The sequence below is a fragment of the Spinacia oleracea genome, chromosome 4, assembly GCF_020520425.1.
Source record: "Spinacia oleracea cultivar Varoflay chromosome 4, BTI_SOV_V1, whole genome shotgun sequence".
Lineage (NCBI taxonomy): Eukaryota > Viridiplantae > Streptophyta > Magnoliopsida > Caryophyllales > Amaranthaceae > Spinacia > Spinacia oleracea.
In genome coordinates, this window is record NC_079490.1 from 122801180 (window position 1) to 122873268 (window position 72089).

A 72089-nucleotide genomic window follows, 5' to 3' on the forward strand; every position below is an offset into this window, starting at 1 on the left:
AGTGAAGATCAACTAGATTGAGATCAAGAACACTTATGGTACTTGAAAAGGTACATAGGAATAGTTCTTGATTCAAGGAAATAAAGATATGCTAAATATTGATGCTACACGCATAAACACTGGCAAAGGATCAAGCAAGACCCTTTGGAGTTAACCATTGATAAGGACGAGCTAAAGAGCATCGTGTTTCGAAATGGCAACATGGATTGGAGACCATGAGTTGTTGCGTGGGAAATTAAAATATTAATTTCTATGTTCTAAGATACAGCTGGAAAGTCTTCCACATATCTGTGAACTGCTTGGATAAGCAAATCCAAACAAAGCATCACTAGCAACCTAAACAGTTGAAGTAAAAGTACTTATTGCCTAAGAAGCAATAAAACAGGGTTGTTTATGTTAAAGAGTTCTTCACTGAACTTGGGAAGATCACCTATCTGCTGGCTTGATGGTTCTTCATTGAAAAATGCGTGGAACCACTCTTGAAGCAAGAAAAAGGTCTGCTAACTTGATGGTTCTTCATTGAGAAATGCTTAGAACCACCATTGTAGCAAGAAAGACTAGATCACAAAATAAACATACTCAAAAGATCTTATCATCTATCTCGAAGAACATTCGATGAAAAGGATATTAAGATTGGAAAAGCATGATAACTAAACCTATGCAACAAGTGAGAAGCAACACTTACATTGTAGCACTGGAAATCAAGCATAGCTTTGAAATTCCATGAACTGTTTTAGAAGATGGGTTTGAGGCCCATGGTTGTAAAACATTGGGGTTGAACATTTATCATATATGAAATGCATTTTCATATTCCATTTAATCTTGGTTTAGTATTAAATGATGAGTCCTTTCAATTTGACGATATATTAAAGATAGACTGTCAGGACCAGTCCTGTGACTAAGAAATGTCTATCAAGTGAACTTGAATGTCAAAGGTTGAAAATGGTCCCTAGTCGGAGTTTTCTATAAAATTGGACGCATAGAAAACGTTAGACGATTAGAATGCAAGATGACTAGTAGTTCTGTTTCTTGAACTATGTGGACATGGCAATGTCATAATCATTTGCATAGATACTTACTTTGGGAAGACTAGTATCGGACAAGACCTATGAAACTTTACTGTAAGAGATGAAAATCTGTCATAAGTAAATTTCATTAAAATTATTAGACACTAAATCCTCAATACCTGAGTGATTTGAGATTACTTGTTTGAGAACTGGTTGCTTTGACGTTGACCAGCCGTCGCACCGTAAAAGGAGGCTATAAAGGCAACGCTCAGGTAATCACCTATCAAACGAAGTCTAATCTCAAGATCGCAAGATTGGGATTGTCCTCCCATAAATCGGGATGAGATGCTTAAAAGTTGTACAAGGCCACTCGGAGAGCTAGAAACTGTGAAATGCATGGCCGTGCTCGGATGAATCATAGGCTATGATTATCTGTCTATTTGATCAGTTGAACTCTGAAACCGAGGAACACCTCTGGACATAATAAGGATGACAACTCTTACCTTATGTTCAAGAGCAAGCATCGAGCGACAAAGGAATTAGGAAATGCACACTTGTCCCTAAGGACAAGTGGGAGACTGAAGGAAATAATGCCCTTGGTCCAAGTATGCATTCAATGTTAAGTCTAATAAATGCGGTTCAGTATTAATTAACAAGTTAATAATTCAGTGAGATCAAGTGAGCTGAATGCCTAGCTAGAGGCCGCTTCAGTTCAAGTGGAATTAATGATATTAATCCACAGCTTACTCTTGACTGAACCCGTAGGGTCACACAAATAGTACGTAAATGGATCAAGTATTTAATGGTATTAAATACTCCATCTATGGATATTCGGAATCGACGGATCTTGGTTTCAGTGGGAGCTGAGATCGTCACAGGCAAGAAATGAATACTCCGGAAACGATGATATTGCCGGAAACGGAAATATGGATCGTATCGGAAATATAAATATTATCCAAGTCGTAGATGTTGCCGGAAACGGAAACATGGTACGTATCGGAAAATATTATCGGAAATGGAAATATTGCCGGAATCGGAAATATTGCCGGAAACGGAAATATTGTCAGAATCGGAAATATTATCGGAATCGGAAAATAATTCCGGAAACGGAAATATTAAATATTTGTTCGAAACGGAAATTAATTCCGGAATCGGAAATATTAAATATTGTTCGTATCGGAAATAAATTCCGGAATCGGGAATTTAATCAGAAGCGCGTCGTACGAATTAGCATCGGACGAGACTTGTTAGACGAAGGCCCAGCACGAAGCCAGGCCTACGCTCAGCAAGCCCAATCGCCCAAAAACACGCTACAAAGCCACGCCCGGTCCAGCGCAAGGCCAGGCCCAGCAATGGCCTTGGCGCGCGCGCGAGGCTGCGACGAGTGGGCTGGCGCTGTGCGTGGGCCGCAAGGCCTACGTGCGGTGCTAGCGTATCACTCGAAGTGTGTTACTCGAATCCTAAGGCTACCGGGATTTGTCATATGATTAAATCTAATCCTAAAAGATTTAGTTTATTTAATTAGAGTCCTAGTAGGATTATAATTAAATAAATTAGTATCCTAATAGGATTCCAAATCCTTTTCCATAACTCTATAAATAGGTGCCTAGGGTCACATATTTACAGAGAGTATTCAAGTATTCAAAGTGATTTTTGAGAGCAAAAATTCAGTCATACAATAGCCTATAAGTGCCGAAAATTCTAAGTACCTTAAGGGCGATCCTAGTTGGTCAAGCTTAAGGCGGATCCGGACGTGCTGTGGACTATCTACGGAGGGACGACACTTGGAGTCCTAAAGACTTGTTCTTGTTCGGTTCGGGCGCAGTTAGGGAAGGCACGCAACAAAGAATATGCATCTAAACTATGCTAAATGATTATGTGTAAATAATATGCTTTCCTGGCTTTATGGTTTTTCCGCATGATTTATGAATTGTCATATGTATCATAACCTAACATAAATGCCTCTCATAAATAATCAAATAAATTCATATTTGTGTTCATGAACTGGTTGGCACAAACAAACAAAATCCCAGTAACTCAGCAAGGCAATAATGGGAGCATCAACAACCTCACAGCTGCCAACAACTATTTCTGTAGCAACCACTTACCAGAGTTTAAACACTTCAATGCAGCTCATGGGAACTAGATAAGTTGCAAATGACATTTTCTCTACTAGTGTGAAGACTTTTCCTGAAATCCATAAAGAAAGGGGGAAAGGAAAAAGGCGGTTAAGAGTGTAATACAGAAAAGACTTGAAGAGAAAGATTGATGCCTTTGGTTTGTGCTCAAATAGAATGGAAAATTGTCATGTCAGCATAACACACATTTCTATGGGAACGGACATCTCTTCTAAACTACCACTAAAAGAGAAACAACATCTTAGATGTGTGACTATTTTCATAGAAAGAGTCATACCATTATGATACTATAGTATCGATACAGGGCAGACGTAAATATAAAAAGAGTAATACCATTATACTACAGTTCTGTTTTGATACTATACTATTTTCATAGAAAGAGTCTTACCATTATGCTACAGAGAAGACGTAATAGAACCAAATCCACCAGGGAAGGATTAACTAATAGACAAGAGAACAAAAAACAATAAATGAGTGCAAGCTTTATCAAGTACACTAAAACAGATGCCATCAAACTTGACTGTCAATTCTGGTTTCTGTGAACTTTTTTAAATTGGTAGTAACAGAAAGGAAACAAAACTACACTCGAATTAGGAAACCAGATCAAAGATTCCAGGGTGAGTAAAATAGTGAAAATGAAGTCAATGAAGAGAATTTCATAGAAGGATTAAAAGAAAGAACCTTTCACCCAATTTATTCTTATATAAAAAAAATATAAAAGTGCATACACGTAACAAGGATTCATTATTAGCTTACAAGAACGAGAAAAGCATACCTGGCAACCAAGAACCCTGTAAAGAAGTTGTTGCAATGTTGGTAATTGATCAAGCAAGTGAACTGTATCAAGATCCTTTGTTCTCTGGCACAGAAGATTAAAGGTCAATAATTATATTATGATGATATCCGGGCCGTTATGAGAAAGTTCAAGCTGAAATTAAGTTGCGGCATAATGGCTAGTTATGAACGTTAACAACACAAGCAGCCAGGAAAACCGAAATGCATAAGGAGAAGAATTTAAACTTCTTACAGGGCGTTCTGCCTCAACATCATATTTCAAGACACGAAAACATTCCATTCCAGCCTTTCTTCCAAAAACAAGGCATGAGCACGAACCCAGGCAGAGTAATCCCATGCTAAAAAGACGATTATCACAAATTCAGCAATGAATAATCTAGTCCAAAAGCAACAAATTGTTAAATTCATCGGTTATCTGAAACAGTACCACTTGCACTTGAATCATCTCTAAAATGCGACATGTTGAGCATATGATTTCTACTCCTTTCATAGTTAATAAGGTTCTCGTGGAAAGTTGGGTCCACTTCCCTCGATGCACGATGAATAACAATGAAAGTTTTTAAAGCAACCTAAATACAAAAAAGAAGAAAAAAAACAGGATTAAGGATTTTCCAATCTTCAACAAAGTTCAAACCATGTGACACCATGCAGAAAATCTTCTACAGTTAGCTTTAATCACGACAAAATCGCAAGTTTTACAGTCACTAGTAACTACTTGCATTACACCTCACAGCCGAAAATTGATAGAACACAAATACATACCACTACTTTTCATCCATTATTATAGTGCAATGGCAACTAAGTTATAAGTTTGAAAGCAGTTAATGCACATGGAAATCACTAGCTAACACTAACTCCATATTCATTACATACCGCCCAATTATGTGTTCTTGATAAGCGCCTAGAGAGAGCATGTATGCAATATGCAACATCGGCCCGAGGTCTTGTAGCTGAAACTACTACAAATATTGTTGCACGTAGTAATACGAATTAATACTCACAAAGATTGAAATGCTTCATAAGATGACACAACCATACAAAAGAACCAAAACACACCCACCTCTAATGTGTCTCTCTTTTTCCGGTTTCTCGGCATGATTAGTAGCCTTGACAATTGCTATATCTAGCTCCTAAACCGAAAAATCGTATTAAGAAAACAACGACTAATTAAACATGAAAATTATCATAGAAACAAACGACTGAATACCTTGTAGCCACTATTTACTTTAGCCAAGCTAATTGTGGTGGTATCCTTGATTGGATCCCAGATATTTCCTCAAACTACTATTTGTGCCACCACCTCCAATAGCTTGGCTAAAGTAAATAGTGGAACATGTAAACCATGAGATATTGAGCTGACAAGTATGAACTTTAACTACAATCTAGCATAGCATGAACCATGTGAAAGTTGGATGTATATCTTTGATATCAGAAAATACATGTACGTCACTGAAGATGGCCAAAAAATCCAAGTCATTAGCAAAAACTTACACTGTGGCAATTTTTAGCACTTCAGAGACTGACAAAACAACAAGCTGACTATGGAACAGAACTGTAACTCTATCAGAATCAATAGAGCAGGCTAAATAATGGAAGGGAAGCAACATTTGTTAATCGTTCATGAGTCAGAACATGTTTTTAAGTGGTGGGTTTGGTGTAGAAATGATGTGATCCTTGATTCCTCACGATTTTCCAACCTTAGAATGAAACCACCACAAGCCATAACACACTTATACAGACCTCCCCCTCCTCGGCTAGTCCCACACACAAGTTATTATAGCTTAATGCCTAATATATTGGCTCACAATATCTTAAAAATTTTCATTCAAGATAATCAACAGAACCTTCATTCAAACCAAAATCACATTCGACACTGCTAGACCAAAACATGGAGAAAGGAGCAAGGAAAAGGAGATTGAAGATAATAGTCATTTCGCCTTTATGAGTAAGGATAAACCAACCTCAAGATCATAGTTGATCTTCTGGGAAGTCATTATGAGTTCAAGCACACCCACACAAGGCTACTACGCTCATTCATAGCAGTAGAACTCACGAACACCATCAGACTCTAAACATGACTGTATGCAATCCTTCCATATGTTGTTTACAAGTCGCATGAAACCTTTATAATCTAGCAATTCCTACCCACCTTAAATGAACCCACTTTCTGCCCCGCAACACAAATAGAAACTGAGGAAATTTTCCAAAAAACATGTAGCACACAGGGGTTTTATGGCAACATATACTACCAACTACAAACATGAAATTAATAGTAGCACAATAAGCAGAGCACAATTCACACACATTTGGAAAATATACAAGTAGTAAGCACCAAAATATATTAATCCTGATTATCATGAAAAAAATCTATGAAATAACAACAATAACAAAAATACCAGATAAATTAATTAAATAGCCATAAAATTATAGATCAACAACAATTAAGCAAAAATTATTCCAAAAATAAATACCTCGGGGAATCCTCATCGCCTACTCGACTTTCATATGAATTTCACAAAGCACACAAGCATCATCTTCAAGCATCTTTCTCATATCTTCAATTTTTCAAGATCTATTTCAATTTTATTCAAAACAAGTTAGGGAAAAAACGAGGTGAGAAAGGAAATAAGATTTAGGAAGAGAGAGAAAAACGAAAAAACCTGGGAGTTAGGATCTTTGATAGCGGCGACACCGTAAGCCTACATTGAAACTCGCCCCAAAGATCTTGTTGATCTCCATACTTTTCGTTCTCCGGTGAATAGCATTCAAGGAAATCAAGTAGATCTGTCAAAATAATGCACAAATAATAAATTATCAAAATTACCAAAAAATGTAAAGCTAAAGATTAAAAATCGGAAGATCTAAAGACTTACAATTCGGAGTAGGTTGAAGAAAATCAGTCACCTCGTTGGCCCAAGAACTTCTATCTTCCAATTTTAAGAAAAGACATAACTATTCCTCCACCCAAATCTTGATCAAAAGTCGGCCTTGACAGATTACTAATACAAGCATAGAATAGAATTGAAGATCTTGGAAGATTATGGAATGGGGCAGAGAATTAGAGTGAGAGATCGCGAGAGATCGTGAGAGAAGAATGAGAGGTTGGGCGGAGATTCTAGATCTGATAATACATGAGTTTCTCGCAGCAAAGGCTTATCCAGCGCGCTGCAATTTTTTTTATTATTATTTTAATTATCGCAGCGTTTACTTAGGGAAGAGAGTTGCAAAATTATCATTTAATTCATTGACCCGCGTTGACTATATGAAGTCGCGGCGAGTTCAATGAGTGAGAGTTGCAACCGAGGGGTTGAAAATGGAGTTTTTTCTACTAGTGACTTGTGGTCTAGCTTAGGCAAAGTAGTGTCATATCGTCGTTTTGGTAAGCCTAATAACATAGGGATTATCACGGCAATGGAACTCGTGAAGCTAGTCGGTAAAGGGAAACCAGTCTTCTTATGCAATGTGAGAAACCTAGAACATGTGATCAAAGATTAGCCTGAAGATATTGCAGTAGTTAATGAATTCCTCGATGTGTTTCCGGAAGAGGTCCCGGGGATGCCTCCCAATCGACCTATTGACTTTACCATAGATTTAGTGCCTGAAACCGCGCCTATTTCAAAAGCACCGTATCGAATGGCTCCAGCAGAAATGAATGAATTAAAAGGCATGTTGGAGGATCTATTGGAGAAAGGTTACATTAGGCCAAGTGCATCGCCTTGGGGAGCACCAGTGTTGTTTGTGAAAAAAAAGGATGGCAGTATGAGGCTCTGTATAAACTACAGGGAGCTCAATAAGGTCACGATCAAGAATAATTATCCTTTACCTAGGATAGAAGACCTATTTGACCAACTGAAAGGAGCAGGAATCTTTTCAAAGATCGATTTGCGTTCGGGTTATCATCAATTGAGAATCGCTGATCATGACATACCAAAGACCGCATTCAGAACTAGATACGGACATTATGAGTTCACTGTTATGCCTTTTGGGTTAACCAATGCACCTGCAATATTTATGGACTTAATGAACCGTGTATTCCATGCCTATTTGGACGAGTTTGTAGTGGTTTTCATGGATGACATCCTAGTGTACTCCAAGAGTGAGGAGGATCACGCTGAACACTTGAGATTTGTGTTGAGTACCCTGAGAGATAACCAGTTATATGCCAAGTTCTTAAAGTGTGAGTTTTGGTTGGAAAGAGTTGCATTTTTGGGACATTTTGTGTCTAAGGAAGGAGTGGCAGTTGACCCTGCTAAGATCAAAGCTGTTAGTCAATGGCCTACACCCAAGAGTGTGACTGACATTCGAAGTTTTCTGGGATTAGCTGGCTACTATAGACGCTTTGTGCAAGACTTCTCTAGGATAGCCAAGCCCATGACAACCTTGATGAAGGAGGAAGCAAAGTTTGAATGGAATGACCAGTATGAGGAAGCATTCCAAGCCTTGAAGACGCGATTGACAACCGCGCCAGTGTTAACCTTGCTAGATGAGAGTGGTACCTATGATGTGTATTGTGATGCCTCTAAGAATGGTTTAGGGTGTGTATTGATGCAGAACAGGAAGGTTATTGCGTACGCGTCGAGGCAGTTGAAGCCATATGAATCCAATTACCCTACCCATGATTTAGAGCTAGCTGCTATAGTGTTTGCATTGAAGATATGGAGACACTATCTGTATGGTGTGAAGTGTAGGATATTTACGGATCATAAGAGCTTAAAGTACATTTTCACACAGAAGGATTTGAATATGCGCCAACGAAGGTGGTTGGAATTAATCAAGGACTATGATTTGGATATTCAGTACCATGAAGGAAAAGCGAATGTAGTTGCGGATGCCTTGAGTAGGAAACCAAGTCATAGTGTTAATGCGTTAGTAGTTGCTAACGAGCTGTGTAAGGACATGCAGCGTTTGAACCTTGAAATAGTAATTGGTGAAAGCCTTGAGGGAATGATGAATGCCTTGACCATCCAGCCGTCAATATTCGATGAGATTAGGGAGAATCAGGCCGGTGATGTAAAGTTGGAGCGAATCAAGGAAAATATTTCGCAAGGCAAGGAGTTAGAATTTCGAATCCATGATGATGGAAGTTTGAGGTACAAAGGCAGATGGTGCATGCCTCAAAAGTGTGGAGAATTGAAGGAGAAATTAATGAAAGAAGGGCACAATACGCCATATTATGTACACCCAGGTGGTGACAAGTTGTATAAGGACTTGAAAAAGATCTATTGGTGGCCAAGAATGAAGAACGAAGTGGCTTAATTTGTGGCTAAATGTCTGACTTGTCAGAAGGTCAAGATAGAGCACAGGAGACCTCAAGGAAAGGTCCAACCTTTAGAGACTCCAAGCTGGAAATGGGAATGTATTTCTATGGACTTCGTCACTTGTTTGCCTAAGTCAAAAACCGGAAATGATACAACTTGTGGTAGATAAGTTGACCAAGTCAGCAGTGTTTATTCCAATAAAGGAAACTTGGAAAATGGAACAACTTGCTAAAGCTTACATTAAGAATGTTGTGAGGTTACATGGAGTTCCTAAGGATATCGTATCAGATAGGGATTCAAGGTTTCTTTCGAATTTCTGGAAAAGTGTGCAGAAGAGCTTTGGTACGACATTGAAAATGAGTACAGCCTTCCACCCATCCACGGATGGACAAACTGAGAGAACCATCCAAACCCTTGAGGACATGCTTCGGGCATCTGTCATTGATTTCCAAGGAAGTTGGGAAGATAGCCTAGATTCGATTGAGTTTTCATATAACAATAGCTATCATGCTAGTATTGGAATGGCACCATTTGAGGCTTTGTATGGACGAAAATGTAGAAGTCCCCTTTGCTGGAATGACATTAGTGAAACCGTAGTGTTGGGACCTCAAATGATAGAGGACACCATGAACCAAATCTGAACCATCCAATCAAAGATTCAAGCAGCACAGGATCCCCAAAAGAGTTATGCAGACTTGAAACGTAGGGATGAAGAGTTCAACATAGGTGAAAAGGTGTTGCTCAAAGTGTTACCAATGAAAGGTGTCATGAGATTTGGAAAGAAAGGAAAGTTAAGCCCTAAGTACATAGGCCCATATGAAATCTTAGAAAGAATTAGAAAGGTAGCTTATAGACTAGCCTTGCCTATGGACTTGCATAGAGTGCATAATGTGTTCCACATATCTCAATTAAGGAAATATATCCCGGATAAGTCGCATGTGTTGCAACCGGAGACCATAGAATTAGACCAAAGTTTAACTTTTGGGGAAAGACCTGTCAAAATCCTTGATAGTAAAGTGCGTAGTACACGTACTAAAGATGTGAAAATTGTCAAAGTGTTGTGGTCTAATCAAGAATCTGAGGAAGTAACTTGGGAAGCGATTTTTACGATTGTCAAAGTATTTAAAAAGAATTTTACGATTTTTGGAATTTATTTCGCATTTAAATATTATTTTAATGTATTTTAATTAATTAGAACATTTATTATTTTAATTAATTACGAAACGAATTTAATTTTCGTGTCGGGAAATTTAATGGGTCGCAAGTAATTTTAAAAGGTTTGGGTTTTAAAAGAAAAGTCCAATTCGTTTTATTAAACGAGCCCAATCAAAATAATTTAATTCAAGTCCTTAGCTAGCCCAATCATTTAATTCCCTAAGCCCAATTCTAATTTTCTAAGCCTAGCCCATTGAAAGTAGGGAGCCTATAAATAGGACTCCCCTCATTAAATGATCCCCCTATTTTGTCATAAACCCTTTTCTCTCTTACTTGCCCCACACTCCTCTTTCTCCCTCTCCCTCTCGTCCGGTTCGCCCCGCACGCCCGCACAGCCCTCGTGCTCGTGTCCTCGTGCTGCCGTGCCATCGCCCTTGTGCCCTCGTGTGTTGTCGCGCCCAGCGCCCAGCACCTCTCGCCCTCTCGTTCCTCTCGCGCGCCTAGCGTGCAGCACTGCCCCTTGCTTCGCGCGCCTAGCGTGCTTTCTACCCCTTGCTTCGCGCGCCTAGCGTGCTGTCTTCCCCTTGCTTCGCGCGCCTAGCGTGCTGTGTGCCCTTGTCCCGCGCGCCAAGCGTGCTGTGTTGCCCCTTGTCCCGCGCGCCCAGCGTGCTGTGCCTGCCTTGTCCCGCGCGCCAGCGCTGCTGCCCTTCGATCCCGCTCGCGCGCACACACGGAACGTGTGTGTGTGTGTGTGTTGTTTTTGTTTGTTGTTCAATCTTTTTCGCCCAATCACATTAATTCGTGGTTGTTCCGTGCTATAGGCCGGATTGGTATAATTCTCTTCTTCCTTACCTATTCTATTTAAATTCCGTATTTTAAATTATGATATAATTATTGTTTTGAATGATTAAAATGCTGGGAATCGGTTGTGAACACCTACTTTGAGGATTTATGTGTTGTGATTCATTAGGCTTGTTTTAATTATTAAACTATGAATTTTCAGATTCGTTTATTTAATAAAGGATTAATTTTTGTGATGTTAAATTGGTTTTATTGGAATTTTCAAGTTAGGGATTTAACCTAGACTTAATGAGTCAATTGATTAGCATAATTAGGTGATGATTTTAATTATGATAATCAATTATATTTTCAGATTTGAATAAAGGCTTAAAGTGTTGATTTTTATTGATTTTAAAGGCGGAAAAAGTATGTTTTCGTACTAGGGATTGGTTTTGCAAATTGAGACGATTATATTATTGAAAAACGATTGAATTCTAAAGTTTAAATGAGGTTTTAGATTTTATAAAGTTGCTGGAAATTTAATGAACATGGAAATAATTTAAGTTTCATTATTTTGATGATAGGAGGTGATTTCTAAGTGAGTGCTCGTTATTGCAAAGTGGCCCCTGCGCTTAGGTATTCAAGGTACGTACAAGTCTAGGGCGACCACACCAATTGTCAAGAGAATTACATTATTGTTGTTGATGTGAATTATATCAGGTGGAATCATGTTTATTTTGGTGAACGAGCATGTGATTTATGATGTTGGATTTATTGGATTAATTGTTGAACAAGCATGTTGAGATTATTATGAGTATAGATTTCATTGTCAATCATGTTGTTCAATATTTATGCATGTATGGTTTGTTTCACATGAAAGGGATGGATTATTTATTATTATGCTATTGTACGGGACGTCTAGCATTCTTTGAGCCATTTATTCGTACCTCGTTGTACTATTCATTTTACCACATGTGAAGGGTTAGCTCACGTAAGCCACCGCACATGTAGGGTTCAGTTGGGAATATTTTGTATGAAATGAATTAGGATTTGTCGTGCAAGGGCACAACCCTCATGTTAATGGGCATGATGTGGAATCTCACTTTGGTGAGGAGGAACATGGTAGTAATTTCACAAGTGTCTTGCTTTGTTGATCACAAGTCCTAAAGCATTAAAATAAGATTGTTTTGGTTGTTGTTTATTAATTGTATGTGTGAATGTTGTTGAGTCTTGAGTTCACCTTTAATAAAATATTAATAAACGTAAAGTGCAACCAGAACAAGCTTCAAAACTCTTGGAACGTATATACCTTGAGTATGAACAATGGGGGGAGACTTGCCGGAAAGCTTGATCTCCTACTAATGATACAAGACGTTGTTTCATTTATATTATGCGCAGGAATTCCGTCGGTATGGCCCGATTTTATTATTTATTATTTGGTGCATGGTTGGCTCCCATCACCTTTTTCCTTTATGGAATATTTCTTTGGCCCGTTCGAAGCTTATTCTAACTAAATTGTGAGTCAAGAGTCGAGTCAAGAGTCAAGTCTTGTATTCAGGATTTGTTTGTTAATTATGAAATGGCTTTTTCATGATGATTAGTACTTAATGAGTGATTCATGTTTATAGTTTCGTTTCACTCTATTCTTGTAAGTACTCAGCTTTTGCTGATTACGTGCTTTGTGTCTTTTGGTCCTAGCCTTTGCCTTAATGACCCTATGATGATCTATCATTTGCACTTGCATTGATGGGGAGTAGAATAATATAGCAGGTTGGTAGATCGAAATCATGTGGCTTGGGATGATTGAGAGAGTTGCATGCTTTCGTATTTCGAACTACTTTATTTAATACTTTAATTATGTTTGAATTCGTTGAACTTTTATACTTTGGTTTTTGGGCCTTCATGGTTCCAATTTGTAGGAGGAATCGATATTTTATTAATTATGTTTTGAAAAGTTAGTTGACATTAAATTCCGCTGCGTAATTCTGGTACTAGCCTTAACCGTTATCACGGTGGCGGTAATACTTTAGTAATTCCTTTATTTTAAGTTGGAAAATGGTTTTATAAAAGCAAGGAATTATTAGGGTGTTACAATAGCGTAGGCTATACTGCGGTTCTTAGGAACACTAACCACTTGTCTTTACGAGATTTCTTTTTCTGCTTCGAACTTCCCGGAAACTGGCTGACTGCTTTAGATTTCTGCTGCGATTTCTCCAGAGTTTCCTCTTAGACTCCTTGATTTAGGCTTGCGAATTGACTATAACGTGAATCGTATTTGGGACAGATTGAGTGGTTATACGGATAGAGTCTACTTAACAAGTGTTAATACGGCAGACAATTACGAATACGAGAAGGGTTTATAGCTTCGGTCAATAGTCAAGCTTAGGATTTTTAGTGATATTTAGTTGATATTGTGCTTCAATTTTCGGATTCCCGAGGGTTTTATTTATAGTGTAACCGATCGAAATAAGATAGACGTTTGAAGAGATTGAGCTTTTCTGAAACTGAAACTGCAGCGCCAGAAAGTTCTAGCCCGGGCCTGGTGAGCGCTGGAAATAACAAGCGCTTGTCAGGCCGCGCCAGATTTGTGGTTTGCTGAGTCATTGACAGCTCATTTAGGAAATGTATATGTGACGTGATTGGTTGAGAGTCAAATTGTAGCGCCAGAATAAAGTGGCGTTGGTGTTTGTGTGCTAGAAATAAGTGGCGCGTATGTGCCACGCGCTAGAATTTTCTAGCATTGGTAAAATCTATCCGCGTGTTTTGCAGATCCTTCCGGTTTATTCCGAATTTCTATCTCATTCACGGTTTTATCTCTTTGATGATATTAGTTGGAGTGCATGCAACTCTTTTCTTTTCTCAAGGATTAATTGTAATGCAACGTAATCACTTCGAAAATCTGTCCTTGATTGGCAATTGGCTTTTTGCTGGCTTTTTGGTTGGCTTTTGGCTGTTGGCTTTTTAATTTGGTCAAACAGCCAAAAAATATGTTTGGTAACTGGCTTTTTAGCTAGCTGAAAAGCCAGCTTTTCCGCCAAAAATGAAAAGCTAATGTTACTAGCTTTTTGGAGTTGGCTTTTCGCTTTTGGCTATCTAAATTACTTTTTTGTCCTTATTTTTTACTAATTAACTAATAATCAATAATTTAATACTCCCATAAATAATTATTAATTATAATTAATACTTAATAATTAATAGTTAATAGTTAATAATTAATAATTTAGATAATTATCTAAATTACTTTTTTGTCCTCGTTTTTTACTAATTACCTAATATATAATAATTAATTAATTAATAATTATTAACTATTTAAATATTAATTATTAAATATTAACTATTAACTATTTATTATTAACTATTAACTAATTATTATTAACTATTAATTACTAATTATTAACTAATTATTATGAATTATGAATTATTAATTATTAATTATTAATTATTATTTACTAATTAATAATTTTTAATTATTAATATTAATTATTAATTATCAATTATTAATTATTAATTATTAATTATTAATTATTAATTATTAATTATTAATTATTAATTATTAATTATAAATTATTAATGATTCATTATTAATTATTAATCAGTAAGAGCAAGAGCTGCGAGCAAGAGCAGCTCGCGTGGGCCGCGAGGCTTGCGAGGGCTAAGCTCGTGCTCGTGTGCGGTTGTGTGCAATACAAATCCTAAGGCTATTAGAATTTGTTCTATGATTAAATCCTAATCCTAATAATGATATAATTTGTTTAATAGAGTTTTAATAAGATTCTAATTAAATAAATTAGTATCATAATAGGATTATAATTCCTTTCCATAAACTCTATAAATAGGTGCCTAGGTCACATATTTACATAGAGGATTTCAAGTATTCAAACAATAAAAAGCTAAGATTTTTAAGTAGAAAAATCAGCCATATTCTTGCCCTATTAGCCGAAAATATATAGTACCTTAAGGGCGATTCTAGTTGGTCAATCTTAAGGCGGATCCGGACGTGCTGTGGACTATCTACGGAGGGACGACACTTGGAGGCCTAAAGACTTGTTCTTGTTCGGTTCGGGCGCAACTAGGGAGGGCACGCTACAAAGTGTATGCATCTGAATTATGCTAAATGATTATGTGTAAATAATATGTTTCCTGGCTTTATGGTTTTTCCGCATGATTTATGTTTATTCATATGTATCATAACCTAACAGTGGTATCAGAGCCTCTTATTATTTTCATAATCTATATTGCATGAACATGGTTAAATTTTACAAATTTGCAAAGAATTAAAGGGGTGACTAATTTTCGTAATTAATTGCAAATTGCGTTTATTTAATTATATGTACGCAGTTTTTCGGCAGTTTCTTCGTTACTCATCCAAATCGAGTGATTTTTCTGTCAATTCCGCATGTAAAAGGCATTCTAAAATTTTGACAAAACCCAGAATTCCCAAATTCGAAGCCTAACTATGACTTTTCGGAGGTTTTAGTTTTTTGAACGCAAAAGTTTGTAAATTTAAGATGTTAAATTAAGTATTTGCGATTCTTGTTGATAAATCTTGAGTTTTTGATTGACCTACAGTATATGTTTAACAATTATGAATTCCTAGACTTGTTAATTATACAACCTAATTTGTAATTATGATTAATTTGTTGAAATTCGAATAATTTAGAATTGATTTGTTTTTCATAATTAATTAATAATTTAATTAGGTATCCATGATTAAAATCCACCATAAAAATTGTTAATTTATGTTAAATTTTTAATTTTTATGACCTAGATTTGAATCCATGTTAATCGGAAATTAATTGATTAATAAATTTTCGATTTTTCGCCCTAAAATTATGAAATTAATATGATTTATTAATTTGTCATTAATTTTGAACAAAAAATTTTAAATTTTTATATAACACGCCCATAAATCTTGCACGCACAAAGCAATGGACGCTACGTGTTACCCTTAAGGGGTGTTGTATAGTGCGGGCATGCGACGACGAGCAAGGTAGCTCGTCGCCCATGCGGTACAATGCAGCGAGCAAGGGCCATGGCACACGAGCACAAGGCAGCACGCTGCCCTTGTGTCGAGTGTTGTGCGCACAATGGGCGAGTAGGCAAGGGCGATGGGCCAAGGCGCAAGCCAGCGAGCAGACGCGTGTGGGCAGCAAGCGTGCTGCGCCACAGCGCGCGCTGCCACGCCCAGCGAAGCAAGCAGACGCGAAGCAAGCAGGCGCGACGAGCGAGCGGGCTGCGCGCAGCGTGGCCTGTGCTTGCTGCGTTGCGTGTGGCCTGCTTGCGTGGTGCTGTGATCTGTCTAGGGGCGTTAAGCCTCGTGCACTCGACGAGGCTTGGGCGCAAGCCCTAGTGCTCGTCGTGCTACGATTGAGTCGTTTTTGAATTTTAATTTGAAATTTTCAGTTCGGTAATAATTTTAATTAATTTTAAAATTAATAATTTAAATTGTTTTCTCGGATTTTAATTTTGAATATTATAATTATTATAAATTTTATTTATACTAATTATTTTACGAAAATTAAACCTTGAATTAATTTAAATTCATTTAATTCAACTGAAAAATAAATTAAATAAATGGATTCAATTATAATTTTATATGAGCTTTAAATTTTAATTAAACTTGTATGTTTCCGGTTAGACTAGAAATACATTTTTATGTTTAAAATTAGTAAAGCATATAAAGTTATTAGTTTAAGTGGGAGCAATTTTAGTCATAAACTCTTGATTAGGTCTACAAATCCTTTAAGGTTAAACAACTTGATTAGAATTAATAAGGACTGAATAATTGGTAGATTATTGGTGCCCTTAATTAATTGCTGCAAATATTTATGTGATGCATACAATGTGTTTTGACTAACCAATTATGTGGGCCATTCATGATAATGAATGGATGAATGGTATATATTGTATATGTACTGTTTTGCAGGTTATGAAGTGACTAGTATGGCCCAAATAGGATAGAAAATATGGTTTGCGTACCATTAATTTGAATGTAATTGGTCTAAAGCACCAAATTTGTTTTTCAATTCAAATATGGTCTGCGTACCATCAAATAGTTGTAATTAGTTTAATTATAGCTTATCCTATTTGAAGAAAATGGCGCCTCCCACGGTGAAATTCAAGACGGAGTTTCCAATCCATTTTCAAGCCGGACTTTGAAGTTGAAGCTTCAAGATGAAGTCGGGCCATACTAGATCACATTTATCTTATGCATGCTTTAAGTTATTTATTGCTTTTAAATATGTCTTAAATATGCATGAGATCGAAGCTTGATTATGTTGCATGATTAAGGATTTTAGTTCACTTAAAATCTAACCAACATAGTAAAGCCTTAAGTTCCAAACTTAAAAATTGAGTTAAAAGGTGCCATGCCAAAATAACACTTACTTGGATATCCTTTACATCGATCTTAGTAATAGTTTTCCGCCATAGCGAGGTGTTACTTAACGATACTTAAGGGGTAAGGTACACAAATAATTGTGAGTGCATGTTAGTTTTGGTGAAACTCAACGATATAAGTAAGGAGTCCTTTTATGTCGTGGCAAAATCGATAGGTTTACCTAATAAGTTCTTAGACGTACCTATCAACCAGGAGTAGTTTCTAGACTATTAGCAAAAGGCTTTTGCTTACCTAAAAGATTTTAGAATTGAGTCTAAATACATAATGTGCTTAATTCTTAAATGGATTTTAGGATCTTGGAATCATTTTATTCACACCTGCCTGAACACATAACTTGAATAAAATGCTTAATGAACATTGAATTTTGCATGTATGCTAGAATTTAAGTTTATTAAGAGAAAAATGTGAATGATTATTTATTTGTTTATTCTTTTTCAATTGTAGTTTTACTATGGAAAACAACAATCAAAACATCATCATGGGTTCTGAGCTTATGGTCAAGCTGAACCTAACAAATTTTCTTGAATGGGAAGCTAAGCTAGCTAGTTGAAATAGTCAAACTCAATGGACTTGAGTATGTACTTTACATCCCATGCCAAGCTACTATGCCAGAGACATGACCCCTGAAAGATTTTCCGCCTGGGATGCGGATCTCAAAAAGGTTATGAGTCTCATGCTGAACAATATCCCTGATGAATGGGCTAGAAGGTTTGTAGCTTATGAACCTTTTACGCTCATCAAGAATCTGAGGGATATCTGTCGTGGAAGCACGGAGGACAGGGACCTGAACGTCCATGAGTTGATTGAATCAATGTCTGGTCTAAAGGTTAGTTCTCCCAACAGGTGTTATAGGATGGAGGTCCAAGAAACACATGTTCAGCTCCTTCGCACTAAACAAAGGGTAGGCGTCCCACTAAGGTTCCATGTGGATCTTATGCTTTCATATTTTGATCGCCTAAGTCTGCTAGGAACACCATTAAGCGAAAGGATGGCAGTCTCTATCTTGCTCAATTCACTGCATAGTGGGTTTGGTCGCTTCAAGCAACTATACCTAAGTGAACCAAGAGAAGAAACAGTTGCAGAATTTGTTCACCTTGTCAGAAAGGCTGAGATAATACTGGACTGTGAAGCCAAAGATTTACTCAATGCTAAAGGGAGACCGTTCAAGAAAAGTGGAAAGTCCAAGGGCAATGCTAAATCAAAGCAGGACAAGTCCACATCAAGCTGTCTTTATTGTGATGGAATAGGCCATTACAAAAGAGAATGTCCAAAGCTAAAGGAAGATCAGAAGAACGGAACAGTAGTTCCATCTTCAGGTATTTTCGTTATAAACTGTATACTTGCTAATTCAACTTCTTGGGTATTAGATACAGGTTGTGGCTCACACTTATGTTCCAATTCACAGGGACTAAGAAGAAGTAGAAAGTTAAGCAAGGGTGAAGTCGACCTACGAGTGGGAAATGGAGCACAGATTGCTGCATTAGCTGTAGGAACTTATTATTTGTCGTTGCCCTCTGGGCTAGTTTTGGAACTGGAAGAGTGTTTCCATGTATCAAGTCTTACTAAAAACATCATTTCTGTTTCTTGCTTAGATGCTAAGGGATTTTCCTTTTTAATAAAAGACAATAGTTGTTCGTTTTATTTTAAAGAGATGTTTTATGGATCTGCTAGATTAGTCAATGGACTTTATTTATTAGATCACCGCAAACAAGTTTATAACATAAATACCAAAAAGGCCAAAAAGGATGATTCAGATCTCACCTATCTGTGGCATTGTCGATTAGGCCATATTAACTTGAAACGCATGGAAAGACTTCAAAAGGAAGGAATTCTAGAACCATTTGACTTAGAGGATTATGGTAAGTGCGAATCATGTTTACTTGGCAAAATGACAAAGCAACCTTTCTCTAAAGTTGGAGAAAGAGCAAGTGAACTATTGGGTTTAATCCATACAGATGTATGTGGACCAATGAGTACAAATGCTAGGGGTGGTTTCAGCCACTTTATCACTTTCACTGATGACTTCAGTAGATATGGTTATGTCTACCTAATGAAGCATAAGTCTGAATCCTTTGACAAATTCAAGGAATTTCAGAGTGAAGTAGAAAATCAATTAGGCAAGAAGATTAAGGCACTGCGGTCTGATAGAGGCGGTGAATATCTGAGCTATAAATTTGATGACCATCTGAAAGAATGTGGAATTCTATCAGAATTGACTCCTCCTGGAACACCACAATGGAACGGTGTGTCGGAACGGAGGAACAGAACCTTGCTAGACATGGTTAGATCAATGATGGGTCAGGCCGAACTTCCAATAGAATTTTGGGGACATGCACTAAATACAGCCGCACTCACTATAAATAGAGCTCCGTCTAAAGCTGTTGAAAAGACTCCATATGAGTTATGGTTTGGAAAGCCTCCAAAAGTGTCTTTTCTTAAGATTTGGGGATGTGAAGTATACGTCAAACGATTAATTTCAGACAAACTTCATCCAAAATCTGACAAATGTATCCTTGTGGTCTATCCAAAGGAAACAAAGGGGTATTACTTCTACAATACATCTGAGAACAAGGTGTTTGTTGCTCGAGATGGTATCTTTTTGGAAAAGAATCACATTTCCGAAATGACAAGTGGGAGAAAAGTAGACCTCGAAGAAATTCGAGTGGAACAACAAACTCTAGAGAATGCTCAAGATGACATTCAGGATGAAACTCATAGATCTTTAGAAGTTTCTGGTGAGAATCATGGACAATCTAGAGATGTAACCCCGCGTAGATCGCAGAGATATAGATCTCAACCGGAAAGGTACTTAGGTATTTTGACGAACGAGAGCTATGACGTGATGAACCTGCGACTTACAAACAAGCTATGACGTGCCCTAGCTCCAAGCAATGGCAAGAAGCCATGCAATCTGAATTAGACTCCATGTCAGAAAACCAAGTATGGGATTTGGTCGATTTGCCAGATGGCTACCAAGCCATTGGAAGCAAATGAGTTTTCAAACTGAAAAAGGACAAGGATAGGAAACTTGAAGTTTTCAAAGCTAGATTGGTTGCAAAAGGTTACAGGCAAGTCCACGGTGTGGATTATGATGAAACCTTTTCACCAATTGCAATGCTAAAGTCTATTCGGATAATGTTAGCAATCGCTGGATATTACGATTACGAAATATGGCAAATGGATGTTAAAACCGCTTTCTTAAACGGCATTTTAACAGAAACTGTGTTTATGACACAGCCTGAGGGTTTTGAGGATCCAAATAATGCTAAAAAGGTATGCAAGCTAAAGAAATCAATCTACGGATTGAAGCAGGCATCCAGGAGCTGGAATATACGTTTTGATGAAGCAGTCAGTGAGTTTGGTTTCATCAAGAACGCAGATGAATCTTGTGTATACAAGAAGGTCAGTGGGAGCAAAATTGCATTTCTAGTATTATATGTCGACGACATATTGCTTATCGGAAATGACATTCCTATGTTGAACTCTGTCAAGATTTGGCTAGGGAAATGTTTTTCGATGAAGGATCTAGGAGAAGCACAGTACATATTGGGCATCAAGATTTACATAGATATATCTAAAAGGATGATTGGACTTAGTCAAAGCACTTATATCAATAAGGTGCTTGATAGGTTCAAGATGGCAGACTCCAAGCGAGGCTACCTACCCATGTCTCATGGAATGACTCTAAGCAAGACTCGGTGCCCAAAAACACTTGATGAGCGTAGACGAATGAATGGGATTCCGTATGCATCATTGATTGGTTCAATAATGTATGCTATGATATGTACATGTCCGGATGTTGCGTACGCACTCAGTGCTACGAGCAGATACCAGTCAGACCCAGGAGAGGCACATTGGACTGATGCCAAGAATATTATGAAGTACTTGAAAAGGCACAAAGATGACTTCCTGGTCTATGGTGGAGATGATGAATTAATTGTTAAAGGCTATACGGACGCAAGTTTCCAAATCGACAAAGATGATTTCAGATCACAATCTGGGTTTGTCTTCTGCCTCAACGGAGGTGCAGTAAGCTGGAAAAGTGCTAAGCAAAGCACCATTGCGGATTCTACAACTGAAGCGGAGTACATTGCTGCACATGAAGCAGCAAAGGAAGCTATATGGCTAAGGAAGTTCATAGGTGAACTTGGTGTAGTCCCCTCCATTAAAGGAGCAATAGCCCTATATTGTGATAATAAAGGAGCTATTGCACAGCCAAAGGAGCCTAGACACCACCAAAGAGTCAAGCATGTACTTCGTAGATTTCACCTTCTACGAGAGTTCGTTGAAAGAAAAGAAGTCGAGATAAGCAAGATTGGAACTAATGACAACATATCAGATCCATTGACTAAACCTCTGCCGCAGGCGAAGCACAACTCGCACACTGCAGCTATGGGAATCAAGCATATTGGAGAATGGCTTTGATGTCCTTGTTAAATGTTTTAAAGTTTTAGAGTTTAATACTTTGTAAAACATTATTGGTTAATCATTCACAATAAATGAATAGAATTCATTTTTCCATTTAATTCACAATAAATGATGAGTCCCTTCAATTTGACGAAATATTCAAGATAGACTGTCAGGACCAGTCATGTGACTAAGAAATGTCTATCAAGTGAACTTGAAAGTAAAAAGTTGAAAATGGTCCCTGGTCGGAGTTTTCTATAAAGATGGACACATAGAAAACGTTAGACGACTAGAATGCAAGATGACTAGTAGTTCTGTTTCTTGAACTATGTGGACATGGCAATGTCGTAACCATTTGCATAGATACTTACTTTGGGAAGACTAGTATCGGACAGACCTATGAAACTTTACTGTAAGAGATGAAAATCTGTCATAAGTAAATTTCATTAAAATTATTAGACACTAAATCCTCAATACCTGAGTGATTTGAGATTACTTGTTTGAGAACTTGTTACTTTGACGTTGACCAACCGTCGCACCGTAAAAGGAGGCAATAAAGGCAACGCTTAGGTAATCACCTATCAAACGAAGTATAATCTCAAGATCGCAAGATTGGGATTGTCCTCCCATAAATCGGGATGAGATGCTTAAAAGTTGTACAAGGCCACTCGGAGAGCTAGAAACTGTAAAATGCATGGCCGTGCTCGGATGAATCATAGGCTATGATTATCTGTTTATTTGATCAGTTGAACTCTGAAACCGAGAAACACCTCTGGGTATAATAAGGATGGCAACTCTTACCTTATGTTCAACAGCAAGCATCGAGCGACAAAGGAATTAGGAAATGCATACTTGTCCCTAACGACAAGTGGGAGACTGAAGGAAATAATGCCCTTGGTCCAAGTATGCATTTAATGTTCAAAAGGTCTTGTGCGCACAAGGTGTACAATAAATTTATTGTACACCAAGATAACTTTTATGCAGTTTTTCATAACTTTAACCTATTTTTCTGTAACTTTTATATTATAAAATAAAAAAGTTGATAGATAAACATTTTAAAGGGTTAAATGATTAATTTATACATTATTAATGATATTTAAGAAATAATATTTATTCAAATGAAAAAATTTATCATTTAAAAATAGATAACTTTTACATATATAAATGTAACTTTTAAGCATTTTGAGCCAACTTTTACTCCGGTGTACAATATTTATTGTACACCCATTATAAACAAGAATTTGTGTTTAATGTTAAGTCTAATAAATGCGGTTCAGTATTAATTAACAAGTTAATAATTCAGTGAGATCAAGTGAGCTGAATGCCTAGCTAGAGGTCGTTTCAGTTCAAGTGGAATTAATGATATTAATCCACAGCTTACTCTTGACTGAACCCGTAGGGTCACATAAATAGTACGTAAACGGATCAAGTACTTAATGGAATTAAATACTCCATCTATGGATATTCGGAATCGACGGATCTTGGTTTCAGTGGGAGCTGAGATCGTCAAAGGCAAGAAATGAATACTCCGGAAACGATGATATTGCCGGAAACGGAAATATGGATCGTATCGGAAATATAAATATTATCCAAGTCGTAGATGTTGCCGGAAACGGAAACATGTTACGTATCGGAAAATATTATTGGAAATGGAAATATTGCCGGAATCGGAAATATTGCCGGAAATGGAAATATTGTCAGAATCGGAAATATTATCGAAATCGGAAAATAATTCCGGAAACGAAAATATTAAATATTTGTTCGAAACGGAAATTAATTCCGGAATCGGAAATATTAAATATTGTTCGTATCGAAAATGAATTCCGGAATCGGGAATTTAATCGGAAGCGTATCGTACGAATTAGCATCGGACGAGGCCTGCCAGACGAAGGCCCAGCACGAAGCCGGGCCATCGCCCAGCAAGCCACACGCACCACACGCAACAGCCGAGCCACGCCAGGCCCAGCGCAAAGGCCAGGCCCAACAGCGGCCTCGGCACGCGGGGCTGCGACATGGGCTGCGAGCAAGAGTAGCTCGCGTGGGCCGCGAGGCTTGCGCGGGCTAAGCTCGTGCTCGTGCTCGTGTGCGGTTGTGTGCAATACAAATCCTAAGGCTATTAGAATTTGTTCTATGATTAAATCCTAATCCTAATAATGATAGAATTTGTTTAATAGAGTTTTAATAAGATTCTAATTAAATAAATTAGTATCTTAATAGGATTATAATTCCTTTCCATAAACTCTATAAATAGGTGCCTAGGGTCACATATTTACATAGAGGATTTCAAATATTCAAACAATAAAAAGCTAAGATTTTTAAGTAGAAAAATCAGCCATATTCTTGCCCTATTAGCCAAAAATATATAGTACCTTAAGGGCGATTCTAGTTGGTCAATCTTAAGGCGGATCTGGACGTGTTGTGGACTATCTACGGAGGGACGACACTTGGAGTCCTAAAGACTTGTTCTTGTTCGGTTCGGGCGCAGTTAGGGAGGACACGCTACAAAGTGTATGCATCTGAATTATGCTAAATGATTATGTGTAAATAATATGTTTCCTGGCTTTATGGTTTTTCCGCATGATTTATGTTTATTCATATGTATCATAACCTAACATTATTTACATGACAATTATGTTTTGCATATTATTCAGACGCTCCTTTGACTTCCTTTTGCGATTTATACTTAAGAAAAATATAGTTATATACAATGAGTCAACCTCCAATGAGAAGATTCTTATAATGAGAAAAATGAGAAGATATGTGGACCTTGTAAATAAATCAATCTAACGACTCATTTCCGCGCGCACTACAACTGCATAACATTATAAAATTTTTAAAAAATTGAATGTAATCGAGCCGGTCAAAACGACAAAAACCACCCCTATTTTCATGTTAAACTATTTCACCTACCTCTATCTCTCATTCTCTCTCCAAATATTCTGAAACACTCCCCTGCAAATTATTGGGTATTGTTCAACTCGTTCATCATCTTCCTCACCATTAATGGGGTTTCTAATTTATGCTTCACGTAAACCAAGCTAAGTCAATGTTGTTGTTGGTTGTTATCTTCCTTTCAATTAAATGAAATTGTAAGATGGCGGAGAAATCAAGGTGATAAAATCTGGAAAAAAATTGAGGATTCTTGTGTTGCAATTGTTATTGTATTCGAGTCTTAATGTTTTTGTTATTGTTGGGTTGACGATGTATATCTTCGATATCCCTTTGTTCATGGTATTTACTATTTAGTAGTGGGGATTGGAGAGGAAGGAGGAGGAAAAGTGCTCATTTTCGTACAAATGAGCAAAAATATTTTGCTCATTTCGTACAATGAGCAAAAACTTTTTGCTCATTTCGTACAATGAGTAAAAAGTAAATTAAATGAGCAACAAGAATTCAAATGAGCAAAAATTTTGATTTTTTCTTTATCAAATTCTGCAAATCAACGCACTTACAATTATGTGTTTAAGAATTGTGATTTTTGATTCAATTATAATCCGCGATTTAATTGGCCATATGGAGTGGGTGAGATATTAACTTCCACAGTTGAAAGCTTCAAGAGGAGAGAGAAAATGAATGAAGCTCGGTTATGGAAAATCGGAAGTTGGGTGGTTCGGAGGAATTGCGGTGATGGTTTTGCGGTGGCTGGTTGGTTGGGCTGAGGGGAGGAGAGAGAAAGATGAAGAGGTTGAGGTTGAGTCTACTGGAAGTTGGGAGTTGAGACTGAGAGGAAGAAGATCGAAAATCAGAAGAAGAAAAAATTAAAGAAATCTCAGATTAATCTTGACCATTGAGTTAGATGGTTCAGATTCCTTCTCATTCTTTCCATTTTAATTCCCTTTCTCATTTTCTCTCTTCTCATCTCAATAAATATTGTTTAAATATTAACTTTTTATAATTTTTTCATATTTATAATTTTAAAGTCGTATATTAAAAAACATAACAAAATCAGGTAAATGAAAACAGATGAAGTAACTCGTATCGAAGAGTGAACCACAAACGAAACTCCAGAAACGTCAAACAAAGAGATTGTACAATCCACAACCCAAAAGAAAAACAAAGGAAATAAAACATTTAGAGAAAGAGAATTGTTTGAAAAATGATACTCCTGAAAGGAGTAAAATAAAATACAATAAACATGCTTTTGCAGGAAAACAGAGGGCGAGTACAGTAGAGGGGCAGAGGGTCAGCAAGCAAAGTTACTGTATGAATAGACTGGATGATGGCAGATGTCCAGACCGTCAAATCTATCTACGAACCTCCCAGTTCATTTCTTACTGGCCACCTCTTTCTCACTAAATTCTTTTACTCCCTCCGTCCCGAAATACTTGACCTGTTTTTCTTATCGGACCGTCCCTTAATACTTGACCTGTTTCTAAAAATGGAAATATTCTAACAATATTATATTATTTATCACTTCACCCCTATTAACCCACCTACCCCCTACTCCATACAAAAAATAATTAAAAATTCAACCCCTACTCTCCCCCAACCCCACCACTTAACCCACATCCCACTAACTACATTAAAATAATACCCCACTATCAACTACTAGTCTACTACCTATTAAATTAAATAAGTCAATTCAAGTCCCTTAAACTCTGTGCCGGTCAAACCGGATCGAGTATTCCGGGACGGAGGGAGTACATAATTAAAATTTAAAAGGAAAAAAAAACAGTACAAACAGATAAAGTCGTAAAATATACTTTCTCAACCATTAGTGGGTAATTAGTAAGGGACAGGCTTCCTTTCTTTCGTATCTCTTCTAGATTTCGTGAAACTGACCTGTATTTGAGAAATTTGATTGTCAAACCTGAATCTTATCTTCACTCCAAATACGTCAATTTCAGTTTCAAAACCTCCGTTCCAAAATAATTTTTACACTTTCTTTTTTAATTTATTTTATAATATTTTTTACTTTACTTTATTTTATTTTTGGACATAATATTTACTACATTACGCTTCTTACTTTACAATATTTACAATTTCTCACTTATTTATCTTTTTTTTTCTTACATTCACACACCTTTTTACACATTTATCTTACTTTATATATACTTCCTCCATTCTTTATTAAATGACATAATTTTTTTGTCACGTTTGCCAATGCAATATTTCAACCCTTAATACCTTTTATTATCAATGGTTAAAAATTATAAAAGTTTGATATTATAAATCTATAGGATGAGACGATTATAACAAGACTCCACATGACTATATTTTTTGTTAAGTATAAATCACAATTGATGGTCAAAGTATATTATATGAATAGTGCCAAAAGTACAATTGTGTCATTTAATAAAGAATGGAGGAAGTATATAAATATATATTCAACCAACTTTTCTGTTTTTGTCTTAATATTTGTGCAAGTAGTAACTATAAAGTTCTTTATGAAACGGAGGTACTATTTGCTTTTTTATGGTCTGAACATACACTTCTTTTAAACACCGCAACATCAAGCATCTAAGTATCGAATGAGACAATTTGATGGTTATCAACGCAGTCAAAGTAATTTGGATAATCCCGTGGAAGTTCCATTTTATCATTCAAGAATATTCTCACCTTTTTTGACAATTGGGATATTAAGCACGTCTACCGAGAAGCTAACCGAGTAGTAGATTAGATCGTAAATTGTGGTCACTTAATTAGTAACACCATGTGTATTGAATCTTGTAATGGTTCCTGATTACTTTCAATTTTAGACAGTGATTATTTAAGAGTAACTCTCATGCGGAGAGCCTCCTAATGTATTATCTCCCTACCTTATCCAAAATAAAAAAAAAAAAAAATACACTTCTTTTACCATATACCAAGCCGAGTCTTCCTCAATACTTATTACTCTGTATTTACTACTGTCCCAATAAAAACTTAATATGAATATTTTTAAATATTTATCGAGGACAAATCCTAACACTTTAAAACATACAAACTTCAAGTTACTATTGCAGCAATAGTGTGCTGCCAATTTTACCCCCACCCATATCTCTTTACTACTCCTTTGCCATTCTATCGGATCGTGCCACGTGTAATCTCATCCACCGCCCTTATTTCGCCACTTCTCCCTCTTCGGTCTTCAGCTCTTCACTGCTTCCCTTCCTCTTTTTCTTTTTTTAGGGTTTCCCTCTCCTCTTCGTCCTCTCGATCCTGAGCTTCCCGTCCCTCCATCTCTGAGCTTCCCGTCCCGTCCCTTTCCAGTTTAGTTTTTTTTTTCCTGCGTTTGTTGTCCATTGCCTTCAAAATTCCCCATAGTAAGGTTTCCAATAACACCTTAGAGGATTCAAATGCAAAATCCAATTGACAACAATCGGTTGGGCTTTGGAATCCTCTAAGGTCTTATTGGAAGTCTTAGAATTATTGGAATCATTCTTATTCAGATCTGCAATGATTGCGATTCCGGCGATTTGGGTAAGTCAGTTCGTTTCTTGTACTCGTGCATCTGGTCTGTTTTCTTTTGGGATTTTTCTTTTTTTCCGATTCGATGGTTCTTTGGGGTTTCTTTGTTTTAATCTGGATCGATATGTGATTTTACTGTTCTTGTATTCATGGATATGCCATATGGTTGTTTTTTCCCCCCAATTTGTTTGTGTGTTTGGGTTTTCGTTGTTGGTGATCGTATCAAGTGGAGTCTGTTTGTGTGTAAGGCACTTATCGATTGATTTAATAAAGAGATATGGGTTAAATTTTAGTGTTCTAATATTCCTGAAGTTTGTGTTTCTGTTCTAATATTCCTGAAGTTTGTATTCCCATTTTAATATTCTTGAGATCTTGATGCTGTTATTTAAATTTTCATATTCATATTAATTATCGGTTTAAAATATGATATTGGTTCAGCAATTTTAGTTCCTGCGTTTTTGTGTTCTGGGTTCAACAGCTTCAGTAGAAATTAATATTCAGATGTTCATGTGTTCTTGTTCTAATGTTCCTGAATTAATGTCCTTTGTTTCTTATATTGTTCTAAATGGTCCCGAATTCATGCGTTTTTCTTATCAAAGTTCCCCTACATTTCATTAGAGTATTTGTGTTTATAGAACTATGATTAAGAACACAAGGTATGACATCCTTAACTTTTGATGGTTGATCTCTCAACTACTCAATTGCATTGTTTAATTTGATGTAATTGATTGTTTATTGTTACTGACTTAGTGACTTTATAATTTTTTATTAGAAATGAATTTTACACACCTAAAAGATCTGGAATTTGTTTCAATTGGATCCATCAATCGACTTCTTCTATGATCTGGTTTCATTTAAATGATATTAAAAATCATAGGTTTTAGCTGACATTTTTTGGGTGGAATTAATAGATTACAACACCCATATGACAACATGTGAAGTATTTCGTAAAATTAAGAAGCTTTGGGTTGTCTTCGCGTTGTCCTGTGGGTGGCGAATTATCAGTAGTGATTATCCCTTTCTTTCGGGAATATTGATTGTCACTTCGTTAAATATGGTAGACTGGTAGCATTTGTTAATTTCAGCTACTCCCTCCATCCTAACTCCCAAACAAAGGATGACAATTTAGAAATCAGTGTCGTGTGGGAAATAAGGGCATCTCTCTTATGCCACGTGTAATCTCATCCACCGCCCTAATCCAAGGATGACATATCTATGATGGTTGATCTTTTTTTTTATCTTATTCAAGTGAACATCTTTCCTTCTGGCTATGTCTTTGATGGGCCACCACCTGATTTGAAGAAAAAAGAACTTGCAAAACGGTATGGGTGCTCTTTACTTGTCATTTGAACTGATCCAAACAAGTGATTGTATTGATTTAATTTAACTTTGCGTGATAGTTATGCCAAACGAGCAGATGCCACTGAGGATTTGACGGAGGCAATTGAGGTATATTCATGCAAAATCTTACCCCGTCAAATAAAAATGTCTCAAAAAAAAGAAGTGCAGCAAATTGCCTATATTATTCCTGCCCAGCTTGTACATTGCTTCTCTAACCAAAATAGGATGCTTTAATATCTGCTGCAGAAAGGTGATAAAGTATTGAGAAGTTCATTAAACTAACCGTGTAGGTGAGTCTCTTTTATTGTTTGAAGATGAGCTCTGAAAAGCTGCATATATATTTTTGTAGAAGGGATCAAATTGCATGTCTTTTTTGTTTATTTTTAAAGGAAGTTATAAATAAATCAACAATGTTTGGATCATGTTCTTTTTTGGTTTTTGGTGGTTCAGTAAGCTGCCAAAATTTCATTGTGTCAAGACTTTTCCCAGGATTACTGGAAAATACATAGACAGTAATCTGAAGTGTTTAACAAGGTTTTGCCCCATGTTAGCTGGTTTTGTTTGTTTCCGTCTCCTCAACTGTACGAATTTTAAATGTCTGGATTAGATAATTGAAATCATATGAGGTGTCATTTTGACTTTAATATTTGTTTGTTTTAATATTGATGTGATCCTTCATGTCGGCCTTCGGTAGAAAATAAAGATTTCGAGCAACTGATCAACCAGAACAAGTCATAAGATTAAGACATATCTGCCATGCCTTACTGACAATTCATAGTTATTAACTTATTACGAAGTATATCATAAGAATTGACTCTAAACTGTAGTTTCATACTCACTCTACTGGCTGGAGTGCTTGAATAGCTTTTTACATCCAATTATTTTTCATCTCGCTTCATCTTTCTCTAAACATTACTATCTTATTGCCACATTTTTCATCAATTTGCATTGCTTGTTAGTTTATCAAGTGTTGCAGATAATTGTCATCTACACATATCACATTTGTTAGGATTTGCAATCAACCTCCGTATTTGGAATCTTACTGAAGTGGGGTGAATAATTAAGTCCAAAGCATCCAGACGTTGGCAATGCAGACCAAGAAGAGACTTTCTTCCAAAAGTTAGAGCCTTCTAGCTCTATAAAACTGAGATCTCAAAAGAAGGTATCTGAAAATGTTCCAGTTGCCGAGATCGAATTAGGCTGCAGTCTCAACAATCAGCTTGGTCTTGTGAATTGGATGCAGTGGTTACAGAAGAGAGGGGTTCATATGCTGATCCTCAACATTCCTATTTTTATGAGGAAAAAGATTCATGGCAAACTCCAGATTTCGACGTTTCGTCAACCATTTTTTTCAGGTATGATGTCTGCCTATTCTTGAGAATGAACTGAACATTACCACATTTTTATGCTTCAGAGAATGAAATAAGTTGTTTCTATGATCCAGCTTCCTTATTACTGGAAAACTTATGTGAATGAAGTAGATCAAGAGAGATAAATGTGGTAAACTCCTTCTATAAAGCACCATTAAGACTCCCAATGCCAGCAGAGCTTTAATACTGGTGGGAAAGAGGTATTTCTTCCATCTTTTATTCCAACAAATTATCAAATTTTTCTTTTCTTAAGGAATTGGACTGACTTTTGATGTTAAAAGAGTTAAAGACCTTGAAAATTGACCAAAGAATTAACCATGATCTGAGCATTTGTTGTGTGGTAAAGCATAAAAGCTCTAGGCCCCTTTTCCATTTTTTTACTCGTACTTGATTTGACTTGATTATTATTGACTTGATTTGACTTGATTATTTTTTACTTATTCCTTAAAAATGCCTGTTATGAGCTATAGTTGATTATAATGCCTATTGTTCTGTATTTTATCATTTTATCATTGAAAGGTAATGACCGCACTGCTCTTTTTTTCTTCTATGTTCTTTTAAAATTTATAATAGTACGATTTAGTTATTGGGAACTCCCTTCTGACCTTCTGGGAGTCTTGATGTGACTGCATCTTTTTGGTTGTGTACTCCCTCCGTCCCGGAATACTCGACCCGGTTTGACCGGCACAGAGTTTAAGGGACTTGAATTGACTTATTTAATTTAATAGGTAGTAGTTGATAGTGGGGTATTATTTTAATGTAGTTAGTGGGAAGTGGGTTAAGAGGTGGGGTTGGGGGAGAGTAGGGGTTGAATTTTTAATTATTTTTTGTATGGAGTAGGGGGTAGGTGGGTTAATAGGGGTGGAATGAGAAATAATATAATATTGTTAGAATATTTCCATTTTTAGAAACAGGTCAAGTATTAAGGGACGGCCCGATAAGGAAAACAGGTCAAGTATTCCGGAAAGGAGGGAGTACAATTTTAGTAAAAGCTGTCTCCTTGACTATCCAAGAATAGGATTTTTCTTGTGCAAATCTTCAGTAGAAGTATGACACTTTGTCTAGGATATAGTTGTAATTGTGTATACCATGCTCAAAGCAGATGTTAATACTCAATATATCATGATCTTGTGCAGAAGAAAAATCAGGAATTGAAATTGTGCCAGTTTTCATCTCTATTGATCTTGAAAGAGACACCATTGAACAAGTACTATAGTCTTCTATCTTTTTCTAAACCAATGCCCTTTTTAGTGGGAAGGAAAGACAAATGATGTTAAAAGAGGCTTCTTCTGAGCCAAGTATTCCATTCTAAGGGTGTTCTTTAGTTTATTGATAAATTATGCATGTGGCCGGATACTTGAGGTTTGTGACATAGGGACAACTGACGTAGGTAGTAATTGGCAAATGTTTTTTTTACGCAAAGACGAAGATGTTATATTATATTAACCGTTAAAGCACAATTTGATCGTTACAAAAGCTACAGGCGAAACACCAAAAACTTGTAGCCCGTAATCACAAAAACTAGTTAAACAAAACCCACAAATGTTTATGTTTTGATTTTTTTATAAATTGTAGTGATCGGTCAAACATACATATTGTAACTGTTACTTCTTCTTGTTCTACTACGAGGAGTTCCCACCGCATTCGGCGAGTGGACTAATCTCCAACGGGAGTTTGCATGGGTACCTCGAAGGGCAGCATCCCTCCCAGTTGAGATTTCTTCCATTCCCAAGGCTCGAACCCGAGACCTTGGTTAAGGAGCAAGAGGCCCTTAACCACTCATTCTAACTCCGAAAGATTGTCCAAATATATTTCTTTTTCGATCCGTCCCTTTGAATTTGCTTTAACCATTTATAATACGGGGTGCTCACATGTCTCAACCTACATCCTATTATTTAAATTAGTAAAAAGACAAAACTACTAACCTGGCCAATTGTTTATCTTTTGTTTTTCTTTCTTAATAAATTCAAGGGAAATTTGCCGCATCATCTTATTTTTTACACTATTCACATTATACATTTGATCACCTTTTGTGATTCAAATCTACAAAAAATTATAGTCTTGTGTAGTAGCGTATCAAGTATTTTGAAGCAGGGTAGACACTTTTAAAATAAATAAAAGCTACAAAATTTATTAAAAAAAACATACAATGAAAATGACAATTTCACAGTTCAGCACATATAAAATAAATTAGAATATATGCTTACAAAAGTTCTTTTTTTATTAAAATTACAGTTGTTCTCGCTGAGTCTTCATATTCTATAAGTTGTTTAGTATATCACCTTCACTTATTTGTCGAAAGACATCTTTCTCTATATAAGTAACTAGACAATCATTTAGCAATTAATCTCTCATACTATTACTCAACTTAATCTTTACAATAGTCATTGCATAGAATTCCCATTCTAAAGTTGCAGTTGCCATAGGAAGAATCAACACCATCTTTATAAGCAAATAGATAAAACGATAACGATATGTATCATACTTCGTTGTCTCAATAAGTTTCTTGCATAGTTCTCCAATATATTTCAAACCCTCAATTCTCTCATCTCTTTGCATATCATGAATTAAATTATCAAGTTCATCCTCAAGATAGAGCAAATCAAAACTTGAAAGCTCATTAGGATAATATTCAGCAAGTCTAAGTAACTTTAACTTGTCAAAAGGAGGGAAGGAATTGACAAGATTTAGACAAGATATACAAAGAAGAAGATCCATACTTACTTCGTCAAACCGATGATTAAGTTCTTGAAGTTATGGATCAATAAAATTGCAAAAAGTACCTGAACTCGAAAAATAATAAAGATTTGTAACGTGTTGTTGATTGCCTCGTTTTTTTCTTCCCAGATGAGCATACTCTTCATCCATATTATGAACACGGATAGCTCTTTTATCACAAATGGAGATCACTGAAGTCAAAAGAGACTCCCATCCATATTCTCTCATTGTTGCAATCATTCTATAGTCAATTTCACAAGTGATACTGCATTAACAATGTCTTGATTTTCTTTTTGCAGTGCAATATTGAATTGATTGGCCATCCCAAATATCGTCTTCGTCGAATGTAACATGAAAATAAAGGCGAATGACAAAAGTGCAGCACCAACACGATCAGCTTTTGCACGATCATCTAAATTAGGGGGATTTTAGAAAATCATGTCTAGTACCTCACATATCGCCGGATGAAAGACAATTATATTCAACAATAAATTATAATGAGATCCCCAATGAGTATTACCCGGTCTTCCCAATCCAAGTCGTTGATTCAAACCATTCCACTTTCAATTTCACCATCTTCAAATGATTCTGCAACTAATTGGGATTGAGATTCAGTAAGCATTTCTGGACGCTTACAAGATCCTCCAACAACATTTAACATTGTAGAGAGAAGTTCAAATAACCAACCACAATCAACATTACTTTTGGAAACTGCAACAAGTGTTAGCTGGAGTTGATGCGCAAAACAATGAATGTAATATGCATATCTTGTTTCATTCATAATCAAATGTTTTAGACCATTAGAGTCTCCCTTCATATTTCTAGCCCCATCATAACCTTTCCCTCTAATTTTAGTTGGGCTTAGTGCATACTTATCAAGTATATAACAAATTGTACCTCGGAGAGATAGTGTAGTAGTATCCTTAACATGAACAAAACAAATAAATCTTTCCACAACTGCTCCTTTTTATTGATATAACACAGACAAAATGTCATTTTTTCTTTACATGACACATCACGAGATTCATAAACCAATATTCCTAAGTAATAATCACCCAACTCCTCCATAATTAACAAGGTCTTTTTTAATTAAAGGACAAATCATTTGATTATTTCCCGGTAACTTTTTTCCCTTTTAGAATACCACTTTAAAAGTTCACGAAAATTTTCCTGATTAAAAGAATTTTCACTCTCACCATGACCTCGAATTGTCACACCTTGAAGTAAAAGGTATCTCAAACAATCAAGTGAAGTAATCAAACATGTTTGATAATCTTTTTTTTCTTTTGGAGCTACTGGTGATAAAACATTTTGAATGGATGCTTGTGGATCAATTAAAGCTTTGTATTTATCCATACACTTATCATGAACATTATTAATAGTACCAACATGCTTAGAAAAAGCATCTGGTCTATTCCAACCTTTAAAATCTTTTGTGACAAAAGCATCATGTCCATCACCATCCACAACACCTATATCATCTCCAAACAAATAACAAAAAAGCAAACTGCAACTTCTTTTGCAATACTATACTCAAGCCAAGTTTTGTAAGCATCATACGAGTTAGGATTTAAACGAAGCATTCCACCTCCAACAAATATTTGTTTAAAGTCATGATCACGTAGTTGGATAACTTTTCTTTAAATATATGCTCTTCGAACTACATCTTGATCATCGGGATGATAATCTGTAATTCTTTTCCTCTGTCCAGGATCATATGAGAGAGAGTTGGTATAAAATTGATTTACTCTTTCTCTAGTTGGAGCAGTTATATGTAGAGTAGAGGGGAAAGCTTCATTCTCATTTTGATTTTGAGAGGGAATTGTAGATGATGTGTTATCCTCTTGTGTCCTCCTTTTTTCTGAAAATATTTATCTAACGTACTCTTTCCCTTGTTGTTCTTTCTTGATGCATTATGGTAACTCGTCTTTAATTTGAATCGGTTTTGAGTTTTGAACCTTGCATAACTAACAGAATAAGAAAACCAAGTAAACAATTTATATAAAGTTATTTGACTTACATATCTGTCTATAATTCTACATAGTAAACTATAATTGTAAAAGTACATCAATAAAAGTATGAACTAAATCAATCTAAAGAACTGTTTAAAATATACAAATTTAACTATTTACTAAAAATCAACAGTCCGTAAATCATCCCTAGCTTACTTCTTCCCTCGCGGATGTGTGGCAAGCAATATTAAGTAAAATCGGACTAATTGTGGGCAATTTACCTGTTTTTACTAGCTTATGGAGTCGCCATCCAGTTTTGCAAAACTGACAAAACCCGATTTTTGTGATACGTACGTAAAAGCTTGCGAGACCCAGGCATACGTATTTGACCACAACGGTCTTAGGTTGCCTTGTGATCCCTGTGTGGATATCGATCAACATACATCCAACGGGGTAGAGATTGAGGGTTCGGGGAACATTTACTAATACGGGAAGTGGCCAATATTAGCCCATGAACCGGTCCTTACTAGTTCAATGTAACGAAGACGGGACATGCGTTTAGACTACATTACTAATCTGAGTTGCTTTTAATGCACAAATATTAACTAATAATCGTCAAAGGGTGATTTAAATTGATTTAAGGTACCTAACAATAATCGGTATTGTCCAAAGATTATCTTATTAGGCGTGATAAATAATCAAATTAGGTTTGTCAGATTTATAATGGTGATTAAAGTGATAAACAGATCTGGCACGTTACAATATAGTTTTGGCTATATTGCGGTTCTCATGAACTAACCACTTGGCTTTACTCGCTTTCCTTTCATTCAACCAACGTTCCTCGATTTGACTAGACTCTTGGGCAGGATCCAGGCTTAATCCGGGCGCTTATACGGACAACGTTCTGCTTAACAAGAGTTAAGACGGCGGAACTACTGGACGTATAGAGCGATTATAAGGACGTATATGGACCTTTTGCTTAGGCTTAGAGCTTGTGGGTTGTATGAGAATAATAATTGGTGCCCTTTACTTGACCGTTTTGAGGCCCTATTTATAGGAAATAGGTGTCGCTTGAAATGAAAATTGTTAGGACTTGAGATGCGCTGAAAAGCATTTAGGCGCAAAGAGATCTTTCGCGCGTTGCACCTGGGCGTGAGAAATGTCTCACGTTCAAGTGCCAGCGCCAGATTCGTTTAGCAGTTGAGTTTAAATCGAATTAGGATCGTCCCGTGATAATATTGTTGCGCATGAGCTTTGGCACGAGTGATGAGCTGCGTTGGGCCATGGGCGAAAGACATTTCTTGAGCACAAATTAATTTTCATGCATTTTTTTAGCTTTTCTGATTTAAATTCGGTTTTTATGTCGTATTAAACTCTTTTAATCCTTGTTTTCTTATTTTTATTCATTTAAAAATTTGTTTAATCCCTTTTCTGTATTTTTAGGATTCTAGGAATTTAATCGGAATGCGATTAGAATTACATAATGTTTTTCAATTTTTTCTTTGGATTTTAATTGCAATGCAACTAAAATTCCTATAAGTCCTTGAATTTTAATTGAATGCAATTAAAATTCCATTGGCGCAAATTTATCTCGGAGGCTTACTATTCTTAGCAGGCACTTAGAAAGCAGCTACTATAAACAACAGTTACTATAAATATAAATTTAGGGTTTGGGTAAATGAGTCAGTCTTAGAACACTCATTGTTTAGGAATGCGTTTGTCAAGTGATCATTTTGTTTCATTATCGAACTTATCGTTTCTAGCCGGAGACCAAATGTAGGCATCTACACTACCTGTTTTAAAATATGGCCAACAAAATTAAAGATGAGCAATTTAGAAGGAAAATCTAGTTTATTGTAATTTGGACAATCTTGTAAAAATGAAGGGAGTATTTCGAAAAGGGTGAATTAATAAACTACAATAACATAAACCAGCAGATAAACGAACCCAATTACAATCCCACTTGCATGGACCAGGTCCACACTATTATTAGTGTGGACCAGGGTATTTTAGGTATTTTACAGCTTTTAAGGATGACATGGACAAGCAATGTTTACGTGATCCAAAAAACCCGCGGCCTATATAGTAACTCTTACGTTGATATAGTTTACTTATATGCAATATAGTTACTCTACTAGTCATACAGTAAATTTTAACAATATAATTATTAATATATGCGACATAGTTACTGCAAAGATCATATAGTAACTATTAAGTTGATATAGTTGTACTTGTATGTAATATAATTACTCTAATAGTCATACAATAACTTTTTGATGTCATTTTGATAAGAATTCAATTACTAAATAATGTATACACAAAGATATTGACTGCTTTATATCATATAGTAAATATTTCTATAGTATAAAAATAGTTACTTTCTATATCATATAGTAACTCTTTCTATTCTATAGTTACTATTAACTCTTTCAAAAAATATTGTAGCACGTCATATCCTTCCACGTCCGGGTCTTCTCATTCCTCTACCACGTCCTTGGTTTTCATTATTGTCAGAATTTTCTTCTTCTTCTTCTCCTGCTTTTGTTTTCCTTGTAGAAGTTATTTTTCGCACGACATCAATTCTAGATGAATATTCTTTGTATTTCTGAATTAATAATATATAAACTAAGTTAATAATTTAACATGTAAGTGTGAAAAAATGACATAGTAACTATGTAAAACATATAGTTTCTATTATGCATCATACAGTAACTCTTTGAATTAATGATGGTAAGATACTCGGAAATGCAAGTTATTGTTATAGTCATATAGTTACTGTCAAATAATATAGTCACTCTTATTACTAATAACATAGAGACAAAAAAAAGAACATAAAAAGAACAAAATGATAACATAGTAATTATTAAAAACATATAGTTACTATTATACATGATATAGTATATGTTAATATTAATGATAGTCATATATTAGCAGAGTTGCATATATAGTTATTGTTATGATCGATCATATAGTTAATGTGATCATAACATAGTAACTCTTATTAATAATAACATAGAGGACAACAAAGAACATAAAAAGAACATAAAAAGAACATTATAATATACATAATAATAGTTACTATTATACAAGATATAATACCTATGAATATTATTGATGGTCATTTAGTCACATAGTTGTAGACATAGTTGGTGTGATAATAATATAGTAACTCTATCACTAAAAATATAGAATAACATCAAAAACATGCCCAGAACATAATAAATTAAAATAGTAACTATTTCAAACATATAGTAACTATATAAAACATACAAATACTGTTGAAGAAAATAAATATATGGTAACTAATCATGATAAAATAAACATAATACCTATTTCAAACATATAGTAACTATATAAATAATATAGTAACTATTGATGAAAATAAACATATGGTAACAAATCATGATAAAATAAACATAGTACCTAGCTATTTCAAAAATATAGTAACTATATAAAACATATAGTAACTATATAAACATATGGGGACTATTTTTATAATATAGTAACTATTGTACACATATAGTAACCATTATAATCATATAGCCACTATCTAAGAAGCGGACAAAAATATACTCTAAATAACATAGTACATAATGTAATCATATAGTAACTATTATTTATCAAAAAGTCACTATAAACTGTTCATAACATAATAACTATCTTAAGCACATAGTCGCTGTTTTAAACTTATAATAACTTTCTAAAAAACATAGTAACTATTTTAAACACATAGTTATTGTTTTAAAGTTACTATAGTAACTTTTTAAAAAATATAGTTACTCTAAAAACTACTACTAACATAAACACAACGAACATTCCAGTGACTATTAAAAACACTATTTCGCAACATAAATTAAAGGTAACTATATGATTTATATACTAACTATGTGAAACACTAACCCTAATTTCAACAAAACAACAAACATTTCAAATCACTCAACAAAATAATAACTATTGTACACATATAGTAACTATTGTACACATATAGTAACCATTAAAATAATATAGTAACTATTGTACACATATAGTAACCATTAAAATTACATAGTACCTCTTTAAACCATATAGTTACTATTTAAAATCGTAAAGTCACTGATCGAATTTGCGAAGTGAAAACGTTATTTCGGCAAAACAAAAACATTAATTTCTCCAAAACAACAAATATTTTCAATTTTAAATAAAAATAGACTTAAATTCTTTAAAAAACAACAAACCGATATGTGATCTCTAAAAATTCTTGCGAAGATTTGTAGACGAGCGCAAATTCTTCGATTCGGTTTCGGCAACGACGAACCTCCTTCTTGATCTACTACTTCCTCCAATTTTCCTCACCTAATAGATCAAATTATAAGAATTATAAGATAATTACGAAGAAAATCGAACAAAACCTAGAAATTTGGGCTAAATTTTGAAAAGCATAGAGAGAAAATGAAGAGAGAGAAATGAAAGAGAAATGACCAGAATGCAGATCTGAAATTTTGAAAAATAATAAAGTTTAAAACGTATATAAAGTGGGCTAGACAAAAATCGCATTTAAACTCTACAAAACACATAGTAACTCTTTAAAACACATAGTTACTGTAATACGTATATAGTTAGTATTTAAAATCACAAAATAACTGTCACATGACGTACATTTACACATATTGCCCATACAAATTACTCCGTTGCCCTGGTCCATGCTAACTTAGCATGGACCAGGTTTATATTAGTGTAAATAACCCAATTATACTCAATACGCCTGAAAACCAACTCATATACGGAGTACTCGGTAATTTATCATTTGAGCACAATAAACCCGTGTAACTTCGACGTAATCCGATTTTCTCTCTCCTGCAGAATATACCAAAAACAATGTATGAGATGAAGTAACTACTCCGTATTTAGAATACCTGACTGGGTTTTTGAAGGGTTTAGAGGTTTTTTAAGAGATATCTTATGAACCCCAAAATCCCAACCATTACAACAAGGAGATAAAAGAGAGAGAGAAACAAAAGAAAAGGAAAAAAAAAAGATAGAAAAAGTGAAAGGAGTAGTCTTTCTCAATATAAACACAGATCCCCATGAAAAATTACAAGCATTTTGCTTGCTTCCTTCTTCCATTTCATTCTCTTTGTTTAATCTAAAGGATCCTCAATTTGTTTTCTTTAGAAAAAAAAAATGAAACATTTCTCAACTAAAATATTTTCTTCCCTTTCAAAAACAAATAAATCCGAAGATATATGATTTATTTTTTCTAGCCAATGATTGAGCTTTGCTTCCTTGTGTAAGATTCTGGTATTATAATTTTATATTAAAAAAAAAATGAAGCGTTCTAGTGAAAATGATAATAGCAATGGCAGTAACAGTAGTGGCAATAGTAGTTGTAGCAACTGGTTAGGTTTTTCTCTGTCTCCGTACATGAAAATGGAGGGTTGTAATTCTTCTGTTGATGAAGAAGAAGTTGTGCATCATGATTATCATCATCATTACACTCATCATCATCAAGTTCAGCCGCAACAGCAGCAGCAACAGTCTACAGTGGGTATGTTTGTTTCTCACCCTCTTCCGCAGCAGCAGCAGCAGCAGCAGCTAAACAGTGGTCCAATTTGCTTTGAGAATGGTGACGGAGGAGGTGAAAATGGTGGGTATTTTCACACTCCTTTGACTGTGATGCCACTAAAGTCAGATGGGTCTCTTTGCCTTATGGAAGCTTTCAACAGATCTCACCCACCTGAAGGTTCTCATTTATTTTATACATTTACATTTATTTTATTTATTCTTTGTTTATTTTTGTGGCCGGGTGTAATTCTTGGGTTTTGTAACTTTGTTATGTTCGATTGGTGTTATTAAATGTTTTAGAAATTCCATTTATTTTTTATTTTTTTCTCTAGTAGTAATAAGTGTTACGTTTAAAATTTTGTGTAATTCTTCCAGAGCCGAAGCTGGAGAATTTCCTCGGCATTAGCTTGGATAGCATCTACAGACAGCAGCAGCAGCAACAACAACAGTTGGAATCCTACATTTCTGCAATGTCATCATACCAAGGGTTTTCCGAGGATGACTTACTTAAAAACTGGGTTACAACAGTAGATAACTTGAGTAATGGTGGAAGTGTTTCGTCTGCGACAGCCCTTGCTGTTGTTGCTGCATCAAGTGTAAGTGGTGATTTACAGTCTCTTTCTTTGTCAATTAGCCCGGGTTCGCAGTCCAGTTGCGCAACAACAGACAACAGGCAGATTACTACAACTACTGGGTCTGGGAATGATAATTGTGTTGGTGTTGTTGCTATGGATACCAAAAAGAGAGGCTTTGGGAAAATAGTTCAAAATAAGCACACTGTTCATAGGAAGTCTATTGACACTTTTGGCCAAAGAACCTCTCAGTATAGAGGTGTTACCAAGTATGTTTTCGATTTCGATTTCGTTTTCGTTTTCGTTTTCGTTTTCGTTTTCGTTTTCGTTTTCTTTTACTTTTTAAATTTATTTACATAATTATTTAAATTTGATATAGGCATAGATGGACTGGTAGATATGAAGCACATCTATGGGACAATAGTTGTAAAAAAGAAGGACAGACAAGGAAAGGGAGACAAGGTTAGTCATTGATTAATTTCTACTCCGTAGTATTTGTTTGAAAGTGCTAGTACTTAGATTTATGGGTCCATTTTTGGTCATCACTGAAATATATCTGACTAATTTGTAATTAATTTCTTTTGTTTGTTTCCGTCATGCGTTGCTGTGGATTCCTCTTAACCAAATGCTACTTGTGTAGTTTATCTTGGTAAGCAATCTCTTTGCCTTTAAAGTTTAAACTCTCTCCCTCTCCGGAATTAACGGTCACATTTTTTATTTTTTATTTTTTATTTTTTACAAATATAATCATGTGACATTTTAGTGTACGTTCGTATATTGAATCTAATTTTAATTTTAATATATTCGGAAATGTGAAACCTTTTCCTGACATGTATTTTCAAGTAGCAATATTGACTTTATGAGCCTGGTTTCCTTCATTTTGGGATTGATTTCAGGAGGCTATGATATGGAAGAGAAAGCTGCTAGATCTTATGATCTTGCTGCCCTGAAATACTGGGGACTCTCTACTCACACTAACTTCCCTGTATGTAAAGTAAAATTCATCCTTTTTAATCACTAAATGATAGTAATTGATGTCAACTTATCTTAATGTGCAATGTATTGTCTTTCACTAAGCCAGATAGAGAACTACAAACAAGAGATTCAAGATATGAAAAACATGACACGACAAGAATTTGTTGCTCATTTAAGGAGGTACATTAAAATTAAAATGTTAACAAAAAATTATCAAATTATCATACTTGTATTTAATCTTAATTACAATTTGTAGGAAGAGCAGTGGATTTTCGAGAGGTGCTTCCATGTACAGAGGAGTTACAAGGTTTTCCTTTCATTTCACTTAACTGTTGTATTTCTGTTACAAATTATGACCCGTATATTCTATTTGTCATAGGACCAAATTTGAAAAAGAAAATTAAAATTTAACAAATTAGGATTTTTTTGGCAATTTACACATTTTGAAATTTCTTTTGGCATTTGAAATTGTCATAAATATAGCATTTCCTAACAAAATAAATGGTTGATATTTTTGTTTTTAATATTTGAATTTGAATTTGAATTTGAATTTGTATTGCAGGCATCATCAACATGGTAGATGGCAAGCTAGGATAGGCAGGGTTGCAGGGAACAAGGACCTCTATCTTGGGACATTTAGTGAGCTAAAACTTTCCCTTAACTTTTTGTACATTTCTTATTTCAAAAATAAATCAGATTCCCTAAAACTTTTTCACATTAAAAAACATATGCTTTAAAATTTTAATTTGAAATTTGGGTAAAATGATAAAATATAAATGGACCAAGTCAATCTTTCAATGGTGGTTTATGAGACTCTTTACTCTTACTGTAATGTTTAAAGAAGCTTTTAAATCGGTCTTTGATTTTTATGTCAATATCTTAATTTATCTCTTTTTGGGCACTGCTGGGTTTTGCTTTTCTATTGCCGACCTTTGTGTTTGTTTTGAAGTTTTGATATGTTGCTTTATTATTTTCTGTCATAAAAGAGTAAGTTTTAGAAATAATTAGTTGGAATATATGCACATAACTTTGAATATAATATTGGTTTTAATTTGAAAAGAATGTAACACAAGTATATATTTTGAATATGATGATATTGGTTTTCATTTGAAAAGAATGTAACACAAGTATATATTTTGAATATGATGATATTGGTTTTCATTTGAAAAGAATGTAACACAAGTATATATTTTGAATATGATGATATTGGTTTTCATTTGAAAAGAATGTAACACAAGTATATATTTTGAATATGATGATATTGGTTTTCATTTGAAAAGAATGTAACACAAGTATATATTTTGAATATGATGATATTGGTTTTCATTTGAAAAGAATGTAACGATTAAGGGTGTCCAAAGTGATACAAGTATATATTTTGAAATATGAATATGATGGTTGTTACTTGTTAGGCACGCAAGAGGAAGCAGCAGAAGCTTATGATGTAGCTGCAATAAAGTTCAGAGGAACAAATGCAGTGACTAATTTCGACATAAGTAGGTACCATGTGGAAAAAATCATGTCTAGTAATGCTCTTCTAGCAGGAGAGCAAGCTAGGAGGAACAACAAAGTGGAATTGATAGAGGAATGTCCTAGTTCGACTGAGAACAAAAGAAATGCTTCTTCTACAGGAGAGTGGAAGATGGTCCCATCATTCTCACTTAGTCCGACTCAAAACATGGGTTCAGCAGCCCATTTCTCGAGTGCATCGTCGTTGGTTACTAGCTTGAACAGCTCTAGGGAAGGTAGTCCAGATGAGAATATGTCATCATCGACAACCTCAAACTCAATGGTTTTCCCTTGGATTGCATCACCAGCCCAGTTAAGGCCTTCTCCTACAGCTTCGACGACCATTCCTGTGGCTCATTACCCTGTTTTTGTTGCTTGGAATCATGCTTAGTTTTCCTTTTCCTCTAGGAAAAAGGAAGTTGGAGCAGGTTATTTTGCATCAGAACAAACTGACAAAAGATAAAGTAGGAAAAAAGATACTCATCTTTAATTGTGGGGAACAAAAGAGGGATTAGTGGAAGAAAATTATACAAGATTTTGTGTGATTAGACTTAATTAGGGACACAAATGGGCTCCATTAATCTGTCTGTAAGCATAATGCTGGAAACTGGAAACTTTTGTCAAACTTTTGTCAAACTTAATGCAAACTTTTTAGCTCCAAATTGTAAACTGAACATCTTTTTTTGGCAAAAAAATGGAGGGAAAACAAAAAGGACCAAGAATTTCTAATCATTAATATTCTATGGCATGATGTTGCCAATATATGTGATATGGTATATTATTGGATCTACTTTAGGAAACTTTTTCTAAAAATAAATATATTGTTGTTTCAATCATGCAAAAATTAAAGGAAGTTCACTAAACTTTGACCACATCATTTCTTCTATGGAGTACTTCAATTCAACTGTGTTCTTAAATTTGTATTACACTATGATTGCTCAAAGCTGGCAGACATTCTCTTTGATTGCTTGTAAAAGAGGTAGATATGAGATATTCTCACATGAACTTGGATTTGCTTTCTAGGTTTTAATTGTCATAATTACTTCAGACTTTATCTCTAGTTTATAGGTGTTTAATTCTCACTTGTGTATAACTTTGTTTTTAAAGATTTTAATATTTTTCATTTCATTACTGTGCACTACTACTGTAATGATGTTGAACGTAAAAGCAATTCCATGTCTTGGTGTGCAATAGTGGATCAACTATTTTTTATCATTGCTGCTGTTATATACTCCATGTATATGTAAAGATACTTATCTTATTATCCTTTTGTTCGTGTGGTTGATTGCATGTGTTGAGTTTTGACCAGATTTGAGAAATGATGAGATTTGAATGGAATTTTTTTTATTTTTTTTTTTGTTTTGAAAAGGTAATAATTTCATTAAAGGAAAAAGAGTGTCAAAAAAACAAAACATAACTGAGCGAAGCACACCAAAGAACAACTTGTGAAGTTGCTAAAGGCATCAAGCCCCTTAACCCTGCCACCTTCTAGGAAGGGTTCAGAGAAAAGAAGCACTATCATCTGCAGCAACCCACCACAACTAAAACACAAAACATATCAAGATAGTAGTCGTACAAACCACTCTCGCTCATGACTCTTAATTCTCTGTGGCATAATAGAAGTGATTCTCCAGAAACACATGTGCTTAACCTGCCTCACTAATGCCCTAGGATGCTTTATAGTCTTATTCCAGACTGCTTCATTCCTCTGTCTCCAAATACAATACATCATGGCAACCACACAGCTCTGGAACACTTGATTCTTAAACCTCCCAGCACTCAGCTTCGGGATCTGCCTGCAAGCTGCATCTAAATCATTGAAGAGCAGAGGGAGATGCAACGCTCTGCCTAGTTCCTGCACACATATCTGGCTATAAGGGCAAGTAAAGAAAATATGGTCAATAGTCTCAGCACTGGTACCACAAACTGGACAAGTATCATCTTCACACATTCCAAATCTAACTAGCCTGTCCTTAGTCTGCAACCTTCTCCACATAGCCATCCACACAATAAAGCTGCACTTTGGAATATTCAATCTGTTCCACACCCATGAAGCCCACTGTACCTGTTGTTGCTCCCCTCTTAGCCAATAATAGCCACTGGAAGCAGTGTATCCCTTAATGTCAAAGCTCCACCTATCAAGACTGTACCCAGCTCCGAACCTGTCCTTCACCTTACAAAGTTGTTTCCAGTACCAACTAGCAGATGTGGGGGGTACATAGGAATTTGAATGGAATTTACTAGTAAAAAAGTTGGATTTACAATTAAACGTCTTGCTTTGGATTTGTATATAAGTAGTACTACTTTTGTAAGTGCAAGTATAATCATCAAGTAGATTAACACAATAAAACTTCGTTACCAAGGTATGGTCACGTACCCGTACTGTGCGCTACATAGGGGTGTTCATAAACTAGTTCAGACTGGATTCAAGATAACCGGTCTGATCTCCGGTCGAAAAATATTAGTTTCGGTCTTCGATTCGTTCGGGTCCAACACCTTTTATAACCGAGTTTTAGATCAAACAGATTTTCCCTTAAAAATATATAGGAAACTTTGTCAATTATTACCTAGATTGTTAAAAGGTGTCAATTATTACCTACCTTTCTAACAATTTATGTCAATTGCTAACTTAATTAGGCCATATTTCTATCAATTAGTCAAATAACAACATTACCCATTAATTATAATATAATTTAATCTTTTTAATTAATTAATATAATTAAAATCCCAAAAAAATAATTCAATTTTTTGATTTTTTTTCTTATCTTGGGTAATTTTTTGGATTTAATTTTGAGATATTTGTTTTTGGATTTAATGTTTATTAATTAATTAAAATTCTTAAATTAAAATTAATTGTTATTTATGATGTCATTAGTGGATTAATTGGACTAACGTAGCAATTGATATCGATTATTAGAAATGTAGGTAGTAATTGACAAATTTTTCAAATACATAATACTATAAAGGAAATTTTGTGCAACACTACCTTTAAGTTTGGACGTTTTGTGAATTACTACCTTATAAAAAAGTTTTTTAATTTTGCTACCTTATAAGTTTGTTTAGTTTGAGTAACACTACCTTGTAACAGTTTATGTCAAATTCCTCTGTTTGTGGGCCCACCTCCAACGGCTATATTCAACTACTTTAACTCCCTTCCCTTATTTAAACTTCCTGTGAAGCTTTATCAACCACATTCAACCATTTTATCAAAAAAAATCAAGAAATCTGGGTAATTTTTTTTGTCAAAGCAAGATTCGCAATTTGGTTTCAGAATCGAGTAACCAAAAGGTGAGTGCATTAATTTCGTTGTTGTTCTTCAATTTATGGGTTTATTTTTTCAATTTAGGGTTTATGTTTTTGTTGAATTTTATTAAATTCGAATCATTTTGCTAAATTAACCGTTTGAAACCTTTGAATTGACATGTGCAAACAACTACATTGCAAAATTGGGTTCTTGAATTGACTAAAAATGTGGGTGTTCTTGGTTTGACAGTTTAATTGTGATCGTTATTTGCAATTTGGGGGTTTTCAATTGAGAAATCGAATACTATTAATTAGTTGTTTTAACTGTTGCAGGATGTCGAGTGGGTCTCCTTGTGCTTCAAAAAAATATTATTGTGGATTCCTTCCAAGATGTTGACATCGTGGACAACTGATAACCCGGGGAGAAAATTCTTGACTTGTAAGTTCTCTGATGTTCACACTGGTAGGAAAGGTTATGGCTGGTTTTATTGGGTTGATCCTGATGTTGTGGAGTGGCAAAGAGTCGTGACGAATGAATTGGTGGTGGAGAAGAGATTGCTGAAAACAGAGTTGAGGATCATGATGACTGAATTGCAGAAGTTAGAGGATGACAAAGCCCTTCTTGTTGCTGCCAATGAGAGGCTTGAAAGGATATGCAATGGTGGAGTGGCTGGAATGAAGGGGACAGAGGATAAGGGCCAACAAATTGCCCATTCTGTATTCTGGTTTGTTGTAGGATTAGTTGTTTGTTGCGTGTTGAAGTTTGTAATGAAGTTCCTCTAGTGTAAACGCGGCAATGGTAACGGGAATGTAATGTATTGTTGTTGACATTAGTTGACTCTAATCATTTAATAATGGTAATGCTAGCTTATGACAATATCTTTTTGCATTAAGTTGTGTTCGATTATTAGCTCCATTTAAATTGTGTACCAATTAAGACTTGGTTAGTATTTGTGTTCGTTTCACCCTATAAATTAGGTAAAGTAGCCTAAAAACTCAAACAATCCTCAAAGTCAACGGGAGTCAACTTTGGTCCATTGACTTAGTTTAAGTGGAGGACAACAACTTTGGTCCATTAACTTAGTTTAAGTGGAGGACAACCACACCTGAACATCATCTTATTTTCCTTAACAACAATTCAACAACTGAACAACAAGAACAACAACTTGTTAAACCTGCACTTAACTAAAACGAGCCACGCGTGAGCCGAGCTCGAACGTCAAATATAATTAAGGGGCAAATGAATCTTTACACAGTGTTCCAATATAAACCTTGCACCTAATTAGAATTGCACCTAATACTGAAATCATATACTGAAATCAGCCTCAAACATTGACAAAATGTAACCTTGTTGCTAATTAAAAACCTTAACTACTTGTTCAAAGGAATTACAACCAACACAATACTTAAATATGCCACACTAGTTTCTTTGTTGTCTGCAATTTGGGTCTGAGTTTTGGAGGGAGTGATTTTTGAGGCTGATAAGTTGATGTTTGGCTGGATGGACCTGGATGCTGACTTGCTGTCTGAGCTGGTTGCTGACTTGAGGTCTGACTGGGTGTAGGAGGTTGATAACTTCCTGTCTGACTGGATTGAGGTGGAGCATTAAATGTGTATTGCATGGTAGATGCACTTTAGTTTTGTTGATGTGCTTGACTGCCTGATGCACCTTCATTGAAGCTAGATTCAGCATTATACCTCTGCATACACAACAGAAACACATATTGTTTACATTTTGTCAATGACAACAGAAACACAGAAACAGACTCAGCTCTAAAACTCTTGCAAAGAGTGTAAACACATGTCAGAAACTCACCCTTAAAACTCTTGCAGCCCTCTTGTTTCTGTCAGTAACAACCCATGGATTCTTGGAGTAATCCCTCCCTGGTTCCTTGGGTTGAATAACACCAGGTGGATTCTTGCACTTTCTCTTGTTGTGGCCTGGTTGTTTGTAGTTTGAGCAATTATTCGGCTTTTTCCCTCGCTTCACAAACCTCTCCTCAGCATCCTCACCTTCTTCTTTCTTTCTCTTATGTGACTTAGGCCTTCCTGGCATTTTCCTTAACAGTGGAGGCAAAGGTCGTGGCAAATCTGTTTTCTTCCACTGCTTCATCCCGGGCATTGGCTTGATATGAGGGGAGTAAGTTTCTAAGTATTTGGCCTTTGAGTAACACTCATGAAAAAAATCTTCAGGCCTCCACCCCTTCTTCACAATACATGCATAAGCATCTGGACATGGTATTCCCGTTAACTCCCACCTAAAGCATGTGCATGTCAACGCCCTCAAATCTACCACATGCCTATCAAAAGCAGTTTCCACCTCCCATTCATCTAATCTAGAAGGGAAGACTATACAATTCAAAGATGCTTCAAAAACCCAAGCTAAAACCTTCTCAACAAATGGCATAAACCTCCACTCATTATTCTGAATACCCTCCCACTTTTCAGCATTCCTTCTCATTACGTACCTCCTAATCCAATCTACGCAGGTTATTATTGGTGTATCCCTAGCTTCCCTTATCACAGCATTAAATGTCGCACAAAAGTTGTTGAGAAACATTTAGACCTAGACTGCGATCCAAATGCATGTCTACACCAATGCACAGAAGGTATGCCACTCAAGTAGTTATACGCATCCTCGTTTAGCTCTTTGATTTCAGCCATGTAAGAGTCATGCCAATGCTATACATTTAACAAACAAAAACAAGGATGACATCAACAAACAATAACAAATCTTTAGTGTGACTAAGTCCCGACTCGGGTACGTGTCCAAGTCACGGTTCGGGAACGTGTCCAAGAAGCATGCTTTTCAACCCTAAACACACATGCTTCTAACATGAAACCACATATGCAACAAATTTAAGAATACGAGTCAATTTCTAAAATAAAACCACAAATGCAACCAAATTTACGAATACGAGTCGATTTCTAAAATAAAATTTGCCATTTGCAACCAAATTTACGAATACGAGTCGATTTCTAAAATAAAACCACAAATGCAACCAAATTTACGAATACGAGTCGATTTCTAACATAAAACCACAAATGCAACCAAATTTACGAATACGAGTCGATTTCTAACATAAAACCACAAATGCAACCAAATTTAAGAATACTAGTCACTTTCTAACATAAAACCTCAAATGCAACTAAATCTAAGAATACGAGTCGATTTCTAACATGAAACCCTAAATGCAACCAAGTTGAAGAATAGAAAACCTTAGTTGTTGATCTTGCTGATGCCCAAAACATGTCCTTATAGGCTGTGCCACTGAATTTATTCTTGAAGTTAGCCCATATGTGTCTAGCACAAAATCTGACCTCGGCTTTTGAACTCACAACAGAAATAGCATCCAATAGTCCCTGAATTGAAACAACAAACAGAAACACAGGGTTAGTAAACCATCCAGAAACTGTACTTCAATGAACAAAATAATAGAACTTGATTACCTTTTGCCTATCAGACATAAGAGTCAATTCTTCTTCGTCATGGTGTCCTATGTCCTTCATCAACAAATCAAGAAACCAAGTCCAACTGTCAGCATTCTCAACTTCCACTACTGCCCAGGGTACGGGGAAAATATTGTTATTTCCATCCTTGCTCACAACCACTAAGATCATTCCTGGATGAGCCCCTTTAAGGTGACAACCATCTACTCCAATTAGGGGCCTACATCCACTCTTAAAACCCACTTTGAGAGCCTAAAAACAAACATACAATCTCTAAAAGAAAGGAGTGGGGTTGTCTCTGATCTGGCATTGTACATAGGCTGAAGAACCAGGATTGTATTGAAGAATTGCATACCCATATTCATACACATCAGCATACTCATCTGCAGCATCCCCATACAGAATCAATTTGGCTCTAGCCCTAGCAAACCATGACTTGTAGTATCCAATATGTAGCCCCGTTTCCTTGTAAACCCTTTCCCTAAACTTCACAAGCCTCCAATATGGTTCTAACCTCCACTCCTCCAAATACTTCTCAGCTAACCACTCCGATGTGATTTTAGAACCTGAATGAACCACACCACAAGTATGCTTTAACCTTAAAGACTTGATCTGAAACGTTTCTTCCATCCTTAGTTTCTTGACATGAATCTTAAACCTACACTTATTAGGATCATCACACACACACACTTTACAAGCTTCGCATGCTTTTTCTCCCATGGACAATTACATCTATACCTACAATACACACTCACCCTCTTCCTTCCATTATGAAGAAGGTAGTAATCGTAGTAGTTCTTGATCGAATGATACCTAATCTCTTTCCTAACAGCATGAACACTCGGGAACTTCAAACCCAAACTGAGCACAACCTTTTTCTTGAAGTCTGACTCTGGATTAAAGGTAGGGTATGGATCTACTTTATCATCTGAACCACAAATAATTCTAAGCTCCTCTGAATCATAGTCCACCTCCTCTTCTAGATCCACTGGAACTTCTACAATTAATGGCCTAGACTGCCCTCCTGTCTCCTCATTAACTTTCTCTTCCTGTTTATCCACCCCCCAGGTACTGCCACCCTATCTACCTCCACCTCAGGTGCTACCCTCTTATTTCCCCTCAAAACAGTAGACAATGGCTCACAGAACAACTCATCCTCCTCTAGTTATTTTTGTCCTCTTCCCCTGGTTCAAATTCCACATCTAAATCTGAAAAGTCTGAATCACTTTCAGACCAATCACCAAACTCATCATTGCATCCATCTTCAAATACACAGTGTTGTTCCTAAGTTTTGGTTGATGACACACACATATTGCAAACTTCCTGATTATGGTTGCTAAATGACTTTGAACAGGCATATGCCCAAGTTTCTATTAGGATAGGAACTTGAATAAACTGGTGAAGTTCCTGAGGTACACTTGGAACAGTCAATGGAGTTTCAGAGCTGGAAGTTGTATCTGTTCCAGTTTGAAGTCACAAGAGGAGCAACACAGTTACATATCAAGAGTTCCGAATATCCACAAGAACTATTACAGACTCATAGCCAAGAGTTCCTGTGTTAGCTAGAGAGGAACTCATCAATGTTCCTTGGCTGGAACGTCTGAAGCTTCTGAGTTGCAAGTTCCAGACAAAGGGAAGACATGAAGTCTAGGTAGTCCACTGTACTTAGAATTTTATGTAAATATTAATTATGCTAATGGTATATAGAGTACTCAAGGAACTTATGATTTAATTAGACCATTTATTGGAAGCGATTTTTATGGAAAACATTTTCATAAATAAAAACAAGTTTTGCATATTTAATATAAAATAGATTTACGTTTTATTTTATTTAAACAAAACTTATTTTCCTAAAAATTCTCCTAAGTTTTTGTAGATAAATAAAATCTGTTTTAAAGAAATATTTTAGGGTTTGATTGAGTCAAATCACTAACTGCTTTATGGCTGAACGTGGGAAGTGGTCTTCCCCTTGTTCCTCAAGTCAAGGGACGTGGAGACCAAAGTGCTGGCAGTTAGCAGTTGAGGTTTTGAAGGGAACTAACCCTAAGGATAAACACTATAAAAGGGAAATCGTTTTTGGTTTAAAGTACACAAACATTCTGAGAGTTCTTGCTTTCCTAAAAACGTTTTGTCTAAGATTTTCTAAAACAGTTTGTGTCCTAGTTAATTCAAAGTTCCTAAGTTCCTTATATCCACACAAAAGCATTATTAATATCTAGAGTTATCCAAACACGAATTATATTTTGTATTAGTAAGGATAGAGTTATCCTGTTTAGACTTAGAGTTTAAGTCTGAGAGAGAGAAGTTAAGGAGTTGTAATCGAAGTAGATTACTGTGAGGAACACGAGTTTGAGAGGAACTTGTGTTGGAGAGATTATTGTAATCGAGGCATTACCATAATAAAAGAATTCTCTTCTTGATTAGTATCAAGAAGTTTTCACAATTGTTGTTATTGTCTTCTCTATTCTCAGTTTCTTGATTGTTTCTTAAGTTCCGCAAGAAACTTTATCAAAGTTCTAATTACAATTCACCCCCCCCTCTTGTGCGTGTTCCTACTGGAATAACAGTTGGTATCAGAGCCAGTACTCACCAAAACACAGGAAACCCTGTTTGAGTCAAGTTCCTGAAAGTATGAACTCACAAGAGAAACTGGAAGAAGGTTACTCGACACAAAGGCCACCTATGTTCAATGGCAAGTTCTACTCATACTGGAAGAATAGAATGGAGATATTCATCAAAGCTGAAAATTACCAAGTTTGGCGTGTAATTGAAGTTGGAGACTTCGAGGTAACAAAGACCAATGCTGAAAACGAGGTAGTTCCTAAACCAATGTCTGAATTTTCTAAAGAAGACTTTGATAAATATGAGATGAATGCCATGGCTGTCAAAATCTTGCATTGCGGGCTTGGACCTCATGAACACAACAGAGTCATGGGGTGCAAGAACGCAAAACAGATTTGGGAACTACTTCAAGTAACCCACGAAGGAACTAATGAAGTTAAGCGTTCCAAAATTGACCTTTTGATGTCTAAATATGAAAGATTTGAGATGCTTCCAAAAGAAACTATTCAAGAAATGTTCACTAGATTTACTAACATAACCAATGAATTAGTTTCTCTTGGTAGAATCATTCCCACAGATGAACAGGTAAGAAAAATACTAAGAAGCATGCCACAAGATGATCGCTGGAGAACAAAGGTCACTGCACTGTTTGAGACCAAGGACTTCACCAAGTTCAACATTGAACAACTTGCTGGTTCCTTGATGACACACGAACTGCATCTTGGAGCTGCTGTTCCCGAGAGCTCAAGAAGTCGAGGACTTGCTCTAAAGGCTGAGGAACTCGATGAATCTGAACCAGATGAAGAAGAGGCTGCCATGCTGGTCAGAAGAATGAGAAAGCTCTATAGGAACTTCAAACCAGGAAACCAGAAAGGAAGGAACTTTGCCAAGAAAATCACTAGTTCCAAAACTGAGCAAGGTTGCTTCAAATGTGGAGAAACTGATCATCAAATTCGTGAATGCCCTCTGTGGGAGAACGACAAGACCAGAGGAAAAGGGAAGGAACAGGTCAAAGATCGCTTTAACAAGTCTACCTTCAACAGACCAAACTTCAAGAAGGCCATGATAGCTGCATGGGGCGAAGCAACAGACTCAGAAGACGATGAGGAACAACCAAATGAAGAAACTGCAAATCTCTGCCTTATGGCTAGAACAGAAGGAACTGATCAAGTTCCATCAGAAGAAGTAAGTTCCTCCACTCTTCAGTGTCTCTCAAAGTCAAAACTAATTGAACTGTTGCTAGAAACTCTAGATGATTACAAAAAGCTAAGTATATTAAAAGCACAAAGTGATAGAGCCTTGGAACTCAGTAAAGACCACATAAATTATCTGAACAATATCTGATGTCCAAGGCAGGTTCTTTGAATTACTAGATAGAAATACCTCTATTAATGAGTCATTCGAAAAAATTAGAAATGAAAACATCCTTCTACAAGTTCAACTCAGTCAATATAAGATGTTTAATTTAAGTTTAGATCCTACAAAATCCTTGGAAATCAACATGGGAATTTTTAACATCGACTTAGAAAATTTAAACAAAGATCTGATCACCACAAAGGAACAAAAAGAGAAACTGGAAAGGGAACTATCCATGGCCAGGGCACAGAGACAACCACCTAAAGTTCCTCCCAAATGGATTGAGAATGCTCAATCTAAGAGAACAGAAGGATTGGGCTTTAACCATAAAAATAGTCATAAGAAGAAGTATGTGGATCTTCCTAGTGTAAAAGTCTGCTTCTCATGTGGAAGTGGAAGTCACATAAGTACTGAGTGTTCCAAGATGAAGGAACAGGATCAAAGAAACATAAATTATGTAAAACAAAAATGGGTTAAGAAGTCTGAAGTTATAGTTGAAAAGGAACTCGAGGAAACCCGAGTTCCTGTAACTAACCTTTGATCTCTTTACAGATTCTAGTGAAGGGGAACAGCTCGTGGTATCTCGACAGCGGGTGTTCCAAACACATGACAGGAGACAAATCTAAATTCCTCTCACTAGAAGCCTACAATGGAGGAACTGTGACCTTTGGAGACAACATGAAAGGAGAAATTATTGGAATTGGAAAAGTTGGAAGGTCAAGTTCCTACGCCATTGAAAATGTATTTTTAGTCGAGGGTTTGATGCACAGTCTACTAAGCATCTCTCAATTCTGTGACAAAGGAAACTCTGTAAGTTTTACTTCTGAAAACTGTCAAATCATAAACAATAACACTGGGAAGGTTATTTTGGAAGGAACTCGTAAAGGGAACACATATTCTGTGGATCTCAATACAGTTCCCAGGAACAATCTAACCTGCCTCAGTGCCCTTGAAGAAAATTCCCTACTATGGCACAGGAGGTTTGGACATGCTAGTTTCTCGCTGCTTGACAAACTAAGATCAAAGGAACTGGTTCGAGGACTCCCCTCAATCAAGTTCCTAACTGATAAAGTGTGTGATGCATGTGCAAAAGGCAAGCATGTCCGAAGTTCCTTTAAATCTAAGAAATTGGTAAGCACCACAAAACCATTGGAACTCATCCATATGGACTTATGTGGACCAATGAGAATTCAAAGCAGAAGTGGGAAAAAATATGTATTAGTTATTGTTGATGATTACTCTCGCTTTACTTGGGTCATATTTCTAACAAGCAAGGATGAAACGTTTGATGAGTTTGTTACATTTTCAAAGAAAATCCAGAAAACCACAGGTCACCAACTGATCCATATAAGATCAGATCATGGAACAGAATTTGAAAACTACAAATTCGATGAATACTACAAGGAACAAGGTATGGACCACAATTTCTCAGCTCCCAGAACTCCACAACAAAATGGAGTTGTTGAGAGGAAAAATAGAACCCTAGAGGACATGGCAAGAACCATGCTAATAGCCAGTTCCTTGCCTAGGAACTTCTGGGCTGAAGCAGTCAATACTGCTTGTTACATTATAAATAGAGTTATGATTCGAGCAATCCTAAACAAAACCCCCTATGAGCTACTAAAAGGTATAAAACCCAACATCTCTTACTTTAGAGCCTTTGGGAGCAAATGTTTTGTCCACAACAATGGAAAAAGGAACTTGGGGAAGTTTGATGAAAGAAGCGACGAGGCAGTGTTCCTAGGATATGCCTTAAATAGCAAGGCTTATAGAGTTTATAACAAAAGATCTATGTGTGTTGAGGAAAGTGTACATATAATATTTGATGAATCTAACAAAACTGACATAGTACAGGAACAAGAATTTTTCGAGATTGGTTTATCTCGTGCTGCAGAAAATGATGAGGAGTTCCAAATAAGCAAACACACAGCAAGAGGAACTGCTCAACAAAATCAAGAAGTTCCCGTACTAGAGGAACAAGCAGAAAACCAAGAAGATCCAGAAACAACACCAGAGGAACCCCAACAGGGAACTCAGGTCATAGAAGGAACTGACGAAAATGCCACAACACCAGTAGCTCAATTTCAACCTAAACCTTGGAAGCATCTAAAGTCCCACCCAATGGAACTCATTGTGAGTGACATCAGAAAAGGAACTCAGACAAGGTCACAACTAAGGAACTTTTGCGCATTCCACGCGTTCCTCTCCATATTTGAGCCAAGAAATCACACTGAGGCTCTGGAAGATGCTGACTGGATCATTGCCATGCAAGAAGAATTAAATGAATTCAAAAGAAACAAGGTATGGCACTTGGAACCCAAACCAAAGCACCAGAAGGTGATAGGGCTAAAATGGGTGTTCCGGAACAAGAAAGATGAACATGCAACAATCATAAGGAACAAAGCAAGGTTAGTGGTCAAAGGTTATAATCAACAGGAAGGCATTGACTTTGAAGAAACATTTGCACCTGTTGCTAGATTAGAAGCCATTAGAATCTTAATTGCTTTTGCTGCTTTCATGGGTTTTAAACTTTATCAAATGGATGTTAAATGTGCTTTCTTAAACGGTTTCTTAGAGGAAGATGTTTATGTGGAACAGCCCCCTGGATTTGAAAATCCCGAATTTCCAAATCACATTTACAAATTAGATAAGGCTCTCTATGGACTAAAACAAGCCCCTAGATCTTGGTACGAGAGATTATCAAAGTTTCTCCTTCAAAATGATTTTAAAAGAGGTAGAATAGACAAAACCTTATTCTTAAAATCTAGAGGAACTGACTTGTTAGTAGTTCAAATTTATGTTGATGATATATTATTTGGAGCAACTAATGAAAATTTGTGCAAGGATTTTGCAAGCTTGATGAGCAGTGAATTTGAAATGAGTATGATGGGGGAACTCAACTTCTTCCTTGGTTTACAAATCAAGCAAACCGAGGAGGGAATCATGATACACCAACAAAAGTATGTGAAGGAACTCCTAAAGAAATATGAGCTAGAATCAGCCAAAGTAAATCACACTCCCATGGGAACTGCTACCAGATTAGACACTGATCCAAATGGGAAAAGTGTGAATCAAACAAAATACAGAGGTATGATTGGATCTCTATTATATTTAACAGCCAGTAGACCTGACATTTCTTTTAGTGTAGGACTATGTGCAAGATTTCAATCAAATCCAAAGGAGTCCCATCTAACTGCGGTGAAAAGAATACTAAGATATCTCAAAGGAACTGATGACCTATGCCTTTACTATCCAAGAAGTGGATCCTTCGAGCTAAGAGGATATGCAGATGCTGATTATGCAGGTGACTTAGTGAATAGAAAAAGCACATCAGGTATGGTACAGTTCCTAGGTCCATGCATGGTTTCTTGGGGTTCCAAGAAACAGAATACTGTTGCTCTATCCACAGCTGAAGCTGAGTATGTAGCTGCTGCAGCTTGTTGCTCACAAATTCTATGGATAAAACAACAGCTAAGAGATTTTGGTATTATCTATGATTGTGTTCCTATCTATTGTGATAACACTAGTGCTATTTGTATTTCAAAAGATCCGGTTCATCATTCCCGAGTCAAACACATCCACATCAGACACCATTTCCTTAAAGATAATGTTGAGAAAGGTTTGATCAAATTAGACTTTTGCCAAACTGATCACCAAATTGCTGATATTTTAACTAAGCCTTTGAACAGAGAGAAACATGAGAAAATGAGAATGGAACTCGGAATGATCAAGCTAAGGTAATTGCCAAATTGGAGTTCCTCTAAGGCAAAAGCAAAAATCATGGTACATATAGACTATTACAAACACAAAATCTTGTGTGCAAACATAGTTGAAGCTTACCATCGTGGCAAATTCACTCACACTTCAAATGAGCAAGGTAAGCAGTTCCTTTCAAACTAGTTAAGTCAGAGATACGAAATTAAGCAAGTCAAAGTCAAACACAATTTTTTTTCATTTTCCTTTTATTTTTATCTATTTATTTTTTTTAATTAAAAACCGAATACCCATATTCAAAGAATGTTTGGAACGGTTCCATTGGCAATAAATAGGAGAAACTCTTCACTTTCCACAATCAATCCATGCAACCCCCTTTCTCTCTCTCACACGCCTTCTCCACTGACATCACCTCTCCTTCCACCTATAAAAAAAAAAAAACCTCAACCATGGTTCTCACAAGCAACAACACTGATCTCACATCCCTCAAACGAAAGAGAAACCCTTCATCTCCTGTTCCCATGGATACCTCACCCATTCAATCGCCAATTCCTCTTCGATCCCACAATCCAATGCTCGCAATCACTCAGGGGGAACAAACCAACACTGACATCGAAATGAAATCCCCAATCTCAAACCCTAGATCCTCCACAAGAAAATCCAAAAAACGACGAGTGGAAGCTTCTGGTGAAAACATCGAGGAAACAGAGGAGAATGCTCAAACTCAGGGGGAAGCAAAAGGGTCCAAGAAACTCACTGCAAAGGAAAACAATCTGGTCGAGGGGTTCGCAATCAACTCAACATGGTGTGAAGCCACGAAATTTAAAGAGTTGATGGAAATCCTTGAACAACAAAAGTGGGTAAGTCTGTTGAGTACCTATGCCAAATCCCCCTTAATTCCTGAAGCTATGAAAGAATTCTGCAAGAACTTTGCATGTGTTGATAATGTATGTTCAAGTAAAGTGAATGGAACTCGCATCGAATTTGATGCCTCTTATCTGGAACAGCTGTTTGGTACACCCAATAGGGGTTTTGATATGTGGCTCAAAGGTCAAATCACAGTGACCATAGATAATGTAGATGAGAAAGATATAGTTGGTTCCATTGGAGGAGATTCTAAAGTATCCACCTCCACCTCACACAACTGCTTTTCACCTCTTCAAAAATTACTGTTTAATATTGTGTGGAGAGGTGTAGTTCCTCGAACTCAGAAAAGGAACATAGCAAGTCTGTTTGATGCATGTCTCATGTATTGTCTTGAAAGGAAAATTCCCATAAACTTTCCTGCAATCATGATCAAACACTTATCCACCTGTATCCCCAAATTCAAAATTCCATACTCCTCCCTTCTTACAGAAATCTTCAAAAGCTTCTCAGTTGACCTTAGCCCATACTTTGTGATTCCCTTAAAATCCACCCAAATCCTTCAACTTGAAATGCTCCATCTATTAAATCTTAAAGTGGTTCAGGGTAAAGTCATTAGGGCTGGAAAGGAAGAGAAACAAGATGAGGAAGATCAGGAAGGAATTGCAGTTAAAGAAGAAGTGGAGGAGGAGGAACTCGAACAAATAGAGGTCCCTTTACCTCGAGGGAACAGGAAGAGTGTAGGAAAAAGAAAGAGCATGAGGGTAGCAATGAAGGAGAACAAGAAAAGAGGGCCTGTCTTCATGGAAATAAATGAGGAAGGGGATGTCAAGGAGATGCCCATAGAGGAGGATGCTGTTCCACTGAATCAAGAGGAACTGCCTGAAACTGTTAGGCCAAGAAAAAGGACACCCAGATCCTCCAAAAAGTCCAAAGCTCGTCGTGTTCCATCTGAACAGGAACATGTTCAAGATCATGGGGGTGCCTGGAACACAAAGGATGATCAGATATTGGAGCTAAAGGCAACAGTTGCTCGTCTGGTGGAACTACAGGAGGGAACAGATCACAGGATTAGCTCAATGCAGGCCCACATAGGTGCATTGGTTACAAGTGTCAAGACTCTCCAAAACGATCTTCACCACTACTCAGAACAAGCCAATGCAACTCGTGCCACAATCCTCACCAAGATCAACAATCTGGAATCTTTTGAGGAGACTGTGATAGAAGAAACTGCTGGTTCTGGTTCCCCATCCCAAGCCTAAATCACCCTATCCCATGTTTCTTTTATCTTTTGCCATGGAACAATCTTTTTAATTTGCTTTCGGTTTGTATAATTTTTAAACTTGGGTATTTGTTCCATCTTATTTTGACTTGCTTGGTTACACATATCTATGCTTTCTAGTCTTGATCATTACTGCTTGCTTTCAATTTATTGTATGAGTTAGTTTAATACTTTGAGGCTAGCTTAACTTGCCAAACGTTGATCGTGGGGCACTGTGTTTGGAATGGCTATATTTCGTGCTATGCTTTTTGTTGATGTCAACAGGGGGAAGTCATGGGTGCAAACTTCCAAGGCACACTCAATCCAGTTCCTGAATCAATCTCTCTGAATCTCTCTGTAAGCCAAGGGTGCTCCTCTTTCTTCTCTCTAATCTTTCTCTTTTGTTTTTCAATTTTTATGTTCTGTTTCACAATAGTCTGTATAAGTTCTTGTTTGTTTGTACTTACTCTCTTTGTAAAAAGTTTGCAAGTGTTGTCATCACCAAAAAGGGGGAATATTGTTGTTCCTAAGTTTTGGTTGATGACACACACATATTGCAAACTTCCTGATTATGGTTGCTAAATGACTTTGAACAGGCATATGCCCAAGTTTCTATTAGGATAGGAACTTGAATAAACTGGTGAAGTTCCTGAGGTACACTTGGAACAGTCAATGGAGTTTCAGAGCTGGAAGTTGTATCTGTTCCAGTTTGAAGTCACAAGAGGAGCAACACAGTTACATATCAAGAGTTCCGAATATCCACAAGAACTATTACAGACTCATAGCCAAGAGTTCCTGTGTTAGCTAGAGAGGAACTCATCAATGTTCCTTGGCTGGAACGTCTGAAGCTTCTGAGTTGCAAGTTCCAGACAAAGGGAAGACATGAAGTCTAGGTAGTCCACTGTACTTAGAATTTTATGTAAATATTAATTATGCTAATGGTATATAGAGTACTCAAGGAACTTATGATTTAATTAGACCATTTATTGGAAGCGATTTTTATGGAAAACATTTTCATAAATAAAAACAAGTTTTGCATATTTAATATAAAATAGATTTACGTTTTATTTTATTTAAACAAAACTTATTTTCCTAAAAATTCTCCTAAGTTTTTGTAGATAAATAAAATCTGTTTTAAAGAAATATTTTAGGGTTTGATTGAGTCAAATCACTAACTGCTTTATGGCTGAACGTGGGAAGTGGTCTTCCCCTTGTTCCTCAAGTCAAGGGACGTGGAGACCAAAGTGCTGGCAGTTAGCAGTTGAGGTTTTGAAGGGAACTAACCCTAAGGATAAACACTATAAAAGGGAAATCGTTTTTGGTTTAAAGTACACAAACATTCTGAGAGTTCTTGCTTTCCTAAAAACGTTTTGTCTAAGATTTTCTAAAACAGTTTGTGTCCTAGTTAATTCAAAGTTCCTAAGTTCCTTATATCCACACAAAAGCATTATTAATATCTAGAGTTATCCAAACACGAATTATATTTTGTATTAGTAAGGATAGAGTTATCCTGTTTAGACTTAGAGTTTAAGTCTGAGAGAGAGAAGTTAAGGAGTTGTAATCGAAGTAGATTACTGTGAGGAACACGAGTTTGAGAGGAACTTGTGTTGGAGAGATTATTGTAATCGAGGCATTACCATAATAAAAGAATTCTCTTCTTGATTAGTATCAAGAAGTTTTCACAATTGTTGTTATTGTCTTCTCTATTCTCAGTTTCTTGATTGTTTCTTAAGTTCCGCAAGAAACTTTATCAAAGTTCTAATTACAATTCACCCCCCCCCTCTTGTGCGTGTTCCTACTGGAATAACACACAGTCCCCGAGATCTTTTTTCTTTCCTTTCCCCTTCTTGTTCCCTACTTTTATTGCTTTTCCTTTCACCTTTTTCCCCTTCTGTGCTACACTCTTTCTCCTAGGGGTAGAGTTCTTCAAATCTGGACTAAGAAGAGGTGGGTTTGCAGGCAGAGGTGTTTTTGAAGGTTTTGTGGGAGTGGTGGTGGTCTTTGATGGATAAACTGTGGTATGAGGAGGGATTTTTGTTGGTTCTGTACTTGGAGTGTGAGGATCAGCTGAAGATATATTTGAGGGAATGGGTTTAGGAACACTTGCTTTGACAGTGGATGAAGAAATTGGTTTTTTTAATTGGGTTTTGTTGGGTGCTTTTACAGTGAATGGATTCTCACTTGGCCCTGTACCCTTTCCCATGTAAATCACATCTGGATCAAAACCAAGCCTTGGGCTTCTCCTAACTGGGGAAAACTTCTGTGACTGAAGTGGTTCCATTTTCACTTGTTTTAGGCTCACTGTTGATGGGCCAACAGGTTTGGTTGTAATGGGCTGGGTCAGTGTTCTTTGTGGCCCAGAAGGATTGCTTTGTGTAGCCTGTTTCAGTGGTCTTGGTGGTTTAAAGGTAGCAGTTTGGTAGGTAAGAGATGGGCCAATAGAAGCTGGTTTGGATTCCTCAATAATGTACAAAATGACCCTATTAGATCCATCTTTTGTCTCCAATAACCTCCCTATATCATCATGAGTGTGTATAATCTTCCTACCCTTAGTCAAATTCATCCCATGTAGTCTAAACCATACACTGAAATTCTCAATAATCCTCCCTACGGTTCCACTCATCCCTTTCATTACAAGCTCCCTCAAACTAAAAACAGTTAACTCATGCAACCACACTGTCAATCTAGTATACAGCTTCCCACCAACATAATCAGTTTCCCCCTTATTGAAAACAAACTTTCCCCCCATCCATATTGCAAGATCAATCTAACCCAACTGCTCATTCCTACAATTTTAATTACCAAAAAAAAATTAACTGCAAATCAACAGTTATTACAAAAAATTAAAAAAAATCCCAAATCGAGTACATGTCCAAGTCCCGACTCGGGTACGTGTCCAAGTGTTCGACTTGGTTACACAACACGAACAAAAAAGTAACCACATGTAATCACTGTAAACTAATAAACTAATCAGTTATACTAATCTAATTTTTCCAATAATAAACAATTATTTCACAACACTAATCCAGAAACCCTAGACATTAAAAAATTAGGGGTTTTTCAATTAAACAATCAATTAATCATTATTCACAGTAAACAATCATTTAAACAATCATATTAAGGTTTCCAACAACATTAAACAATGAATTCGTGGATTTCAATGACAATAAAAAATTAGGGTTTTTGATTCAAAATTTCACAGTGCAATTAAAAAATTAGGGATTCCTAATTAAACAACTAATTAACCAATAATATCACATTAAACTACTTTTACCTGTTTAATACCTGATTTGGGATCCACCTTGTCGTTTCGTTGTCATTATCCCCTTTCCCTTATCTTTTGGACCACTGCCTGTCGTTTTCATCTTTCCAAGATCTCCTTTTGGACCACTACGCGTAAGAAAGAGAAGAATCTCTTGAGTTGAAGATGATTCAGAAGTGTAGCATCATCATTTATGGCTTTAGGGTTTGTGGTTGAGATTGAAGGAGAAGGAGAATAAAGAGAAGAATAAATGTGAGAGCAGAGGAAAAGAAAAATGACAAAGGAAAGAGAAAGGAGAAGATAGAAGTTGCTGATAAAGTAAATGGGGGGACATAGGGGTAATTTCAATTCTGAAAATAGAGGGAAACGTTGGAGGTGGGGCCCACAAACGGAGGAATTTTACAGAAACTGTTACAAGGTAGTGTTACTCAAACTAAACAAACTTATAAGGTAGCAAAATTAAATTTTTTTTATAAGGTAGTAATTTGAAGGAAATAATGCCCTTGGTCCAAGTATGCATTTAATGTTAAGTCTAATAAATGCGGTTCAGTATTAATTAACAAGTTAATAATTAAGTGAGATCAAGTGATCTGAATGCCTAGCTAGAGGCCGCTTCAGTTCAAGTGGAATTAATGATATTAATCCACAGCTTACTCTTGACTAAACCCGTAGGGTCACACAAATAGTACGTAAACGGATCAAGTATTTAATGGCATTAAATACTCCATCTATGGATATTCGGAATCGACGGATCTTGGTTTCAGTGGGAGCTGAGATCGTCAAAAGCAAGAAATGAATACTCCGGAAACGATGATATTGCCGGAAACGGAAATATGGATCGTATCGGAAATATAAATATTATCCAAGTCGTAGATGTTGCCGGAAACGGAAACATGGTACGTATCGAAAAATATTATCGGAAATGAAAATATTGCCCGAATCGGAAATATTCCCGGAAACGGAAATATTGTCAGAATCGGAAATATTATCGAAATCGGAAAATAATTCTGGAAACCGAAATATTAAATATTTGTTCGAAACGGAAATTAAATCCGGAATCGGAAATATTAAATATTGTTCGTATCGAAAATGAATTCCGGAATCGGGAATTTAATCAGAAGCGTATCGTACGAATTAGCATCGGACGAGGCTTGCTAGACGAAGGCCCAGCACGAAGCCAGGTCGTCGCCCAACAAGCCAAGCGCAACAAACCACATGCCAAGCCTCGACCAGGCCCAGCGCAAGGCCAGACCCAACCAAGGCTTGGGCGCGCGCACGGATCAGGCAGACTGCGAGCAGTGGGCCTCAGCGCTATGCGCTCGGCGTGGGCCGCAAGGCTTGCGCGCGGGCTTGCGGTGCTTGTGCGCTGCTCGTGTGCGTGTTACACGAATCCTAAAGCTATCGGGATTCGTCATATGATTAAATCCTAATACTAATAGATAAAGTTTATTTAATAGAGTCCTAGCAGGATTCTAATTAAACTAAATTAGTATTCTAATAGGATTATAAGTCCTTTTCCATAACTCTATAAATAGGTGCCTAGGGTCACAAATTTATACACAACATTGAAGTATTAAAAGGTAAGATTTTGAAGCAAAAATCAGCCAAACACTTGCAACCATTTTAGCCGAAAATTCCTAGGAACCTTAAGGGCGATTCTAGTTGGTCAAGCTTAAGGCGGATCCGGACGTGCTGTGGACTATCTACGGAGGGACGACACTTGGAGTCCTAAAGACTTGTTCGTGTTCGGTTCGGGAGCAGCAAGGGAGGGCACGCTACAAAGTGTATGCACCTAAATTATGCTAAATGATTATGTGTAAATAATATGTTTCCTAGCATTAAGGTTTTCCGCATGATTTATGTTTTGTCATATGTATCATAACCTAACAGTGGTATCACGAGCCTCTTATTATTTACATAATCTAAATTGCATGACATGGTTAAATTTTACAAATTTGCAAAGAATTAAAAGGGGTGATTAATTTTCGTAATTGTTCATTAATTGCAAATTGCGTTTATTTAATTATATGTACGGAGTTTTTTGGCAGTTTATTCGTTACTCATCCAAATCGAGTGATTTTTGTGTCAATTCCGCATGTAAAAGGCATTCTAAAATTTTGACAAAAAATTTATTTTTCGGCCGAAGCCAGAATTCCCAAATTCGAAGCCTAACTATGACTTTTCGGAGGTTTTAGTTTTTCGAACGCAAAAGTTTGTAAATTTAAGATGTTAAATTGAATATTTGCGATTCTTGTTGATAAATCTTGAATTTTTGATTGACCTACTATATATGTTTAACAACTTTTGAATGCCTAGACTTGTTAATTATACAACCTAATTTGTAATTATGATTAATTTGTTGAAATTCGAATAATTTAGAATTGATTTGATTTTCATAATTAATTAATAATTTAATTAGGTATCAATGATTAAAAACCACCATAAAAATTGTTAATTTATTTAAATTTTAAATTTTTATGACCTAGATTTGAATCCATGTTAATTGGAAATTAATTGATTAATAAATTTTCGATTTTTCGCCCTAAAATTATGAAATTAATATGTTTTATTAATTTGTCATTAATTTTGAATTAAAATTTTTAAATTTTTATGAAAAACGCCCATAAATGTTGCATGCACAAAGCAAAGGACGCTACGTGTTACCCTTAAGGGGTGTTGTATAGTGCGGGCACGCGACGACGAGCAAGGGAGCTCGTCGCCCGTGCGGTACGAATGCAGCGAGCAACCAAGTCATGGCGCGCGCGAGGCGAGGAGCCTGGGCGTGTGTGCTGTGTTGATGGGCGATGGGCGAATGGGAAGTGGCACAAGGACGAGGCGCGCGCGCGGGAGAGCGCAAGCTGGGTCGCCCAGCGAGCACTGCTCCACGCACCACGAGCGCAGCCTCGCCAATGGTCGATTGCTTGCGCCTAGCAAGCGATGCATCCCTTCGGTAGCTGCTGCGAGCGAGCAAGCATGCTGCGCCCAAGCGTGGCTTGGCTTGCTGCGTTTGCGCGTAGCTGCTGCTGCATTGTGCCATGGCCGTGCGGTCAGTCGTGCACTCGATGGGGCTTGGGCGCAAGCCCAAGTGCCTCGTCGTGTCACGATTGAGTCGTTTTGAATTTTAATTTGAAATGTTCAGTTCGGAAATAATTTTAATCAATTTTAAAATTAATAATTTAAATTGTTTTCTTGGGATTTAATTTTGAATATTATAATTATTATAAATTTTAATTTATACTAATTATTTTACTAAAATTAAACCTTGAATTAATTTAAATTCGTTTAAATCAACTGAAAATAAATTAAACTAAATGGATTCGATTATAATTTTATATGAGCTTTAAATTTTAATTAAACTTGTATGTTTCCGGTTAGACTAGAAATACATTTTTATGTTTAAAATTAGTAAAGCATATAAAGTTATTGGTTTAAGTGGGAGCATTTTTAGTCATAAACTCTTGATTAGGTCTACAAATCCTTTAAGGTTAAACAACTTGATTAGAATTAATAAGGACTGAATAATTGGTAGATTATTGGTGCCCTTGATTAATTGCTGCAAATATTTATGTGATGCATAACGTGTTTTACTCACCAGCTATGTGGGCCATTCATGATAATGAATGGGTGAATGGTATATATTGTATAATGTACTGTTTTGCAGGTTATGGAGTGACTAGTATGGCCCAAATAGGATAGAAAATATGGTCTGCGTACCATTAATTTGAATGTAATATTGGTCTAATGCACCAAAGTTTGTTTTTCAATTTAAATATGGTATGCGTACCATCAAATAGTTGTAATTAGTTTAATTATAGCTGATCCTATTTGAAGAAAATGGCGCCTCCCACGGTGAAATTCAAGACGGAGTTTCCAATCCGTTTTCAAGACGGACTTTGAAGTTGAAGCTTCAAGATGAAGTCGGGCCATACTAGATCACATTTATCTTATGCATGCTTTAAGTTATTTATTGCTTTTAAATATGTCTTAAATATGCATGAGATTCTGGCTTGATTATGTTGCATGATTAAGGATTTTAGTTCACTTAAAATCTAACCAACATAGTAAGAGCCTTAAGTTCCAAAGTTTAAAAATTGAGTTAAAAGGTGCCATGCCAAAATAACACTTACTTGGATAACCTTTACATCAATCTAGTAATAGTTTTACGCTCAGCGAGGTGTTACTTATTGATCCTAAAGGGTAAGGTACACAAATAATTGTGAGTACATGTTAGTTTTGGTGAAACTCAACGATATAAGTAAGGAGTCCTTTTATGTCGTGGAAAAATTGATAGGTTTACCTAATAAGCTCTTAGACGTACCTATTAACCAAGAGTAGTTTCTAGACTATTAGCAAAAGGCTTTTGCTTACCTAAAAGATTTTAGAATTGAGTCTAAATACATAATGTGCTTAATTCTTCAATGGTTTTTAGGATCTTGGAATCATTTTATTCACACCTGCCGGAACACATAACTTGAATAAAATGCTTAATGAACATTGAATTATGCATGTATGCTAGAATTTAAGTTTATTAAGAGAAACTGTGAATGATTATTTATTTGTTTATTCTTTTTCAATTGTAGTTTTAACTATGGAAAACAACAATCAAAACATCATCATGGGTTCTGAGCTTATGGTCAAGCTGAACCCAACAAACTTTCTTGAATGGGAAGCTAAGCTAGTTAAAATAGTCAGACTCAATGGACTTGAGTATGTGCTATTACATCCCATGCCAAGCTATTATGCCAGAGACATGACCCCTGAAAGATTTGCCGCCTGGGATGCCGATCTCAAAAAGGTTATGAGTCTCATGTTGAACAATATCCCTGATGAATGGGCTAGAAGGTTTGTAGCTTACGAACCTTTTACGCTCATCAAGAATCTGAGGGATATCTGTCGCGGAAGCACAGAGGACAGGGACTTAAACGTCCATGAGTTGATTGAATCAATGTCTGGTCTAAAGGTTAGTTCTCCTAACAGGTGTTATAGGATGGAGGTCCAAGAAACACATGTTCAGCTCCTTCGCACTAAACAGAGGGTAGGCGTCCCACTAAGGTTCCATGTGGAGCTTATGCTTTCATATTTTGATCGCCTAAGTCTGCTAGGAACACCAATAAGCGAAAGGATGGCAGTCTCTATCTTTCTTAATTCACTGCACAGTGGGTTTGGTCGCTTCAAGCAACTATACCTAAGTGAACCTAGAGAAGAAACAGTTGAAGAATTTGTTCACCTTGTCAAAAAGGATGAGATAATACTCGACTCTGAAGCCAAAGATTTACTCAAGGCTAAAGGGAGATCCTTCAAGAAAGGTGGAAAGTCCAAGGGCAATGCTAAATCAAAGCAAGACAAGTCCACATCAAGCTGTCTTTATTGTGATGGAATAGGCCATTACAAAAGAGAATGTCCAAAGATAAAGGAAGATCAGAAGAACGGAACAGTCGTTCCATCTTCAGGTATTTTCGTTATAGACTGTATACTTGCTAATTCAACTTCTTGGGTATTAGATACTGGTTGTGGCTCACACTTATGTTCCAATCCACAGGGACTAAGAAGAAGTAGAAGGTTAAGCAAGGGTGAAGTCGACCTACGAGTGGGAAATGGAGCACGGATTGCTGCATTAGCTGTAGGAACTTATTATTTGTCGTTGCCCTTTGGGCTAGTTTTGGAACTGGAAGAGTGTTTCCATGTACCAAGTCTTACTAAAAACATCATTTCTGTTTCTTGCTTAGATGCTAAGGGATTTTCCTTTTTAATAAAAGACAATAGTTGTTCGTTTTATTTTAAAGAGATGTTTTATGGATATGCTAGATTAGTCAATGGACTTTATTTATTAGATCACGACAAACAAGTTTATAACATAAATACCAAAAAGGCCAAAAAGGATGATTCAGATCTCACCTATCTGTGGCATTGTCGATTAGGCCATATTAACTTGAAACGCATGGAAAGACTTCAAAAGGAAGGAATTCTAGAACCATTTGACTTAGAGGATTATGGTAAGTGGGAATCATGTTTACTTGGCAAAATGACAAAGCAACCTTTCTCTAAAGTTGGAGAAAGAGCAACTGAACTATTGGGTTTAATCCATACAGATGTATGTGGACCAATGAGTACAAATGCTAGAGGTGGTTTCAGCTACTTTATCACTTTCACTGATGACTTCAGTAGATATGGTTATGTCTACCTAATGAAGCATAAGTCTGAATCCTTTGACAAATTCAAGGAATTTCAGAGTGAAGTAGAGAATCAATTAGGCAAGAAGATTAAGGCACTGCGGTCTGATAGAGGCGGTGAATATCTGAGCTATGAATTTGATGACCATCTGAAAGAATGTGGAATTCTATCAGAATTGACTCCTCCTGGAACACCACAATGGAACGGTGTGTCAGAACGGAGGAACAAGACCTTGCTAGACATGGTTAGATCAATGATGGGTTAGGCCTAACTTCCAATAGAATTTTGGGGACATGCACTAAATACAGCTGCACTCACTATAAATAGAGCTCCGTCTAAAGCTGTTGAAAAGACTCCATATGAGTTATGGTTTGGAAAGCCTCGAAATGTGTCTTTTCTTAAGATTTGGGGATGTGAAGTATACGTCAAACGATTAATTTCAGACAAACTTCATCCAAAATCTGACAAATGTATCCTTGTGGGCTATCAAAAGGAAACAAAGGGGTATTACTTCTACAATACATCTGAGAACAAGGTGTTTGTTGCTCGAGATGGTATCTTTTTGGAAAAGAATCACATTTCCAAAATGACAAGTGGGAGAAAAGTAGACCTCGAAGAAATTCGAGTCGAACAACAAACTCTAGAGAATGCTCAAGATGACATTCAGGATGAAACTTAGAGATCTTTAGAAGTATCTGGTGAGAATCATGGACAATCTAGAAATTTAACCCTGCGTAGATCGCAAAGATATAGATCTCAACCGGAGAGGTACTTGGGTATTTTGACGAACGAGAGCTATGACGTTCTATTACTTGAAAGTGATGAACATGCGACTTACAAACCAGCTATGACGAGCCAAGCAATGGCATGAAGCCATGCAATCTGAATTAGACTCCATGTCTGAAAACCAAGTATGGGACTTGGTCGATTTGCCAGATGGCTACCAAGCCATAGGAAGCAAATGGGTTTTCAAACTGAAAAAGGAAAAGGATGGAAAACTTGAAGTTTTCAAAGCTAGATTGGTTGCAAAAGGTTACAGGCAAGTCCACGGTGTGGATTACGATGAAACCTTTTCACCAGTTGCAATGCTAAAGTCTATTCGGATAATGTTAGCAATCGCTGCATATTACGATTACGAAATATGGCAGATGGATGTCAAAACCGCTTTCTTAAACGGCGTTTTAACAGAAACTGTGTTTATGACACAACAGGAGGGTTTTTAGGATCCAAAGAATGCTAAAAAGGTATGCAAGCTATAGAAATCAATCTACGGATTGATGCAGGCATCAAGGGGCTGGAATATACGTTTTGATGAAGCAGTCAATGACTTTGGTTTCATCAAGAACGCAGACGAATCTTGTGTATACAAGAAGGTTAGTGGGAGCAAAATTGCTTTTCTAGTATTATATGTCGAGGACATATTACTTATCGGAAATGACATTGCTATGTTGAACTCTGTCAAGATTTGGCTTGGGAAATGTTTTTCGATGAAGGATCTAGGAGAAGCACAGTACATAATGGGCATCAAGATTTACAGAGATAGATCTAAAAAGATGATTGGACTCAGTCAGAGCACTTATATCAATAAGGTGCTTGAAAGGTTCAAGATGGCAGACTCCAAGCGAGGCTACCTACCCATGTCTCATGGAATGGCTCTAAGCAAGACCTAGTGCCCAAAAACACTTGATGAGCGTAGACGAATGAATGGCATTCCATATGCATCATTGATTGGTTCAATAATGTATGCTATGATATGTACACACCCGGATGTTGCGTACGCACTCAGTGCTACGAGCAGATACCAGTCAGACCCAGGAGAGGCACATTGGACTGCTGCCAAGAACATTCTGAAGTACCTAAAAAGGCACAAAGATGACTTCCTGGTCTATGGTGGAGAT

At 36.3% G+C, this 72089-nt stretch overlaps 4 protein-coding genes and 1 long non-coding RNA gene across 5 annotated transcripts; 2 read left to right on the forward strand and 3 right to left on the reverse strand.

Annotated features, from left to right (window-relative positions):
* The first annotated feature begins 27845 nt into the window (after positions 1–27845).
* LOC130459404 (uncharacterized) lies at positions 27846–31525 on the forward strand. The gene is made up of 3 exons (XR_008918783.1): positions 27846–29652; positions 29731–31026; positions 31116–31525. It is a non-coding gene; the product is annotated as an uncharacterized lncRNA (long non-coding RNA).
* A 1859-nt stretch (positions 31526–33384) lies between these two features.
* Positions 33385–33987, reverse strand: LOC110785972 (uncharacterized). The gene is made up of 2 exons (XM_021990479.2): positions 33870–33987; positions 33385–33788 (listed from the first exon to the last, which is right to left on the reverse strand). Exons 1-2 carry the CDS (start codon positions 33985–33987, stop codon positions 33385–33387), a joined length of 522 nt encoding a protein of 173 aa, XP_021846171.2.
* A 6527-nt stretch (positions 33988–40514) lies between these two features.
* On the forward strand, positions 40515–44970 carry LOC110785989 (AP2-like ethylene-responsive transcription factor AIL1). The gene is made up of 9 exons (XM_021990494.2): positions 40515–41430; positions 41628–42093; positions 42204–42286; positions 42465–42473; positions 42721–42809; positions 42906–42979; positions 43056–43106; positions 43362–43438; positions 44212–44970. The coding sequence occupies exons 1-9, from the start codon at positions 41016–41018 to the stop codon at positions 44697–44699; spliced, it is 1752 nt and encodes a 583-aa protein (XP_021846186.1). The 5' UTR covers positions 40515–41015; the 3' UTR covers positions 44700–44970.
* Positions 44971–45866: 896 nt separating this feature from the next.
* LOC110785971 (uncharacterized) lies at positions 45867–47731 on the reverse strand. The gene is made up of 2 exons (XM_021990477.2): positions 47718–47731; positions 45867–46506 (listed from the first exon to the last, which is right to left on the reverse strand). The coding sequence occupies exons 1-2, from the start codon at positions 47729–47731 to the stop codon at positions 45867–45869; spliced, it is 654 nt and encodes a 217-aa protein (XP_021846169.2).
* Positions 47732–48621: 890 nt separating this feature from the next.
* LOC110785984 (uncharacterized) lies at positions 48622–52588 on the reverse strand. The gene is made up of 4 exons (XM_021990488.2): positions 51002–52588; positions 50771–50914; positions 49368–50233; positions 48622–49251 (listed from the first exon to the last, which is right to left on the reverse strand). The coding sequence occupies exons 3-4, from the start codon at positions 50109–50111 to the stop codon at positions 49186–49188; spliced, it is 810 nt and encodes a 269-aa protein (XP_021846180.1). The 5' UTR covers positions 50112–50233; positions 50771–50914; positions 51002–52588; the 3' UTR covers positions 48622–49185.
* Positions 52589–72089: the final 19501 nt, after the last annotated feature.

Excerpts from the sequence above, each read along its gene's own strand:
- LOC110785972 (XM_021990479.2), bottom strand. The coding sequence starts at position 33,987 with ATGAGAGAATATGGATGGGAGTCTCTTTTGACTTCAGTGATCTCCATT. Across the intron at positions 33,789-33,869 it reads TCTGGGAAGAAAAAAACGAG|AACTTAATCATCGGTTTGAC; the intron begins GCAATCAACAAC and ends CATAACTTCAAG.
- LOC110785989 (XM_021990494.2), top strand. The coding sequence starts at position 41,016 with ATGAAGCGTTCTAGTGAAAATGATAATAGCAATGGCAGTAACAGTAGT. Across the intron at positions 41,431-41,627 it reads CAGATCTCACCCACCTGAAG|AGCCGAAGCTGGAGAATTTC; the intron begins GTTCTCATTTAT and ends TAATTCTTCCAG. Across the intron at positions 42,980-43,055 it reads TTTGTTGCTCATTTAAGGAG|GAAGAGCAGTGGATTTTCGA; the intron begins GTACATTAAAAT and ends TACAATTTGTAG.
- LOC110785984 (XM_021990488.2), bottom strand. The coding sequence starts at position 50,111 with ATGTTTCTCAACAACTTTTGTGCGACATTTAATGCTGTGATAAGGGAA. Across the intron at positions 49,252-49,367 it reads GGGCTGCAAGAGTTTTAAGG|AGGTATAATGCTGAATCTAG; the intron begins GTGAGTTTCTGA and ends TTGTGTATGCAG.